The sequence below is a fragment of the Cololabis saira genome, chromosome 4, assembly GCF_033807715.1.
Source record: "Cololabis saira isolate AMF1-May2022 chromosome 4, fColSai1.1, whole genome shotgun sequence".
In the NCBI taxonomy this organism is placed as follows: domain Eukaryota; kingdom Metazoa; phylum Chordata; class Actinopteri; order Beloniformes; family Belonidae; genus Cololabis; species Cololabis saira.
This window is the reverse complement of record NC_084590.1, coordinates 47,850,300-47,922,388: the sequence shown is the minus strand read 5'-3', so window position 1 is coordinate 47,922,388 and position 72,089 is coordinate 47,850,300. Positions and strand designations below refer to the sequence as shown.

General features: G+C 43.9%; 2 protein-coding genes and 3 non-coding genes across 9 annotated transcripts; 1 reads left to right on the top strand and 4 right to left on the bottom strand.

The window, feature by feature from the left end:
- Positions 1-2,915: 2,915 nt before the first annotated feature.
- LOC133442084 (zinc finger protein ZFP2-like) lies at positions 2,916-4,116 on the bottom strand. The gene has a single exon (XM_061719997.1). It carries the CDS (start codon positions 4,032-4,034, stop codon positions 3,084-3,086), a length of 951 nt encoding a protein of 316 aa, XP_061575981.1. The 5' UTR covers positions 4,035-4,116; the 3' UTR covers positions 2,916-3,083.
- Positions 4,117-25,214: 21,098 nt separating this feature from the next.
- Positions 25,215-25,287, bottom strand: trnat-agu (transfer RNA threonine (anticodon AGU)). The gene has a single exon. It is a non-coding gene; the product is annotated as a tRNA-Thr (tRNA).
- A 252-nt stretch (positions 25,288-25,539) lies between these two features.
- On the bottom strand, positions 25,540-25,654 carry trnal-uaa (transfer RNA leucine (anticodon UAA)). Its single transcript has 2 exons — positions 25,617-25,654; positions 25,540-25,585 (listed from the first exon to the last, which is right to left on the bottom strand). It is a non-coding gene; the product is annotated as a tRNA-Leu (tRNA).
- Positions 25,655-27,319: 1,665 nt separating this feature from the next.
- trnat-cgu (transfer RNA threonine (anticodon CGU)) lies at positions 27,320-27,392 on the top strand. The gene has a single exon. It is a non-coding gene; the product is annotated as a tRNA-Thr (tRNA).
- Positions 27,393-33,214: 5,822 nt separating this feature from the next.
- Positions 33,215-71,673, bottom strand: LOC133442057 (zinc finger protein 239-like). Of its 5 annotated transcripts, none has more exons than XM_061719955.1 (3): positions 71,422-71,673; positions 55,166-55,238; positions 33,215-35,912 (listed from the first exon to the last, which is right to left on the bottom strand). In XM_061719955.1, exon 3 carries the CDS (start codon positions 35,516-35,518, stop codon positions 33,560-33,562), a length of 1,959 nt encoding a protein of 652 aa, XP_061575939.1. In that variant the 5' UTR covers positions 35,519-35,912; positions 55,166-55,238; positions 71,422-71,673; the 3' UTR covers positions 33,215-33,559. The 5 variants fall into 5 exon arrangements, with proteins under 5 accessions (XP_061575939.1, XP_061575940.1, XP_061575942.1 ...); XM_061719958.1 differs by having other exon boundaries at positions 35,523-35,912; XM_061719956.1 differs by lacking the exon at positions 55,166-55,238.
- Positions 71,674-72,089: the final 416 nt, after the last annotated feature.

Genomic DNA, 72,089 nt, shown 5'->3' with positions numbered 1-72,089 from the left:
TACTGTGAAGCATGGGGGTGGAAACATCATGCTTTGGGGATGTTTTTCTGCGTTGAAAGTCTGTGTTGCCCAGCGACAGCCCCAAAACATCACTGCTCTAGAGGAGATCTGCATGGAGGAACGGACCAATCACTGCTAGAGGAGATCTGCATGGAGGAACGGACCAATCACTGCTCTAGAGGAGATCTGCATGCAGGAACGGACCAATCACTGCTCTAGAGGAGATCTGCATGGAGGAACGGACCAATCACTGTTCTAGAGGAGATCTGCATGGAGGAACGGACCAATCACTGCTCTAGAGGAGATCTGCATGGAGGAACGGACCAAAATACCAGCAACAGTGTAGAAAACCTTGTGAAGAATGACAGAAAACGTTTGACCTCTGTCATTGCCAACAAAGGGTATAAGTATTAGTATAGTATAAGTATAGTATAATTACTATTCAGAAGAACTTTTGTTATCGACCAAATACTTCTTTTCCACTATAATTTGCAAATATATTCTTTAAAAATCAGACAATGTGATTTCAGTTGTTTTTTTTTGGTCATTCTGTCTCTGTGATGAAAATTACAGGTCTCTTTTATCTTTTTAAGTGGGAGAATTTGCACAACTGGGGCCTCATTTACAAAGAGTGTGTGGATTTCTACGTTGGTCCGTGTGTGGAATTCTTGCGTACGCAAAAAAACAATTCAGATGTTCAAAACTGTGCATACGCCCAAATCCACGCACGTTTCTTTGAACATCACAATCAACGTGGAGTCGAGTGCACATGCAGTTCTGTGAAGAGTTGTGGGTTTATTATGTCCGTAAAGTTTTGTGAATGTTAATATTTAGCGTTAGTGCATCATTACACTCTTTTTTTTTTTTCGTTTGTAATTTAAGAACCAACACCAGAACTTAAGTTGGTGGGACGAAAAACAGCTCTTTGTTCCGTTTTACTGTCATGCGTATGATATACTAACGGATTAAGCCCAATGTACACGTGTATTGAGTCTCATAGTTTGCATTGTGGATGTTCGTGATCACCTCTGTGTAACAGTGTGAACAACATAAACTCATATTTAAAACATGAAGCATCACGATCGAATTCCTCCACTCAGATTGTTGACAGCAGCAGGAGAGACCGGTCTAACACTTTCTATAGTCCTGCAGCCGACTCCATATAAGACTCTGAAAGTAGCCCAAACATTCAATAAAAACTTTATTCATATATTGCTGATTCACATCAGTTTGTACCAACCAACCTTTCAGTGACATGTTAGTTTTATTTTAAAAGACAACTTTAGAGAACCGGTTCGTTAATGTTTGTCTGCTCAGACGTAGTTATTGATGTTTTAGGATATTACTTTTATCTCGAGTAGTCGTCCCATTCGGTCGTCATGGCGACAGATGTCCAACCTGTCAGCAGCTCCAGCTGAAAGCATCATGTTGGTCTGAACCGGAGCAGCTGGTCCAGTTCAGGGCAGAGATCCAGAAGATCCTCTTGGTACCTGAACCAGCTGATGGTCCAGTCTTAGTCCTGGACCAGCAGGTCTACGTGGTCCCTGAAGACTCACTACTGATCCTGCATCAGCAGGTTCCTCTAACAGAACCAATGCTGACATTGTGATTGACAGGTTACATCTTTGTGCTCCTACCTTTATATGTTCACATGGTTTATTGTGAGATTGTTTCAGTTCCACTCGTGTGTAACTTACCTGGTGATGTGGGGACTGTCGTGTCCTTCATGTGGTCGTGAACTTATTGTTGACGTCACGTTTCCTCATATTTTGGACTTCACTGCATCACCAGTATCGCATCGCCAATGGACAAAACCTCAGAAATGTGTGTACGCCAGCCTTGATGTGTGCGTGAAGGGCCGCAACTTTCAACATTAAAATACATTTTTGAATATCTGACGGGTTTTTTTTTGCTATTCATGGATTTTACTAAATATCCATACATGATTTTTTAAATAAACATCATATGAAACATGATATATTCCTGTAGGAGGAAGTTTTTTGAAAAACGTCCTCAAACCTGTTAGGCTTGACAAGTACAATCCAAAAAAATGAATTGTGCCAAGTTTGGTGTTAATGGAGACTTCAGGTAAAAAGGTACTGAAATTTATTAAATGTACAGAAATTTCCACAAACATTGGATTTAACATCAAAATAAATGTTAAAAAGGGGCAAATTTAGCAAAGCATTCAAGGAATCGATCCTGAAAGTTCAGCTCTCAAGGACAAATGGTTGATTACATATATAATATATACACAGGAGTTAGCCAGTCGGAGGAACATCTTCCTATTTCACATCAGGAATATACAGTGACTGCTGGGTATTTAATTCTTGGAGACTCTACTTATCCTTTGCAGGACTGGCTCTTGAAACCATTCCATGACACTGGACGACTGACAGCAGAACAGTCTGCGTTTAAGCACAAAGTCAACCGAGCACGAGTGGTTGTGGAAGATGAATTCAGCAGGTTGCTTTCTGTGATGTCCGACTGGTGAAATGAATGGTGATGACTTCCTGTCCACTGCATAATCTGTGTGAAAGTCATGGAAAGACTTATGAAACATCATAGGATGAACCTGCAGCAGCACCACTTCAGCCAGTGGTGGCAGTGGCTCGGGGTGGAGAGGAGGAAGGCAGAGATGTTAGAGATGCGCTAATGCAGTATTTGTGGAATAGTTAAAGCTATAGTTAGATTACATTCTGTATCCCAGTATGGTGTTACAATAAACTTGTGCTTTTTGCAGATACATGGATTTTGTCCATCCATCCATCTTCATCCACTTGATGTGGGACTGGTTAGTGGGGGCAGCAGTCTGAGCAGAGATGTCCAGACTTCCCTCACCCCACACATTTCCTCCAGCTCTTCTGGAGGAATCCAGAGACGTTCCCAGGTCAGCCAAAAGACATTCCCTCCGGTGTGTCCTGTATCTTCTCCTGGTGGGCCATGCCAGGAACACCTTCCCAGGAGGTGTCCAGGGGGCATCTTATGTTAGTCTTTCAAGTTTCGGTATGATGTTGTCTGATTATTTTGCTTTTTGTGCTGAGCTGTTTTTTGCAATTCCACACTTCATACTGATCACATCTTTAGAGTTTATCACTCGTGTGAGTACGTTGGTGACTCTTTAGCTGACGTGATGTGGTAAAAGCTGCCTCACACTGTTCACATCTGAAAGGTTTATCTCCAGTGTGAATATGTTGGTGAGTCCTTAGATTACCTTGTTGGGTAAAAGCTGCTCCACACTGATCACATCTGAACGGTTTATCGCCAGTGTGAATACGTTGGTGAGTCCTTAGATTACTTTGTTGGGTGAAAGCTGCTCCACACTGATCACATCTGAACGGTTTATCTCCAGTGTGAATACGTTGGTGAATATTTAGATAACCTGATGTGGTAAAAGCTGCTCCACACTGTTCACATCTGAATGGTTTTTCTCCAGTGTGAATACGTTGGTGAGTCCTTAAATCACTTGATGTGGTAAAAGCTGCCCCACACTGATCACAAGTGAACGGTTTATCTCCAGTGTGAATACGTTGGTGAATATTTAGATAACCTGATGTGGTAAAAGCTGCTCCACACTGTTCACATCTGAATGGTTTTTCTCCAGTGTGAACACGTTGGTGAGTCCTTAGATCACCTGATGTGGTAAAAGCTGCTCCACACTGATCACATCTGAACGGTTTATCGCCAGTGTGAATACGTTGGTGAATCTTTAGCTTTCCTGACTCAGTAAAAGCTGCTCCACACTGATCACACCTAAACGGTTTATCTCCAGTGTGAATACGTTGGTGAGTCCTTAGATGATCTTGTCTGGTAAAAGCTGCTCCACACTGATCACATCTGAACGGTTTATCGCCAGTGTGAATACGTTGGTGAATCTTTAGATTACTTTGTTGGGTAAAAGCTGCTCCACACTGATCACAAGTGAACGGTTTATCTCCAGTGTGAATACGTTGGTGAATCTTTAGCTTATCTCCTCTGGTAAAAGCTGCCCCACACTGATCACAAGTGAACGGTGTATCTCCAGTGTGAATCATCTTATGTCTTCTCAGACCTGATGAAGTGGTGAGGACTTTCTTGCAGTGATCACAGCGATAACTTGTGGGTCTCTCTTTGCCTTTATGTTTCTGTAAGGACAGAGAAGAAGAATTAAATCATCTTGTTGGCTGACTCTCAAAAGCTTTTCAGTTTCTATAAAGTGCTGTCTGTCTAAAGTGCTGTTCTTGACAGCCAGAGACCTTCAGATGAAACATCTCAGTACGTCAAATCAAAAGTGTAAATAGTTAAAGCTACTAACACGAAAACCATCAAAATAGTTCATTAATATGGATGGGTATTGATAAGATCCTCCAACCTTTTTTCATTCTGCTTAACGATTTGGTTTTTATCCCTTATCAATTCTCATTTGGGAAAAAAGAGACAACAAAAAGTTGATTAGCATTACCAATATAAAATAAATATTCTCCCGTAGAAATGAACAAATACAACATGCATCATTCTCTGGCAATTCCACGATTCCAAGATGTTTCTAAAAGAAAAAATAAATAAAAATAAATAAATAAAATTGTCCTTTTTAAAAGATATATGAACTGAGCACTCAAAAATAAAGCCAGTGAGCCAGTGACAAATACAACCAAGGCAGAGTTCTCTTGCTGCACGGTGTAGTGCTGTAACTTTTGCAGGATGGGTAAAATCTCACCATAGGTCGCACTTTTGTCACTGAAGACTGCCAGTGTAAAGGTGTAATGCTTTTGCATGAGCAGCACAAACTCCTCTGCTCTTCTTAAGTCCTCATTTTATCAAGGAGCGGCATGTGTTTGGGTGGCTCTGAGGGGTAACATACACAACTTCAATATTTAAGTACTATTGTGCTTTTCATTTGATCATGATCTAATAATTTACATGCAAACATTTCTATGTTGCCTGCAATATAAAGTATCTTCTGAGCACGTTTTGCTTCTCCTTAAGGACCACTTTTGCCAGTCCCACACTTTTGCCAGTGTGGGACCTCTTCATCCATACAAATCACCAAGCGAATTCTTGCTGGCCAGTTGGAAATTGCAGTGCAGTTATACAGCTTCCTGTCCTCGTATAGATTTATTGTTGACCAGTTTAATTTTTTTTTTTTTTTTTTTTTAAAGTAATATTTGTTCTCTAGACTTGTAAAGTCTAGAACTATTTCTTCAAACTTTTGACCGTCACTGCCAAGCCTAAAAAAAAACACTGAAGGAAGTCATGAGGAACCTTTTGGGGTGAAGTTTGCCAGAAAGTTTGGAATTTCAAGATTCCACCAACAGGACAAGGAAAAAAACACCCCATGGTTAGCGTTTTTAGATACAACCCCATTATTATCAATGGATGATTAATGTTTGTTTAACCCTTTTTGACCTACCATAGAACAAGTCCATCTAAGCCTATTTTTACATTTTTGCATAGGATACTGCCATTTTATTGAGTATTTTTTATTTCCTATACATCGAAACAACCCATATAAGCCAAATTTAATAATCTGTATGTTGCAATTGAGGAGGAGTTATGGGGAGGGAAAAGGACTCGGGAGGCATTATCGAGGAGTCCTACCTAACGTGACAGCCCACTGTCTGTTTGGTTGGTTTTGCTGGCTTCACCACCATCAGAAGAGTTGACTGATGCAGGAGATGGAGCAGGTGGCAGATCAATGCTGAATAACAGGATTTACATAGCGACTTTGCCCCAAATCATGTTGCACAAATATCACCAGCAGGCTCCTTTGCCACTCCTGCTGTTGTGTTTGTAACGCAAATAACTTCTTTATGTGTTTGTTAAGTTGTGACCCGAGTGTCATGTTATACAAAGGTCTGTCATTTTAGTAGGCAGTTGCAATTGACAGCTCTGCAATATGCTGATTTATGACTTTGTGGATGAGAACCTTGCAGACATCACTGTCTTGTCATTAATGAATCCCTCCCCCGACCCACCACCCTGTGTTAGTTCAGTGTAAAAAGGGCAGGTGACAACATAGATTCCAGCATTAAAAGTGGGATATTTACCAATTTAAGAAGAATTATAAATGGTAATGGCATTTTTTTTTACTTGGTACATTAATAGTAGTAGGTGGCCTTTGAATAATGAAATGAATGTCTAATGTTATATTGAGGATTAATATAATCATTATTATTTGTAAAGTACAATGGAAATTTACCAATGACCCCTATGTAACCACTTCAGATTAGTCATGTTGATCACACAGGACAGAAGCAGCTGTTCCGTGAGCACAGAAGAGAAAGTTATTTGGTATATTTACTGTATATATATATATGTATAGTCTGGCCCTGCCTCCTGCTGAGGCATAGGATGCTCATAATCTGAAAATAAAGATAGTGATAAAATGCAGGGTTACGTGACACCCCAAGGACATTCTGTCTCAGACAGACATGTGTAATCTCCATCCATCCATCCATCCATCCATCCATCCATCCATCCATCCATCCATCCATCCATCCATCGTTCGCCGCTTATCCGTTCCCGGGTCGCGGGGGCAGCAGCCTCAGCAGAGATGCCCAGACTTCCCTCACCCCAGACACTTCCTCCAGCTCCTCCGAGGGGAGTCCGAGGCGTTCCCAGGCCAGCAGAGAGACATAGTCTCTCCAGCGTGTCCTGGGTCTTCCCCGGGGTCTCCTCCCGGTGGGACAGGCCTGGAACACCTCCCTAGGGAGGCGTCCAGGAGGCATCCGGTACAGATGCCCAAGCCACCTCAGCTGACTCAACTCAATGTGAAGGAGTAGCGGCTCGACTCCGAGCTCCTCCCGGGTGACCGAACTCCTCACCCTCATTCTCTAAAGGAGCGTCCAGCCACCCTGCGGAGGAAACTCATCTCGGCCGCTGGTATCCGCGATTTCGTCCTTTCGGTCACTACCCAAAGTTCATGACCATAGGTGAGGGTATGTGCGTAGATTGACTGGTAAATCGAGAGCTTCGCATTCGACTCAGCTCCTTCTTCACCACGATGGTCCGGTACATCGGCCGCATAACTGCGGACGCTGCACCGATCTGTCTGTCAATCTCACGCTCCATCGTTCCCTCACTCGTGAACAAGACCCCGAGATACTTGAAGTCCTCCAACTGAGGCAGGACTTCTCCACCCACCCGGAGAAGGCACGCCACCCTTTCCCGGTAGAGAACCATGGCCTCAGTTTTGAAAGTGCTGATTCTCATCCCTGCCGCGTCGCACTCGGCCTCAAACCGTCCCAGCACATGCTGAAGGTCCCGGTCCGATGAAGCCAATAGGACAACGTCATCCGCAAAAAGCAGAGATGAAATCCTGTGGTTCCCAAACCGGATCCCCTCCGGCCCCTGGCTGCGCCTAGAAATCTTGTCCATAAAAATTATGAACAGGACCGGTGACAAAGTGCAGCCCTGCCGGAGTCCAACATGCACCGGGAACAAGTCTGATTAACTGCCGGCAATGCGAACCAGACTCCTGCTCCGATCATATAGAGACCCGACAGCCCTTAATAGAGGGCCCCGGACTCCATACTCACCGAACACCCCCCACAGAATGGCACGAGGGACACTGTCAAATGCCTTCTCCAGATCCACAAAGCACATGTAGACTGGTTGGGCAAATTCCCATGAACCCTCGAGCACCCTGCGGAGGGTGTAGAGCTGGTCCAGTGTTCCGCGACCAGGACGAAAACCGCATTGTTCCTCCTGAATCCGAGGTTCAACTATCGGCCGTATTCTCCTCTCCAGTACCCTGGCGTACACTTTCCCGGGGATGCTGAGAAGTGTGATCCCCCTATAGTTGGAACACACTCTCCGGTCCCCCTTTTTAAAAAGAGGGACCACCACCCCAGTTTGCCACTCCAGTGGTACTGTCCCCTTCCTCCATGCGATGTCGCAGAGGCGTGTCAACCAAGACAGCCCTACGACATCCAGAGACTTGAGGTACTCAGGGCGAATCTCATCCACCCCCGATGCCCTGCCACCGAGGAGCTTACAAACTACCTCAGTGACCTCGGCTTGGGTGATGGATGAATCCACTGAGGAAGGCATGTCAGTCGGGTTGAGGAGATCCTCGAAGTATCCTTCCACCGTCCGACGATATCCCCAGTCGAGGTCAACAGCTCCCCACCCACACCATAAACGGTGCCGGCAGAGTACTGCTTCCCCCTTTTGAGGCGCCGAACGGTCCGCCAGAATTTCCTCGAGGCCGACCGAAAGTCTTCCTCCATGGCCTCCCCGAATTCCTCCCAGACCCGGGTTTTTGCCTCCAGGACCGCCCGAGCCGCGGCTCGCTTGGCCGGCCGGTACCCATCTACTGCGTCAGGAGTCCCACAGGCTAACTTCTTCAGTCTGACGGCATCCTGCACTTCCGGTGTCCACCACCGGGTTCTAGCATTGCCCCCACGACACCGGAGACCTTGCGACCACAACTTCGAGCCGCCGCGTCGACAATGGAGGCAGAGAACATGGTCTGCTCGGACTCGATGTCCCACGCCTCCCCCGGGATCTGAGAGAAGCTCTCCCGGAGGTGAGAATTGAAGATGTCCCTGACAGAGGGCTCAGCCAGACGTTCCCAACTGACCCTCATAATCCGTTTGGGTCTGCCCGGTCTGTCCAACCTCCTCCTCCGCCAGCGCATCCAACTCACCACCAGGTGGTGATCAGTTGACAGCTCAGCCCCTCTCTTCACCCGAGTGTCCAAGACATGCGGCCGAAGGTCAGATGAAACGACAACAAAGTCGATCATTGACCTCCGGCCTAGTGTACTCTAGTAAGCCATGTGTAATCTAACTCTATATAACATAGATGCACAAAGAGCCTACCTTTATTCTCCGTACACCCTGAAACCCTTTCCTTTTGCATGCATTAGAAATAAATGTGTTTTGCTTAACCTGGATGTCTCACTGTTCTTGATAACCAGAATTTCCACAAAAAAAACAAAACAAAGACAAAAAAGAAATCAAAGTGACCATGAACGTTTATGAACTCAGTGGGTCTCATTCATGAAACATGAGCAGAATAGATTAATGGGTAAAATCAGCAGAGTAACATTTCCTCACTTTGTGTTGCTGAAATGTTCATAGTTCCAAACTTTTCATTGGTGTTAACAAAATCTACTCCTGCCTCTGACCATGTGCAGAGATTTTGGAAATGACAGGTTCACATAAATACTGGTGTCAGCCTTGGACTTTACAGCGTGAAGCACGGTTATTTTTACACTATACTTATAAACCACATTTTAAACATGATAATACATTCAAAACATAACATCTATCCATATTCCTCTGCTTATCCGTGGTCGGTTCGCAGGGGCAGTAGTGTAAGCAGGAAAGCCAAGACTTTTAACTTCCTAGACACTTTGTCAAGCTCATCTAAGGGCAACCCAAGACATTCTAGGCCATTTGAGAGACAGATTCCCTCCATTGGTCCTGGGTCTCCTCCCAGTGGGACAAGCTTAGAAAACCTCACCAAGGAGACGTCGAGGAAGCTCCACATCTGATGCCCGGAGTACCTTGTGTAACACTCTACCTCATAGGGGAAATATTTCAAAGAAATAAGGCTTCTTTCTTCATTCTGAGAAAGTTATTGTATGTGATACGTGTAGCTGTTATGAACAAACCGAAAAATTATCACAGAACAAGGACTTAAAGTTTTTCACCCAATATCTATTTTCACCATATATTTACAAATAAACACAATAAATAAACCTTCCCATTACCAACCAACCCATTAGCAGGATGTCAGTAATTTTCTGAATGTCCTCCAGTTGATCCAAAATGCAGCAGCACGAATGCTGACAGGAATCAGCAAGAGACCACATCTTTCCTGAGTTAGCATCCCTCCATAGACTCCCCGTAAAACCCCTTTTTGAATCCAATTCAAAATGTTATTACTTGTGTATAAATATCCTAAATAAACTAGCTCCGAGTGTTGAGTCCTAACCCAGGAGAGCAAAGGTCTTTATATTGAACAGGACAATCACCCAGAAGACTACAACTCCCACAATGCACCAGCAGCAAGGTGGCTGCTGGGAGCTCGTTTGGCCAACCTGGAACACCTGAGAAAGCTGCTGCCATGAGCATGCAGACACACACCAAACAACAAGCAAGCAAGTTTACTCCTGGAATTCTTCTCCAAGGCTCTAATGGTCGGTGAAGACTGCTTTGTTTATTCTGTTTAAATCTTCCTCTGTGGCTGAATGTATTGTTAGTATAACATTCATTATAATTATACTTGACTTATCTAGATAAAAGTTAATATGGTATATTTAAAAGCTTGCAGTATACTTTAATTTGAATTATTATTATTATTAGAAGTGAACTTAGTCAAAGTTACATTTCAGCACGTTGGCTTTAATGCTGCTTGACATTATTACTTTATAATTTATAAAATAATGTGATTAAAATGCTGACTTTAATTTATATATTGGTTAAATAGTTGAAGTTAATACTTTAACTTTAATTTCAACTGAATTTAATTAATGATGATTTTGGATAGAATTGCTTTCATTTAAAATATGGTTAATAATTTAAAACTGACTTTGGTAAATGATTAGTATGACTTTAATTTAAAAGTGTCTACCTTTCATAGTAAAAGTAATTTAAAGAAATGCTTTTGTTTAAAAAACTTTAGTGTTAAAACTTATTTAAAATTATTGTTTAAAGGACACTTTGTTTAATGTGTTTTGAAGGCACTTTAATTAAAAGATGGTTTATTGTAATTTAATTTGACCATTTAAAATGTAATTGTTTAAAACAGTTAGTTTGTTCAAAATGACATTTGTTTAAATACTTAAATACTCTAAAATAATTGTTAAAGGGTTTGTTTAAAAATACTTTGTTTAAAACCAAATTGTTTATTTAAGAGACATTATTTGTTTAGAAATGTTTAAAAATATAACTACTGAAACAGGACTTTTTTGTTTAAAAAATTATTGTTTATTTTGACAATGTTGTTAATCATATGTTTTCTTGTTTTAAGGTTAACAACCTAACTACGCTACTATTCGAAGACTCCCAACAAAGACCAACAAATTGATTTGAAAAGTTGGAAAAATAAAGTTGGAAGAGGTTGGAAAGAAGCTGAGTTGTTGTCCTTCTGTCCATTTGGAGAAAATTGGAGTTGACTTTACAGTTGTTAACCAACTGCGGACACCCCCTTGCTGAGGATAAAGGGCTTCGGCTAGGAGGAAAGCCGTGGACAAGAAGGAAAAATGGCGGAGAAAACGGCCAAAGACTGTAAGCAAGAAAGGACCACGGCAAAGAGCCGTTTTACAAGGCAAGCCAACTTCCTTGTGAGAGAAGCAGATGGCATGCTCAAATCCGAGCTTCTTGAGCAGTACAAGGAGCTCACAGACTGTTTCCGAGCTGTGCAAGACTCCAACGATGACTACAGGTCCAGCCTGGAGGCTGAAGTCAAAAAGGAGGAGGAGAATGAAGAGGCAGAGCTCAGTGAACAGCAAGAAGCCGACATTGAGAACACTCTGAAAGAGGCCAAAGTAAAGATGACCGCAATACCGCGGATAATCTGCCAGTGACGAGTGAGAATTTGGAGCGATTCGAAAGGCACCTAACCCTCTCTGAGAAGATGAGGAACGAGGCCACCACTGCAATGTTGACGTGGGAGAGATGGATACCGGAGGATCACAGGGATGGAGTGAAGGCAAGGCTCAGGGACATAGACGGAACTCTTCTCACACTGAGAATGAGAGAGCCTGAGTTTGCAGGTGCACGGACCCTGCTGGTCGCTGGTAGAGGAGTCACACCACCACCAACACCCCAACCAACAACACCAGTCGTGAGGATAAAGCCAACCACCCTACCTACCTTTACTGGTTCCAAGAGAGACTTTCACAGATGGAAAAAAGACTGGGAGAGCCTTCAACGGCAGGGAGAACCATCTGGATCGCCTGAAGTAAAGAAGATACAGCTCCTAGACAGCATCGCTGAGAAAATCTCAAAAGAACTCAGACTTTCCACATACACCACGGCAACAGACATGTTCAGAGTCCTTGAGAACAGGTACGGCAACAAATCAAGCATCACTGTGGAAATCCTAGAAGAACTTGACAAAATACCACATGTGAAGGGGCACCAGCCCAGAAAGGTCATTGACCTAATACAGTCCGTGGAAAAGGCTCTAGCAGACCTTACTGAGCTGGGGAACTCCGGGGCCATAAACAACCCTCTTGTCATCAAATCCATCGAAACCAAGTTGCCCGATTTCATCAAGACCAACTGGCTGATTTTCATGGTGGATCCCACAAACAACGTCACACCTCAGAACCATTTCGACCAGCTCTTGACATTCCTTAAAAATCAGGAAGACGTACTAGAGAGACTTGAGCAACTCCGAGTTGTGGAGAAGGGTGACAAACCGGAGCGAGCAGACAAGAGGAATGGAAGGAAGTCTGCCTCCACCAGAGCCACCAAGAGACAAGAGCTTGATGGATGTGTCATCTGTGGTGACAGCAGTCATAATAATAAAATATTCTTCTGCAAGATGTTCAAGGGACTAAAGCTCCCAGAGAAGACGGCTGCCTTAAAGAAGCTTGGAGCATGCAGGAAATGCCTTGGACGCCATGAGGAGGGCGGTTATTGCAGAGATAATTTCCTGTGCCGAAATTCGGACTGCAGGAGGGGAGGAAGTGCTGCGGACCACCACTATTTTCTCTGTCCGAAGGGAGAGTCCAGGCCACGGAGTGGAGATGGGAGAAGTGGAAAAGGCGGCAGCAACAAAGGCACTCTTACGGAGGAACAAGAGGCGTGCTTGGCTGATCTTCCCCCAGAGATGGCTGAACGTTGCAGAAAGGCATTCACCAACAAAACCACGATGACACTAAAAGCATCTGGCCAGTCTGAACTACTGCGGCATAGTGGTCTCACCGAGCTACCTGTCATCATGATGCTCATGAACGTCACTGCGAACGCTGGTCAGAAGATCGGGACCCTGATTGACCTAGCATCCGACACTAACTACATCACCCATAAGGCTGCTGACAGACTGCGGCTGAGGAGGGAGAAGATAACCCTGGTGGTACATGGAGTCGGTGGTATGGTCATGAAGGTGGACACCCTAAGATACCTCCTGAAAGTCCGAGTCAAGACACCAAAAGGAACTGTACGAGCTCATGAACTGGTCTGCTATGGATTGGATGAAATAGCCAAGGTGCATCAAGCTGTTCAGCCAGAAACTCTGCACAGATTCTTCCCGGAAGTCAAGCTCGGGGAACTGGAGAGGCCAGAAGAGGTTGAGCTCCTCATCAGTCACCGTGAAGGAAGGCTCGCTCCCCAAAGTGTGAGAATGATTGATGACCTCGTCCTGTGGGTAGGTCCACTGGGGACGACGGTGGCCGGAGCGCATCCTGACCTGCACGAAGAAGTGGAGATAGAGGCATATGCATCTCGAACTCACTTTGCCCGCTCCATGAGAACCGCAGCAGTCAAATATAGAGAAATCCCAGGTCCAGTGGATGACATCAAGGCCACACTCACAGCTGCCAGCAACCGGGAGTTCCTCGAGTGGTGGCACTGGGACAGCATCGGAGCTGCATGTGAGCCAAGATGTGGAGGATGTCGATGCGGGAACTGTCCACCTGGAGGAAAGGAAATGACCCTGGCGGAGGAGAGGGAGTATGAGATCATTAAAGGAGGCCTCACCTACAAGGAGGAGGACGATCACACAAAATCCCCACACTGGGATGCCAAGTATCCTTGGACAGTGGACCCTGCCTCTCTCCCCAACAACAAAAGTGCAGTCCAGGCCTGTTTCTTGAGGATGGAGAAGCAACTGTGCAAAGAGCCAGAATGGAAAGCTGCATATGCCACCCAAATCCGTGAGATGGTTGAACGAGGAGCAGCCATCAAACTCACTGAAGAAATCATTGAGAAGTGGAATGGCCCAGTGTGGTATGTGAGCCACCTGGTGGCGCCCAACCCTCATTCTGTGACAACACCAGTCCGAATTGTGTGGAACAGCAGCCAGAAGTACAAAGGTGTGAGCATGAATGACATCCTTCTGAAGGGACCAGATGTACTCAACCCTATTCGAGCTGTTCTGCTGAGGTTCCGCGAAGGTGTGCATGCAGCTCTAGGAGACATAAAGAAGATGTACAACTCTGTGTGGCTGGAGCAGTGTGAGATGCACCTGCACAGATTCCTCTGGAGAGACAGCCCAGAAGAGGAGATCAGCGAATATGCAATCACCAGAGTCAACATCGGAGACAAACCTGCAGGCTGCATTGCACAGTTGGCCATGAGGGAAACGGCAAACCTGCCCAACTTTGTTCACCTAGAAGATGAACACAAAGTAATTGAAGGAGACAGCTATGTGGATGACCTTCTGACCTCCCACAACGACCTGGACAGACTTGACCAAATCACGGCGCAAGTTGGAGAGATTTTGAAAGCTGGGGGTTTCTTCCTCAAGCCATGGGTCCGGTCGGCGCAAAGTGGGAGGAAAGGAACAGACACAGAGGCCACCAAGTCTGGACGAAGTCAAACCTTCATTCTCCCAAACCAAATGAGGGAAGAAGACAACAAAGCCCTGGGCATCGGCTATCAAGTTGACGAAGACAAGCTCTACATATTGACTTCAGTGAACTTCTCCAAGAGGAAGAAGAAGATGAGAGTTGGCAAAGATCCTCTCACAGAGGAGGTGAGAACCGAAACCCCTAACCCACTGACCAGAAGAGCTCTCTTAAGCCAAGTAGCTGGACTGTACGACCCGATTGGCCTAGCAGCACCGGTCAAACAGAAGGGAGCTATTCTTGTGAGAAAGGCGTTCCAAGAGGGAGGTGGCGGCAAGCTGACCCAAGAAACCTGGGATCTTCCACTCTCACAAAGCCTCAGAGAAGAAGCCATACAGCTCTTTGAAGAGTATGTGCAGCTTGGCCAGGTGAAGTTCCACAGAAGCCTCACACCTGCTGACTGGAAAGGAAACCCTTGGGGCATCACATTCTCTGATGGAAGCGACAAAACCTTTGGAGCAGTGATGTACTTAAGGTGGGAGACAAGTCATGGCATTGAGGTCCGGTTCGTGGAAGCCAAAGCCAAGCTGACACCCCTGGATCAAAAGGGAGATGCTGTAAAAGCTGAGATCTGCGCCGCAGTCTTCGCTGCAAGGATCAGAAAGTATGTGGAGAAACATGCTCGAATGAAGATCGAGAGATGGTTCCATCTGCTGGACAGCCAAACGGTCCTCGGGGCGATCCAGAGAGACAGTTATGGGTACCAGACCTTCTTTGCCAACAGAGTGGGTGAACTCCAGAAAAGCGGTCCGGTGCAAGACTGGTGGTGGATCTGTGGCGACCTAAATATAGCTGACATCATCACAAGAGGAGGCACTCCAGAAAATCTAAAAGAGAATTCCACCTGGCAAAATGGACCAGAATTCCTGAAGTGGCCGGTGGAGGAGTGGCCCATTAAGTCAGCTGGAGAAGTAGCTGCCCACGCCAGAGAGAGCGTGAACAACCTCCAAAGGAAAGCATGTTCAGCTGCCATAACAAGGGCTCAAGCCAAGCTTGATCGGCAAAACCCGCCAGTCACCCCGGATAACCGATCCATCTCGGATGTCCAACAGGTGAAACCAACTCTTCCCCAGAAGAAACCCACTGGCTGGGTCAAAGTACTTGTGGACATACAAAGATTCAGCAACCTGTCCAAACTGGTGAGAGTCATTGCCTGGGTTTGCAGAGCTGTCAAGCTGTGGCTAAAACGGATGAGACAGGCACCAGGACAGTCAAAGTGGGAGGCCAATCAAGCTGGACTGACTGGAGAAGAGCTGAACGAAGCCTGTGAAGACCTCTTCCTCGCTGCCCAAGAAGCTATAGCCTTCCCAGAGACGACTCTAAGCAGATTGGCAGTATAAAAAGATGTGAACTCTGGACTCCTAGTTTGTGGTGGCAGAATCCAGATGTTCAGTGAAGATAAGACAGCAGTGCCAGTTCTACCATTCGAATCCTGGGTGTCTACATTGCTGGCTGAAGAATCCCACAAAGCAAACCATGAAGGTGTAGCAGGAACCCTTCTTCGGATGAGGAAGAGAGCGTGGGTGATAAAAGGCCGGAGACTTGCCAAGAGAGTGGTTGACAGCTGTACTGTCTGTAGGAAGAACAACATAAAGAAGTGCCAACAAATCATGGCTGACCTACCTCCAGAGCGGATGGGCCCAGCCGCACCCTTTAAATTCACCACCATGGACCTGTTCGGCCCCTATGAAGTGAAGGATGAGGTCAAGAAGAGGACCAGACTAAAAGTATGGGGCATTGTCTTCTGCTGCATGGCTTCCCGAGCCATACATACCGAAGTGGTGAGTGACCAGTCGTCGGAAGGATTCCTGCTGGCCTATCAAAGATTCACTGCACTGAGAGGACACCCCAGGAAACTCTGGTCGGACCCTAGCAGTAACTTTGTCGGAGCTAAACCCACACTGGAGCAGCTTTACCAGTACCTTGACCGACTGGACAAGTCTGAACTTGAAGACAAGGCTACCAAGCATGGGACGGAATGGTCTTGGAAGATCCACCCTGCAGACTCTCCTCATAGGAACGGTGCAGCAGAGGCGGCTGTCAAAATAGTGAAGCGTGCCTTAAGCAACCTTGGTGGAGATGGTGTATTTACGTGGGGTGAGTTCCAAACGTTCCTCTACATGGCAGCCAACCTCGCAAATGAGAGACCCATCGATGCAAGAACTCAAAGCAGGGAAGACTGCATAGAGTACATCACCCCAAACTCTCTGCTCTTGGGACGTGCCAATCCAAAAGGTGACCCTGGAGACTTTCAGTTTGATGCCTACCCTTACAAACGATTTCAGCATATTCAAACAGAAGTCGGCAAGTTCTGGAAGAAGTGGAGCCAACTGGCTGGCCCTAACTTGTTCATGAGGAACAAATGGCACACCAAAGAGCGAAACGTGGCTATTGGAGATGTGGTCTGGTTGGCTGACCAAAACGCTCTGAGAGGACAGTACAAGCTGGCAAGAGTGGTCGGTGTCAATACTGACGGCAAAGGCATCGTAAGGGATGTGCTCGTGAGGACCTTTCCCAGCTATCCTGTTCCCCTCACAAAAGCAAACGGCAAAGACAAGCCTAAGAAAACAAGTGACAAAACAAAAATCCCGGCCACAATTCTGCATAGAGATGTCAGGCGACTGGTCATCCTACTTCCTATTGAAGAACAGAAACGTGAAGGACTTGAGTGACCTCTCTGTGTGGAACCCAAGAGCTCGAGTGGGAGGTGTTGAGTCCTAACCCAGGAGAGCAAAGGTCTTTATATTGAACAGGACAATCACCCAGAAGACTACAACTCCCACAATGCACCAGCAGCAAGGTGGCTGCTGGGAGCTCGTTTGGCCAACCTGGAACACCTGAGAAAGCTGCTGCCATGAGCATGCAGACACACACCAAACAACAAGCAAGCAAGTTTACTCCTGGAATTCTTCTCCAAGGCTCTAATGGTCGGTGAAGACTGCTTTGTTTATTCTGTTTAAATCTTCCTCTGTGGCTGAATGTATTGTTAGTATAACATTCATTATAATTATACTTGACTTATCTAGATAAAAGTTAATATGGTATATTTAAAAGCTTGCAGTATACTTTAATTTGAATTATTATTATTATTAGAAGTGAACTTAGTCAAAGTTACATTTCAGCACGTTGGCTTTAATGCTGCTTGACATTATTACTTTATAATTTATAAAATAATGTGATTAAAATGCTGACTTTAATTTATATATTGGTTAAATAGTTGAAGTTAATACTTTAACTTTAATTTCAACTGAATTTAATTAATGATGATTTTGGATAGAATTGCTTTCATTTAAAATATGGTTAATAATTTAAAACTGACTTTGGTAAATGATTAGTATGACTTTAATTTAAAAGTGTCTACCTTTCATAGTAAAAGTAATTTAAAGAAATGCTTTTGTTTAAAAAACTTTAGTGTTAAAACTTATTTAAAATTATTGTTTAAAGGACACTTTGTTTAATGTGTTTTGAAGGCACTTTAATTAAAAGATGGTTTATTGTAATTTAATTTGACCATTTAAAATGTAATTGTTTAAAACAGTTAGTTTGTTCAAAATGACATTTGTTTAAATACTTAAATACTCTAAAATAATTGTTAAAGGGTTTGTTTAAAAATACTTTGTTTAAAACCAAATTGTTTATTTAAGAGACATTATTTGTTTAGAAATGTTTAAAAATATAACTACTGAAACAGGACTTTTTTGTTTAAAAAATTATTGTTTATTTTGACAATGTTGTTAATCATATGTTTTCTTGTTTTAAGGTTAACAACCTAACTACGCTACTATTCGAAGACCCCCAACAAAGACCAACAAATTGATTTGAAAAGTTGGAAAAATAAAGTTGGAAGAGGTTGGAAAGAAGCTGAGTTGTTGTCCTTCTGTCCATTTGGAGAAAATTGGAGTTGACTTTACACCGAGATATTTGCAAGAGCTGATCATTTCTCATCTTCAGCTTAATCTAGTTATTAATTTGAAGTGTCTCACTGGAATCATTGTGCACCATTGTTCTTGTATTTTTTGTGCTCGTCTGCACCCTCTTTTTCTCTTCTTTTCATGTTGGTAGGCCAGATCTTCCAGAGCTACATACTGACATGCAGACCCGCCCTCTGACACCTCGGTGTCTGATACCTGTTAAAATCCTCTCTGTAGTTCACCAACTAACCGTGTACAGGTCATATGTTCATATATTCAAGCCAGTTATGTGACTATTTGTATAGAAATGATCTGTTTGAAGTCTTTCAGTCAGGGTTCAGAATGCATCATAGCACAGAGACAGCACTGGTTCGAGTCACGAATGACCTCCTTATGGCCTCAGATAAGGGATTAGTGTCCATACTGGTTCTACTGGACCTCAGTGCTGCTTTTGACACTATAGATCATGGCATTTTACTGCACAGGTTAGAGCATGTTGTTGGGATTAAAGGGACAGCTCTATGTTGGTTTAAATCATACCTATCTGACAGGTTCCAGTTTGTTCATGTACATGAGGTTTCTTCAGAACAGTCAAGGGTCTGTTATGGTGTTCCGCAGGGTTCAGTGCTAGGGCCAATCTTGTTCAGTTTATACATGCAGCCGTTGGGAAGTATAATCCAGAATCACGGCATACACTTTCATTGCTATGCTGATGATACGCAGCTCTACTTGTCTATGAAGCCGGATGAAATAGAACCGTTAGTTAAACTTCAGGCATGTCTTAGGGACATCAAGGACTGGATGTCCAGAAATTTCCTGCTTCTAAATACAGATAAAACAGAGGTTATCATTCTTGGTCCAGAGCATTTTAGGAAGGGATTAGATGGTGTTGCGATGGCTTCCAGTGCAACTGTGAGAAACCTTGGTGTTATTTTCGATCAGGATTTGTCGTTTAAACCATATGTCAATCAGGTTTGTAAAATAGCCTTTTTCCATCTCCGTAATATTGCAAAGATTAGGAAAATCCTCTCGCAGAGTGATGCAGAAAAACTAGTTCATGCATTTGTATCTTCTAGACTAGATTACTGTAATGTGTTGTTAGCAGGATGTCCAAGTAATTTGCTGAATAGGCTCCAGCTGATCCAAAATGCAGCAGCATCAGTACTGACAGGAATTAGCAGGAGAGACCACGTCTCTCCAGTGTTAGCGTCGCTCCATTGGTTACCCGTAAAATTCAGAATCCAATTTAAAATTTTATTACTTGCGTATAAAGCCCAAAACGGCTTAGCTCCGCATTATTTGCAAGACCTGATAGTGCCTTCTGTTCCTGTCAGAGCTCTCCGTTCTCAGAGTGCAGGTTTACTCGTAGTTCCTAGAGTATCTAAATGTAGATTTGGAGGGCGGGCGTTCTGCTATCAGGCACCACTACTATGGAACCAACTTCCAATCTGGGTTAAGGAGGCTGACACCACCTCCACCTTTAAAACTAAACTTAAAACATTTCTGTTTAGTAAAGCCTATAGTTAGTGTTTAGTAAACCTCTAGCTGGTGTTGGTAAATCTCTAGGTAGTGTAAACTTTAGTGTGTCAGAGTCGCTCCTGTAGTTTCTTGTGCTGGCCCCCCCTTCTCCTCCCTTTTCTCTCTTTTGTCCATGTTGCAGCATCCTTTGCCGGACACCGGAACCTGCAGGTGGTCGTGGGTGGCTTGTAGCTTGCATTACGGAGCACAAGTCTTTCCCTGACCCTGCACCCCAACCTGGGACTTGCTGATTGGGCCGGAGCTTCGGGAGCTGCGTGCTGGCCTGCGGTCCCCACCCCTGGTCATCCCGTTGCTGGCCCCCCCTTCCCCTCCCTTTTCTCTCTTTTGTCCATGTTGCAGCATCCTTTGCCGGACACCGGAACCTGCAGGTGGTCGTGGGTGGCTTGTAGCTTGCATTACGGAGCACAAGTCTTTCCCTGACCCTGCACCCCAACCTGGGACTTGCTGATTGGGCCGGAGCTTCGGGAGCTGCGTGCTGGCCTGCGGTCCCCACCCCTGGTCATCCCGTTGCTGCTTCCACCTGCCTGCTGTGCTGTTGCCGTCCCTGACCCACCAGTCCGGCCCTCGGCAGGAGGGTCCCCCCTTATGAGCCTGGTCCTGCTCTAGGTTTCTTCCCTCCTAAAGGGGAGTTTTTCCTTGCCACTGTTTGGCTTAAGGTTTTTCTCCCACTAGGGGAGTTTTTACCTGCCATTGTTTATGTAATAATTGCTCGGGGGTCATGTTCTGGGTATGGGTCTCTGGAAAGCGTCTAGAGACAACTCTGTTGTATTAGACGCTATATAAATAAAATTGAATTGAATTGAATGTAGGGCTGGGTACCTTTCAAAAAATATCAGTACTGGTACTGATACTTTCACTTTGAGACCGGTTACTGAACTATACTTTTTTTTAATACCAATTTTATTAAATGAATTGTAAAGAGTAAAAAATGTCATAACACATTACCTAGACAGACCTTACCTACATAGAAAACCTACGCTCTGACGATGTGGATGACGCTTGGACACACAGATACCTGGTTGCCAGGTGTGATAAGTGAAGCTTGGACACACAGATACCTGGTTGCCAGGTGTGATAAGTGAAGCTTGGACACACAGATACCTGGTTGCCAGGTGTGATAAGTGAAGCTTAAACACACAGATACCTGGTTGCCAGGTGTGATAAGTTTCCCTCACAGTCACCACCAGGTTACTGAACTGACAGAGCAGAGTTCTGTACCGCCGTATCTCTCCCTCAACCAACCAGGCGTCCCAATACAATACCACAATTTAACAAAAGTAAGATCTGTTTGTCATCAAGAGCTTTTGATTTAGCTAGAAAGCAATACACAAACTTTACACAACAATATAATATTCAGTTAACATTACATTGTTCACATTTCAAGTCAACGTGGTGCCCCTCTTCACTTGCAGCAACGTTAACCTAAGTACACAGACATTGGTGTGGTCTGCTCTGATTCCTTTCTCATTGGCTCCTAACAGTTCACTTTTAGTGGCTGGAAAATTCAGAGGGGGAGGGATCTTAAGTTGGAATGAAAACGGTGTATTTTACGCACGTCATAGTTGTACAAAACACAGTTTTTTTTGTTTTTTTTACACGCGTTCATGAACGCTGCTTTTTACAGTGTTTTTTGTGCTCAAAACAGCGCTTTTTACACCCTTTTGTTCATAGACATATATACGTAGACGCCCAATCGAGCGCTGAGCCGTACGTCAACGCCGTCGCCATATTGGATGTGGCAAGACTGCGCTGTAAACTAATACAAGAAAATTGAGTTATTTTCATAAAGCGCCTTTCTACAAAGAAATATATGTTTTACGTCTCATTTATTCATTCACACATGCACTAATATACTTGGAAAACAGAAACCAAATATAATATATTTAATTTTCTAAATGGCAAAAATAAGAACTTTATTGATCCCACATAGGAGTAATTCATGTTATATCAGCTATAGAGAACAAGGTAGTGCCGAAAAACCATATATATCCCCCATCACAAAAATAAGAAAAATAGAGAAACATGTTTTCTCATCAACAAAGCATATTTTACTTAAACATATTTTTAATTTTTCAAGTAACAAAATAACATATTTGAACCATTTTTCAGACCATTTTTTTTTTATTATTTTATTGTCTGAAAAATGGTTCGAATATGTTTTTTGAAAAATTTTAAATTTGTTTTGTTGATGAGAAAATATGTTTCTCTACTTTTATTATTTTTGTTAGGGGCACTACCTTGTTCTCTATAGCTGATATAACATGAATTACTCCTATGTGGGATCAATAAAGTTCCTATTTTTGCCATCTGAGAAAATTAAATATATTATATTTGGTGCCTAACAGTTTCCCAAGTATATTAGTCCGTCTGTGAATGAATAAATGAGACGTAAAACGTAAATGTATTTGTAGAAAGGCGGTTTATGAAAATAAGTCCATTTACTTGTATTAGTTTACAGCTCAGTCTTGAACATCCAATATGGCGGCGACGTTGACGTATCGCAGCGGCTCCATGGGGCGTCTACGTTTATATGTCTATGCTTTTGTTCGGCAGCGCATTCATTCAAGCCCGGTTTTTGGCCCTTGTGGCTTGCCATATATTTTAGTGGCGTTAATGGACAGCAGAAAACGCTGTTTTTTACGCCACTCGTTTAAAACGCGGCCTTTTACGGCGGGTTTTCTGCTAATAATGGCGTCTCCTCCGACTTTAACCCGCCGGCGGCGTCTCCCTCCCGGGATAGGAGCTCCAACAAACCCTGCTGCTCTGGAGATGTTGCTGCTACTCGGTTGTAGAACCAACCAGATGTTTCCAGAACTGCAGACACTCACGAGTTGGTGGAGACTTTAGATTATGTTTTAACTTTAGATTATGTGTTTTAACTTTAGATTATGTGTTTTAAAGAACTTTTTATATGTCTATGCTTTTGTTCGGCAGCGCATTCATTCAAGCCCGGTTTTTGGCCCTTGTGGCTTGCCATATCTTTTAGTGGCGTTCATGGACAGCAGAAAACGCCGGTTTTTACGCCACAAAAATTGTGTGTTTTAACTTTAGATTGTGTGTTTTAACTTTAGATTGTGTGTTTTAACTTTAGATCGTGTGTTTTAACTTTAGATCGTGTGTTTTAACTTTAGATTGTGTGTTTTAACTTTAGATTGTGTGTTTTAACTTTAGATCGTGTGTTTTAACTTTAGATTGTGTGTTTTAACTTTAGATTATGTGTTTTAACTTTAGATTGTGTGTTTTAACTTTAGATTGTGTGTTTTAACTTTAGATTGTGTGTTTTAACTTTAGATTATGTGTTTTAACTTTAGATTGTGTGTTTTAACTTTAGATTGTGTGTTTTAACTTTAGATTGTGTGTTTTAACTTTAGATTGTGTGTTTTAACTTTAGATTGTGTGTTCCAACACCACAATAAAACTCCACCAGAACCAGCAGCATCTCCAACTGCTGCGTCCGTGTCGCCGCCACATTCACATATTCAGACGGAAACACGTTTCAAAGTCTCCGAGGAAGATCACGTGTTTGTGTTTTCTGCGGTTCCGTTCAAAGTTACGGACACGGAATCAAATAAAGTGTTTGGATCAGAATCAGCAGAACCTGGACCTGAACACTGACCTGCAGACCAGCAGAGGAAGATCCCGCTTTGGTCCTGATGCTGGACTCCTGGTCCTGGTTCTGATCCCGGTCCATCTCCGAGTCCTGGTTCTGATCCCGGTCCATCTCCGAGTCCTGGTTCTGATCCCGGTCCATCTCCGAGTCCTGGTTCTGCTTCGTTCTCGTTTAGTTCTGATCCTGCAGATCTTCAATCTAAAAGTTCGTCTGCAAAAACTGTGATGACGCAACCCGGAACCACGTGACCTCTTTAAAAAACTTTATTAGCAAATGTTGCTAAACAAACACCAACCAGGTTTACAATAGTGTGGAACAAACATACAATGATGGAGTAAATTATACAAATATCTAGTATGAATCAAATGTAACGTCATTACATTTGATTCAAACCTATTAAGTGGATTCCTCTCCCTTTCAGGCGCTGGGCTCCGCCGGCAGCTGCAGGAGAGCCGTCACAGCGACATCAAGTGGCAGGAAAGTGACATTACATCAACAACAAAAACTCTTCCTTTTTATTTCAGTTTAAGACAAAAGATAATCAAAGCAGAAAAAACATTTCTTCAGCAACGCTATCACTCACATGAACTTAATTTAAATACAGAGACTCTAAGCAGAACTAAAGAACCCAGAGCGTCTTCATGTGGCGGGCGGTGATTCGGGGAAATGTCGCCATCTGCTGGACGAATACATGAACTGCAACACCAAACGGAGGAGGAATGTTGGACCTCTGTTGGAGGAAAACTCATTTTAGAATTCTTTATAAAACCATAATGTGGTTTATACCTTAATATGTTTATATTAAATGTCTTTCTCTTTCAGATACGTGGACCTGGAGAACAACTAGACGACGTACCTGCCAAAAGTCTGTCCTTTCTGGAAACTTAAAGCCCCAAAAATAAACCAGCTCCACCTTCCACTGAGTCATTCTGGTCATTTGGTTTTGTCGCCTTCCTAACCTTTGTGTTTTGGCTACTTACTCCAGTTATTGATGGTATTTATTTATAATTAAAGGTATTCCCTGAGTTTTTTTCAATGTGATCTTATCTGTTCCAGTCATATAATTAACAATCACTTCAAGTGGATAATCAAACTATATATGTATAATTTAACAAGGAACGAGACAAAGCTTCAAAGTAGAAAGAGAAACAAGCCACATTTATTAATACAAAAAGAACAATACACACATGATAAACAAATATATACATTTATATACAAAGTAACTGTATACAAATTATTAAAAAAAACGATATAGATTTATATAAAAAACCTCCTCCTTATTAGGGCCCGAGCACTGACAGTGCGAAGGCCCTATTGTATCTGTAGGAATTTTCCTTGTTTTTTTGTTTTCCTTCTTCCGACAAAATGAGGGCCTTTTTGCCCCCTAAACGTGCCCCAAATTTTGCACACAAACCAGGCCTGGCGAAAAATGTGATATTTAATGGCTTGCATTAACCAGCCAATCACATGGCAGCAACTCAATGTATTTAGGCATGTAGACATGGTCAAGAGAATCTGCTGTGGTTCAAACCAGCATCAGAATGGCCAAGTACAGTGATTTAAGAGACTTTGAACATGGCATGGTTTTTGGTAACAGACATGATGAATGAGACATCTCTAATCTTCCAAAGACAGTTGGGTTTAGAGGCTCTGCTGGGATTTGAACCAGGATCTCCTGTTTACTAGACAGGTGCTTTGACCAACTAAGCCACAGGGCCTCCGTAACCCCTCACTTACCTCGTCTTCATGGGGATTTCTCTAAAAACAACCGGGGCCTCACATACTAACGTTAATAATAAATAAATAATACATAAATAAAAGTGTTGTACACCATGTTCCACTCATGTCAGGATGTAGTAAAATCCCCTTTGAGTAGATTTGGGTACACATTTTGATTTATTGGGCCCTAACCGACGGTGGCGTTGTTGGTAAACAGAAAGAGATCTTTGTTGGTCAAAGCAGCATGGAACTGTCAGAAGTGGGATTTGAACCCACGCCTCCCTTGGGAGACCAGAATACTCTGTACACATGAAGAAAGTACATTATCCTTAAGTCTGGCGCCTTAAACCACTCTGCCATTCTGACTACGACTATAACACCTCACAAAGTTATCAATGAAATTTTACATGACAATCATGGTTTCCAGAGATGATTTAAACATTGTTTTACCAGTTTTACCCACGGAGAGTTATCCAGATGTGAAATAGAAGAAACTGGTTTAAAGTAACAACCTCTTTCCCTAAGACAACTCAAAAATGAAATATTGACAAATATACATTTGTTTTATGGATCATCGTCATCATCATCATCATGGTCATCATCATCATCGTCATCGTCATCATCATCATCATCATCATCATCATCATCATCATCATCAATATAAAGTTCCCAGATTGATCCAGGATTACATATTGTATTCCAGACCTCCAAAGTCATCTCCAGCTGCTTTTCTCTGCTGCTTTTTCAAATGTTTTCCACGGTTGGATTAGTTTCATCGTTGATCATCTTGATGTAGTTTTTCTGGGACAGTTGGGAGGTTTGTTGCATGAAAGTAGAAAGAAGAAGTCCAGGATGTGTGAGAAAGGCTTTACATCTCCTCCTGAGTTCATCCTGGATGATTCCGCTGCAGGAAGACGATCCAGGATGAGGAGGTGCAGCTATGTGAAGCCAGGTTGAACTAATCCTGGTTCGTGCACGTTGACGTCTGTCTTAAGCAGACCGTGAGGTCGGTCCCAGATGTCCTGATTCAGAAATGGAGGACGAGTGTTGCTGATGTTTCACCGAGTGAACAACAGCTTCTAATGGAAACGTAGGAGGAGCTTAAACAGCTGATACGTTCAGAAATGTCCTCCAGACGCTGTTAATGAACTCAGAGAGTCTGACAGACAACAGTGGACAGACTGAATGTGTAGTCGTCCAACATATGAGCTGTAGAGCTCATTTACTGAATAACTTCTTACTGTGGCTGAAATCAGTCCAACCAACATTGGCTTCCTTTGACTAACGTTACATTTCATTTAAACAAATACAAGTTTACCAAATATAAAACTCTGAACATGGAAAACATCTTTTTCTAATTTTTTACTATCATGTCTTAATAAGTCTGTTAACATCATTTCATTCAGGTGACAGCAAGACATAAGTGCAACAAATAATGCCTTTTTATGGTTTGTAGAGTGTAAAACTAAATATAAATACACGTGTGTTGAAGAAAGAAAATAGAAATAAAGCTGCCATCACCTTTCTAATTCTCATCTATGTGGAGCCTGTAAGATGATTCACGGCAGGAAGTGCCGTGTACGTTCCTAATAGTACGTCTGAATTAATGCACACTACTGATATTTACTCAAAAGTGTACCAAATTTAAGTATACTTTTTAGTATATACTTTTTAGTATGGCATTTCGGACACACCCTATGTTGCTTTTTGCTCATGGAATACACAGCAGAATGTTAAGCAAAATGTTTACGTTTCAATATAAACAGCAGAGGGCGCTGTTGCTACATTTGGTGGCCCCGCCCCCCGACCAATCGGTGGCGTGTAGTGTGATGATGTCAGATCCAGGGCCGACTCAGCACGCTTAGAACCTCGGCAGAATAGATACAGAAAAAGTATCTGCTCTGCACGCCTCCACCCGCCTCGGACCGTAGTTTAAAAGCTCAAAACGGGGACGTGGAGAGTAGAAACGCGCTGAGTAGTTACTAGTGTAAAAGCACCATATGTCTCTACATACCTGGTTCTTCAATCAAAGGCTCTGTGGCTTAGTGGTCAAAGCGCCTGTCTCGTAAACAGGAGATCCTGGGTTCAACTCCCAGCAGAGCCTTTAAACTCAGGATGTAAGTTTAAAACCAAAGACTCTTCTACATGTTTGGGTCAAAGTCTTCTCCTCTGGAACTGTCTTGATTATCTGTCATCCTTACTGCTGCACATACCGAATTAAAGACTTCTGTTAAACTGTTGTTTAAGTTTAGTCAGCTGAACTGTTAAGAACTGTTAAAACTAAAACAAAATATATATATTTACTGAGGGGTCATTAGTGTAGAAAACGTTCAAATGGTCATTGTATTTTAATTCAATTTTGAATTTTTTAATTCCATTACATGTTTTGATTGCTAAAAAACTCCTAAACTGCTAAAAAAAACTACGGGTCCATATCTCCATATTTAGAAAAATCTGTTGCAACAACTATGCCAAAACAAATTCCTCGTATGTCCAGAATCAGAATCAGAATCATCTTTGTTGGCCAAGTTTGAACATTGCCCGACAAGGAATTTGACTCCAGTTAATTTGGTCACTGTACCCAGATTTAAAAAGTAGCAAACAGTAAAAAAACAAAATAAACAACAAAATAAATAATCAAATGTGGAAGTGATTAACATATATACAATTAAAAAAGGGAAAGGTGCAGCAGTACTGAGGTCGACATGGTAATGACAGCTCTTAATAACATATATACAATTTTTAAAAAGTGAGAGGCAGCAGAATGAGGTAGATATGATTATATTATTGGGAGGTGCGTTGTTACAGAATATTGTACGGTGATTGATTCTCTGAGACTCTATGAGTTATGAGAGTTCAAACTAAGTAACGTACAGTAACGTACTTGGCAATAAACCTTTTTCTGATTCTGATATATACTCTTTCACATTACAGCCATGTACTTAAGGAGCACAAAAGAAACATCGTAGATAAATATATATAATTCAAACATTAGTTACTTATGAGTTTTAAATATAACACACGGCAGAAACTATGTAGCAGAAGATTTTTCTTTTACGGAGCCCCTTTGGTGACATTTGAAAAAAATAAAATGATGCGTGGCCACGCATTAATAACTCATGGCTCCGTATTTTTTCATTATGCACTTCGAGAAAAAAGTCGAAATGTCAAGAAAAAGGTCGACATGTATTTCAACTTTATTCTCTACATTTCGACTGTTTTCTCAAAATTATTTTTCAACATTAATCTTGACATTTCAACTTTTTTCTCAAAGTGCACAATAAAAAAAAATCTTCCCCTCTCAAATAATATTTCTCCTGCGTGGCCCTGATACTCTTCCGTACAAATACAAAATGTAACGTTACCTCTGAATTCAGTTTCAGAATGGTTTTCTTCGTTCTTTCTTCATCACAGGGCAGTGAAATGTGAACGAATGAAAATTGAAATTGTAAATGAAATTGCTCCTTCCAGTGCAGACACGTTGGTGCACATGCACATGGGCAACGCATTTGTTTTTCATTTGTCAACAGGGTGTGAATAGCTCAGCTGATGGGGGCTTGCTATTTGTACCCTGGGTGCAAATAGTCACTCCGTGTATTTTTTCATATATAACCGATAGCTTCTCTTTGAATATTTCAACACAAGATCCTGGTATTCTGTAGACACAGCTTACTAGTACATTTTTAGATTTCTCCATTTCTATTAATACTGTGATACATTCCATTACATAGTTTATTGTTTCTGACATGCTTTCATAGCTTTACTTCTGTAGGTTTTATCAATGTATATTACCACTCCACCTTTTTTCTGTTTTCTATTCATATGATACATTTCATAACCTCCTATTTCAGCCAAGGCGGTTTGTTCTTCGCTTAGCCAAGTTTCAGAGACTGCTATTATTGTGAAATTAGTCTTTAACTGTTCTAAACTATGTTTGATTTTTGACAGATTTTAATTTAAACTTCTTCTATTGAAATGTATGATTGAGATTCCCCCTCCTCTCTAAGGTTGTTCCCAAACTGTTCTTCAGTCTAGTATTCACAATGGTTCTGTATGTTAATGTAAATACTATTCTCAGGATCAATATCATTTTCAATGTCATGACCCCTGTAGTCTGTGAATCTAGATGTTTTAAGTCCAAGGGCCTCACATTCAGTGATATTTTGTCTCATGACATCAGTTGGGAGTGAATGGTTTGTGTCAGGGCTTGTCATGGGCTGTGAGTTTCAGGAGTGACAGTCATTTTGCTTGTGTGTCCTTTAAATTGTCATTTCTTGAACTTTTCCAGCTCCATGATGTCTTTGATGAGCAGCACTTTGGATTCCTCAGGTGTTCCGTTGAGTTTTATAAATACTTTGCAGTTGGATGTCCATGTTGATTGGATCTTGTTCTGCTTCCGTAAAAACCGAGCTTGTCGGGCAATGTCTGCATTTTTCTTTGTTAAGTGTTTGTTCAAATAAACATTTGTTCCTCTCAGTTTCCGTCCCTGCTTGAGCAGTGCTGTTTTCTGCTTTCTATTTACCAGTGGAATAATAATGGCAGGTTTGTGGTTTTTATCTCTCCGGGGGAGAGAATGACAGGCCTCAATATCATTGCTGTCCACAGTTATCCCTTTTCTATCCAGGAATGTGATCACCTGCTGCTCCAGTGAGTCCAAGTCAGGCTTGGTGACTTCTTCATCTCTCGATACAGCCCTGGCATATGAGCGAGGCTTTGTGTCCAGTCCACTGACAATCAGGTCATTCATCCTGGAGTATTGTTCAAGTTCTGACACCCGGCATTCTAACATGGATATCACTTTATCCTTTTCAGCGTTTTTTCTTTTTAATTCCTTAATTATCTTCCATCAAGTTTATTATCACTTTTAGTTGCTTCTGACAAGAAGTTTAAAGATTTCTTTATTTCCTCTACTTCCTCGTCTGTGATTGCTGGCTTTTTTGGTGGCATCCTGATATTTAGCAGTGTTAAAACAAATGAAACAACACTGACCCAATAGTTGCAGCTCCTGCTGAGACCTGGTGGTGGAAGCTGCTGTAGCTGGTAGTGGGTCCAAAAAGCAGTACTGTCTCTTCCTGCTCTGGTTCTGCAGGTAACCGAGTCAAATTTCCTCCATCATCATAGTGAGTCAGAGGTTAGGTGAACTTAATGACACAGGCGTCTGCTGCTCCAGCAGCAACACGATCACAATCATTTCATTACTACGGCCGACGTCTGTGGAATAGCCTGCCGGAAAAACCTCAGGGCTGCAAAGACTGCTGGGGCAAAAAAGCATTTAGCCAATTGTGCAAGTTCTCCCACTTAAAAAGGTAAGAGGCCTGTAATTGTCATCGTAGGTACACTTGAACCATGAGAGACAGAATGGGGGGAAAGAATCCAGGAAATCACATTGTAGGATTTTTACTGAATTAATTGGTAAATTCCTCAGTGAAATAATAATTTGGTCACCTACAAACAAGCAAGATTTCTGGCTGTCAAAGGACGTGAGAAACAAAATTGTAGACCTGCACCAGACTGGGAAGAATGAATCTGCAATAGGTAAGCATCTTGGTGTGAAGAAATCAACTGTGGAAGCAATTATTAGAAAATGGAAGACATACAAGACACTGTTAATCTCCCTCCATCTGGGGCTCCGTGCAAGATCTCACCCCATGAGGTAAAAATGATGACAAGAACGGTGAGTAAAGATCCCAGAACCACACGGGGACCTAGTGAATGACCTGCAGAGAGCTGGGACCAGAGTAACAAAGGAACCATCAGTAACTCACTACGATCAGGGACTCAGATCCTGCAGGGCCAGATGTTCCCCCGGCTGAATACAGTACATGTCCAGGCCCGGCTGAAGTTTGCTAGAGAGCATTTGGATGATGCAGAAGAGAATTGGGAGAATGTTACATGGTCAGATGAAAACCAAAGTAGAACTTATTGGTGGAAACACAACTTGTCGTGTTTGGAGAAAGAAAGTTGAGTTGCATCCAAATAACATCATACTGTGAAGCATGGGGGTGGAAACATCATGCTTTGGGGATGTTTTTCTGCAAAAGCATCAGGACGACTGATCCGTGTAAGGAAAATAATGAATGGGGCCATGTATGGTGAGATTTTGAGTGAAAACCTCCTTCCATCAGCAGGACATTGAAGATGAAACGTGGCTGGGTCTTTCAGCAGGACGATGATCCAAACTCATCGCCCGGGCAACGAAGGAGTGGCTTCAGAAGAAACATTTCAAGGTCCTGGAGTGGCCTAGCCAGTCTCCAGATCTCAACCCCATAGAAAATCTTTGGAGGGAGTTGAAAGTCCGTATTGCCCAGCGACAGCCCCAAAACATCACTGCTCTAGAGGAGATCTGCATGGAGGAACGGACCAATCACTGCTCTAGAGGAGATCTGCATGGAGGAACGGACCAATCACTGCTCTAGAGGAGATCTGCATGGAGGAACGGACCAATCACTGCTCTAGAGGAGATCTGCATGGAGGAACGGACCAATCACTGCTCTAGAGGAGATCAGCATGGAGGAACGGACCAATCACTGCTCTAGAGGAGATCTGCATGGAGGAACGGACCAATCACTGCTCTAGAGGAGATCTGCATGCAGGAACGGACCAATCACTGCTCTAGAGGAGATCTGCATGGAGGAACGGACCAATCACTGCTCTAGAGGAGATCTGCATGGAGGAACGGACCAAAATACCAACAACAGTGTAGAAAACCTTGTGAAGAATGACAGAAAACGTTTGACCTCTGTCATTGCCAACAAAGGGTATAAGTATTAGTATAGTATAAGTATAGTATAATTAGTATTGAGATTAACTTTTGTTATTGACCAAATACTTATTTTCCACTATAATTTGCAAATATATTCTTTAAAAATCAGACAATGTGATTTTTTTGGGTTTTTTTGGTCATTCTGTCTCTGTGAGGAAAATTACAGGTCTCTTTTATCTTTTTAAGTGAGAGAATTTGCACAACTGGGGCCTCATTTACAAAGAGTGCGTGGATTTCAACGTTGGTCCGTGCGTGGAATTCTTGCGTACGCAAAAAAAAAATTCAGATGTTCAAAACTGTGCATACGCCCAAATCCATGCACGTTTCTTTGAACATCACAATCAACGTGGAGTCGAGTGCACATGCAGTTCTGTGAAGAGTTGTGGGTTTTTTATGTCCGTAAAGTTTTGTGAATGTTAATATTTAGCGTTAGTGCATCATTACACTCTTTTTTTTTCTTGTTTGTAATTTAAGAACCGACACCAGAACTTAAGTTGGTGGGACGAAAAACAGCTCCTTGTTCCGTTTTACTGTCATGCGTATGATATACTAACGGATTAATCCCAATGTACACGTGTATTGAGTCTCATAGTTTGCATTGCGGATGTTCGTGATGACCTCTGTGTAACAGTGTGAACAACATAAACTCATATTTAAAACATGAAGCATCACGATCAGATTCCTCCACTCTGATTGTTGCAGCCGCAGGAGGAGAGACCGGTCTAACACTTTCTATAGTCCTGCAGCCGACTCCATATAAGACTCTGAAAGTAGCCCAAACATTCAATAAAAACTTTATTCATATATTGCTGATTCACATCAGTTCGTACCAACCAACCTTTCAGTGACATGTTAGTTTTATTTTAAAAGACAACTTTACAGAACCGGTTCTTTTTTTTTTTTTTTTTACCTTGTCTGCACACATATTAATGGTTGATACCATGCCGGTAGAAACCTGAGGCGTACATATGTGCATTATTACTATATGTAGTATATATACATATATATATATATACGCATACATACGCATACACATACATACATATACACATACAAACCCAGTGATTTTTTTTATTTTTTTCAGTGATCTGAAGAAAGAGGCTGAGACATCTTATTCTCTTACATGCAAGGGTAGGCGCACGAGCAGCGAACTACAACGGTCCTGCCCCCGGCAAAGTTTATTTAAAGACATGTAAAAATGGGTGTGTATTTACAGAAGAAAAGGGTGTAGATTTTAGAGTACAATCAAGAAGTAGGCGTGCTGTGGGTGTGGTGTGGATCACATCATCGCACATTGGATACAGATGAGGCGACCTTGACATGGTTCACATGATGCAGCAAAGAATGGTGAGAAAAGCAGATAGATAAAAGAAACAATCAAACAGGCCACATCATGAGTAAATATTTTCCCTCTAACATTCCCCCCTGTTTATCATATTAGGATAATGCACATGCAGTATATCAAATCTTGGTAACTTGACAAGCATTTTCTACCAGACCATCATTAATTACACGACATCATCCTGCATCGCCTGTTGGAATTTCGCCTCCAGCAGTGCGAGGTCCGAATCTTCAGCAGTGGACGCAGCATACTGGACCATAGCAGTATATTGAATCATGGAGACGTTGATCATACGTGATATCATACAGCGGACACAGGGTATGATGCAGCTAATGAACACACAGAATAATATGAGAACACTACCAATGGGCATAAGTAGCTTAGTGAGTCTTCCAGACCAGCCTCCGGACCAGATCCAGGACCATATATCCCAGCCGGAGGCGGATTCATAAACATCACCTTTTTTCATTTGCGCAAGCAGATCATTCATATGACTGATGGTGTCAGAAATATTTGCAGCAGCATCAGGAATGTAAGTAAAACATTTTTCACCAATGACATGACACAAACCTCCTTGTGAGGCTAAGAGCAGATCTAAGGCAAATTGATGTTGCATCAGCATGGTACGAGTGGCGACCATGAAGGGCGGGAGAGATGACATGCCCTTAGTCAGAATTGCTGTTAAGTTTTCCAGTTGAATATGCACTGCATCTACGCCGTGAGCATTCTTAACAGCCCCCCACCACGGAAACACACCGGCGAAGAACTTCTCTCCTGCGGTGGTCTGTACTGGAACATCGCCAGCACGCTTCTGCCTGTAGTGGGGATAATGATGGGTGGAGTATGTCAACTGGTCGTACAGGGTAATAGCAGGTGTGAGTTCAATCAGGATGCAGGTCCCGATCCAGCCGTAGGGAAGAACCTGATACACATCATAACCACAGAGCCACGCAGCGCTGGTGGGGCTGCTGCATCCTTCATCAGAAGGCCAGGAAACAGCATCTGTGTCAGAAAAGTTACCTGTCAGGTCACTCACAGAAGCGGCGTTAGCGCGGGGACCGAGGCAAACCGACTGATTATAAAGAGGCCCTTCACCACACGTGGCGTTGACTGTCATCCGACAGCCGGAGGTGGAGCCTACTGGAACGCTCGGTTTAGCACCCGCGTATAAACGCCTGAAACAAAGTGGAAAGTTTTCAGGAACTTGTGCAGGTTCAATAGAAATCACAGGCTGGTTAAGGTCAGGGTGTTCTCTGGCTTCCGTGCCATTCACTCTGATCAGATTCTGATTCCAGCGAGAACATTCAGAGACATCAGTTAAGTTCAACTTTAACCACTTCGTCCTGACAGGTTTTCCAGACGTATTCGTTGCTTTGAACATACCCTTTAACACACAGATAACATCAGAGACAGTCAATGGTTTAGGTTTTACAAAGGACGAGTCCCGCTGTGAGTGGGACATGAGGGAACATGCATAACAAGAGGAGTTAACATGTAAGGCGTCAACAATAGACTTCACAGCCGTCCACCAGGAGTTTACTCGTCCTGCAGGATCTCGGTCTCGGTCGGACCATGCATCTGTAATAGGAGCAGACATTGTTTCACCTTTACCATTGATTTGAACATGTTTATCATGTTTACTCTTCACATTTCCATTCCATGTTGTGATTTCAACTTTGGGAGCACTGTCCGTGTAGCAGATCTTGTACTGGTACCGGGGAGGCTTCGCCTCCACCCAAGGAGAGATGAGGAAATCAGCACAAGATGCAGCGTTAGGTGAGCTGCGTTGGTCAGGTCGCAGAGTGATGACGAGGTTTCTTCTGGAGGATGTGAGGCTGAGTTGCTTCCTCCACTGTAGAGCTTTCCGGTCAGTGGTGGAGGACGACCAGTCGGCGTTGGACTCACCTACGAGGTATTTCCAGGACCACGTGTAATAGTCACCAAGAGTTATGTACCAAATCATTACAGGATACGTACCACCAAACATCCTCATCACCCTACTCATGTCGAGTCGCCACACGTCGTTGGACTTGGGTGACGTGTGGAAGGGGATGACGAAGGTGGTGGTCTTGGTTCGTGGAGCACATAGAATGGTGGTGTGCGGGTCAGAGGTGGAACATTTCATCACATCAGTCACAGACCTTTTACTCCTGGCAGCGGTGAATGTCCGATGGGGAACGAAGCATCAGCGGGGTACACGCCACGAGGCCCAAAAAGGCCAGGATCACCAGACAGCGCAGAGCCATGTCTTCTTTTCTTCACCGGTTTGAGACGACAGGCCCCTATTGGTTCCTGCCCCCTTTGTAGCCGGGCTTCGTTGCTACTCTATCAGTAGATTCTCACTCTGGCTCGGTGATGATGCGCTTACAGTGTGACTGCGGGATCCAGGGGGGCCTTTCCGCAATTTTAATCGCCGTGGGTGTCGTCAGGAGAACTTGATACGGCCCGTCCCACCGTGGTGCCGCCCAGTTGTCTCGCCGTAGGACCTTGACGAGGACAAAGTCTCCGGCCTTGAGTGCCTGTAAGATAGGAGCAGAAGACTCTGGGAGATCATTGTGTTCCTTGACAAGCCTGTGGGAAAACATGCTTTTCATCCAGTCCGCCAATGTGTGCTCATTATCACTCTTGGTAAGGGGCGCGTCTGTATTAGGGAGGGGGAACCTTCTCCCATGTACTATTTCGAAGGGAGTTAACCCTCCATGGCATGAAGTAATACGCATCCACATTTTAACTAGAGACAGACAATCGGGCCAAGGTCTTCTAGTTTCTGCCATAGTTTTTCTGAGCCTCTCTTTAATTGTAGCATTTGTTCTTTCCACTAGTCCTGCACTTTGGGGGTGATATGAGCAATGATTCTTCAGCTCAAACCCCAGGGTGGTGGCACACAATGCTAACACTTAATTTACAAAATGAGTTCCATTATCTGATCTTATGATAAGAGGAATACCATAAGTCGGGAAAAAATGTGAACACAGGTGTTTAGCCACTGTTACAGCATCACAACGCTTTACAGGGTACATTTCTGGCCATTTAGAAAATGTGTCTACTATCAACAAACAGTATTTACATCCTTGTGATGGTGAGAGTTCAATGAAGTCCATGTGAATTACTTCAAATGGATGGGAACCTTCCCCTCTTGGGTCTCAGTCTCCCTTGTGCATTATGTTTCATACATATCATGCACCGTCTGCAGAAGTCTCTGGCATAATCCGAAAAATTTAAAGTATGGAATGTATCATTTACTATGTTTACCATCCCCCCTGTTGACACATGGGTCAATCCGTGAATCATCTGTGCTGCCGCTTTAAAAAGTGACTTGGGAAGGATCGGCTTGGCATTGACATACTGAACATCATTTTTTATTTCGGGTTTGAATTTTAACCACTTCTTTTGTTCATTCAAAGGTGCTGTCTTTTGAGCGTCACTTATGATCGTGGAATTGAGTGGAGCTAAGATAAAAAGTAAGTCAGTGTGAGGGTCATTTCGAGTGGTAGCTCGTTTTGCTGCCTGATCTGCAAAGTTATTTCCTCTTGTGACAGGTGAATCATCTGTCTGATGCGCCAGGCATTTGCATAATGCTAAAGAGGCAGGGAGTTGTACTGCTATGAGAAGTTTCTCCAAAAGAGCAGCATGTGCGAGAGGTTTTCCAGAGGAAGTAGTCATTCCTCTGTTCTGCCATATTTTAGCAAAATGGTGCACTGAGGCAAAGACTCGCAGGCTCGAATAACAGCTTGCAGTTCTGCTGTTTGTGCTGAATAAGAACAAGGGAGTTGTCCTGCCTCAACAATTTCCATCTCCGTGGTGACAGCGTAACCCACACGGTTCTTTCCATATACATCTTTTGATGCTGAGCCGTCCACGAACAGAGAAATAAAACCTATTTGCGGTTGTTCGAATATGTCAGGTCGGGGCTTAGTATGTTCATCTATTTCCGCTTTACAGCAATGTGGAGTTCCATCTAGCGCGGACGGGAACAACGTGCTAGGATTCAGTAAACCACAACGCGTCACAGTGATATGAGATTGTGACAACAATGTGGAGATATAAGTCAGGTGTCTGTTTTGCGTGAGAAAAGGTAGCTGAGTCTGTAGTAATACTAGAACAACAGAATGAGGGACCTGCAAAACAAGTGGATGCAATAATACTATTTCAGCGGACATGTTTACAGCTTCATTAGCAGCTGCACAAGCTTGCACACATGTAGGCAGGCCGGAGGCAATACAATCTAGCTTTTTTGAATAATAAGCAATGGGCCTGTGTGTTGAGCCATGTATTTGAGTCAGTACGGCCTTCACAAAACCCTCCGCTGCATCAACCGAAAGATAAAACGGTCTATCGTAATCAGGCAAGGCCAGGACGATATTTGTTTGCAACAACTGTTTCAGTGTTATGAATGCCTGAATAGCGGCTGGGTTTCAAATGACCTTGTCTGTGAGAGACAGGCTGTTACCATAGATAATGTTTTGAATAGGCTGGATAACTTTAGCATACTCTGGAATCCAGGTCCTGCAGAAGTTACACAGCACCAGAAATGACATCACTTGCTTCTTTGTCTGCGGTCTGGGAGCATTCTGAATTGCTACCTTTCTGTCTTCCAATAGAGACTTTCCGTCACCTGACAATCTGTGACCTAGATAAACCATAGCAGGTTGCCATAACTGGAGTTTAGAGAGAGAAACTCGATGACCATTTTCATACAAGTGTCTTACTACAAGAAGCGTGCTCTGTTTACAATTGTCTTCTGTGTCAGCTGTGATTAAGATGTCATCCACGTATAATAACATTTGTGTGTGTGTCGGAATCTGACATGTTGACATAGATTGTCTGAGCGCAAGGGTGTATTCGTGCGGGCTGTTGCAATAAGAATAATAAGAAATCCTTTAATAGTCCCCCAGAGGGGGAAATTTCCAGATTACAGCAGCAAAGTGGATAGTGCAAAACACAAGAGGCATCAATATCACACAATAATAATAATAATAGAAAAACACTATAAACAGTATATACAATAATAATAATAATAATAGAAAAACACTATAAACAGTATATACAATAATAATAATAATAATAAGAAGAAGGAGAATAAAAATAGTAATAAATAAAAAATACTAGTATACAAAAAGAAAAACAGATGGGTATTTACAGATGATATTACAGAGGATATTTACAATACCAGAGAATGGTATTGCACATTTTTGTTTGTGGTCTACTGTGAGCAGTGCTGGTTGTGTAGTCTCACAGCTGCAGGGAGGAAGGACCTTCTGTAGCGCTCCTTCACACACCTAGGGTGAAGGAGCCTGTCGCTGAAGGAGCTCTCCAGCGCTCTGAAGGTGTCCTTCATGGGGTGGGAGTCCTTCTCCATCATGGATGATAGCTTAGCCATCATCCTCCTCTCTCTCAAAATCCTTGTGGTAAGCGGGTGTACGTGTACTTTTTGTCATTAAACATAAAACCGAACCAGTGCTGTGAATCTGGATGCACTGGAACGGAAAAGAATGCATTACTCAGATCAACAACAGAGAAAAAACGTTTCTCTGGTGTTATTTGATTTAAAATAGTATGTGGGTTTGGTACATTCGGCGCTACGTGTAAAACAGCTTCATTTACGGCTCGAAGGTCTTGAACCATTCTCCAATTATCAGAGTGTGGCTTCTTCACAGGGAAGATTAGGGTGTTACATGTTGCTTCCGGAGCTTCTTGGGCAATCCCAGATTTTATCATATCAGCTATTACAGGTTCAATCCCTTTCCGTGCTTCAGAACTGAGAGGATATTGTCTGATGTGTGGTCTGACTCCGGACAGAGGTTGAATCTGTACCGGGGTGCAACCTTTGATCAGTCCAACATCAGTCGGGCCTTTTGACCACAACTCTGAAGGGAATTCACTTAATTCTGGGTACTGCTCCAAATTTACAAAAGCGTGTGTATGATTATCACGCGGTCATTCGTCCATATGTGCTCTAGGTGTCACTTTAACCCTCCAAATGAGGGTACGCCGCAAGTAATGAGTGCGGCTGCCTTTAAGCCAGCCATCTCTTTCCGTTTTTGGATCATATGTGTCTGATTCAGCTGTGCGCAGAATATATGACATTTCCTTCCAATCTCTGCATTTTACTCTGCACACTGAGATGTGCGGAAGAGGCTGATACAGGAGTTTTTTCTGTTCTTCTGACAATATTACCGAACAGACTGAGTCTCCATCCGGAGAGATGTACAAATGGGAAACCGTAATGACCTGATCTCGTAGTTTATGAAGCTTTGTATCATAAGATGGATCTGGGCCAGGGGTTGTGTTATACCTCATAGTTACATGGAGGGCATCACGAGGCATAAATTCCCCCTGTTCGACTTTAGTTTTTGTAACTTGAAATATTTCATCTGCTACTGTTTGGTTACCCATATCTAGGGCCCACCAATAATGTGGTATCCCCATTCCCTGTGCGACATCCTGAGAATCAGCTGGAGTTATCTCTGCTCTCATTCCGCTCTTGGTTACAATGATGGAAATATCGAGCAGGCACATTAAATCTCTGCCTAACAAATTTACTGGGCATGAAGGGTCGACCAGAACAGGACAGGAAGCTGTTTTTCCGGTGTCCTTGTGGCACACGAAAACTGGATTTGTCAACCAATGTTTTGCCACGTGTCCACCTGCTGTTTTCACATATACAGTACTTCATCCGAAGATAATGTTACTTTTGGGGGAGTAGTTTGTAAAACAGTTCTACAAGCCCCAGAATCACAAAGACAGCGATAGTTTTCCCCTTGAATACTGAGGGTTATGAATGGCAATTCATTATTTTGACGGGCATGTTTAAGGGCTGCAAAGATGTCTACCACATTGTTTGGATCCTGTTTTGGAGGTTCAGATACTAGTCATTTCTGTTGGGCTGAGTTGGGATTATCCGGACGTCTATCTTGCTTTAGCTGTTTTCTTTTATTTGCAGGGTTAGACTTGCAATCCCTGGAAAGATGTCCAGGTTTCCCGCAATGCCAGCAATTTGAATCAGATCTTCGTCTATCTTCCCAATTTGGATCAGATTTTCGTCCATCCTCCCAATTTGGATCAGATTTTCGTCCATCTTCCCAATTTGGATCAGATTTTTGTCTGTTTTCCCAATTTCCTCCTGCATTCCTCCCCCCTCGTCTACGGCGGAAATTATCTCTTCCCCGTAGATTGCCCCGCCCATCACCCCGATAATCACCAGAGTATTCAACGTATTCTGTGTTTTCTTCTGCAGCATACGCACCCCCTGACTTTTCTTTCACGGCCACCGCCCTTTGTGCGTGGGAGGCAAATTCCACGGCCTGTGCTACAGAGCCCGTGGTCTGATGAACCCAGTATTTTGTTACAAAATGTCGCACTGTGGGCAGTAGCCCGTCCAGGAACGCTTTTTTCAATTGTTGCTGATAAGCTCCATTGTCTGCGGGGTCATAAGGAATGCCAGAATTATGCCTGAAAACCGCTTCTAAATGAACTATGTAGTCTTCAGCATTTTCTGGATCCCTTTGTTTGCATGCCGCAATACGGGTGTAGTCTGCTCCCCTACGGAAGGTCGTAATAATGCGATTGTTTAACCGTGTTACTGCTTCGGTCAAGGCCTGAGAGTCAGCAGGTAAAATCACTGGAGGATTTGCTGCGTCATGTCCAGTGAAGTCACCTTGTATACGTCCAAGTCTGTGCCCAAGTTTTTTACTGACTACATGAAGCACCTCTAAGCCATTCAGGTGAAAACTGTTCATCGATTCTACCAAGTCAGTTGCGAACTGGTCGGCATCCATAAATGGGTCTGCAAGACCATCAGCAGCTTTCATCATTTCATCTTTGGACCACGCTCGAAAAACCATAATGGTCGGGTTGTTATCACCACCTTGACCGTAACGCGGATTGGCCACCTGGATTAATGGACAATTCAGGTCGGTGGGGGGCGCAGCACATCCTGGGTCAGATTCAGAGTCTGAGTCAGAGTCTGAGTCAGAGTCTGAGCCTGAGCCTGAGTCCGTTTTACCATATCCAGGTTTTTGTTTTATTTCTTTAAGGTCGGACACAGGATACAGCTCTTTCTTCTGTTTGCGAGGTTCAACTTTATGTTTTGTTTTTACGTCTCGGGTTTGTTGAACCCGAGATGGTGCAGGAAAAGCACGTTTCGAGATCTTTTTCAGTTTAACAGAATCCCTACGATTCTTACGGGAGTCACGCGTATTCGTTTTAGCAGTCTCAGGTTCATTTTGGTCAGTTAAGTCAGAGTCCGACTGGTCATTAGGGTGTCCCCTATTACCGTTCTCAACATCACGGTTTCTCCGTGAAGAAGTCGTTTCTTCATCTTCTTTTATCATTGCATTTATTTTTTCAGCTTTCTCATTTATTTTTTCAGCTTTCTTTTTCTCCTCCTCCTCTCGTCTCTTACTCTCAGCCAGCCACTGCTCAGAAAATCCATAGTGTATCTTTAATTCTACTTTTCTTTTCTTCTTCCGTGCTTTCACAATTTCTCGTTTTAAAGCCAACTGCAGGGTCAGTACTTCCGTTGTGACAAGATTACCAGGAAAACCATATCTCTCGTTCCACACTGTACTCACATGACCACAATAGGTTTGTTTCTCCTCCATATATATAGCATCCTTTGTCAATACACACTGTTTCGAGTAAGAGGTACCCATGGTTCTGTGTAAAATGTCACTGACACACAAATTGACAGTAGGTTCATGAACACAGCCCTCTACTGTATCTAAAATACAGCGGTGCTCATTTTACGGGGTGAAACCCAACCTGTTGAAACCGTCAATTGTCAGTACGTGATTTTACGACAGATAAAATTAAAAAAATGACTGATATGTTCACGCTCGTGAACAGTCAATCCAATCATCCACATCTCATTCATACAATGGCATGAATTACGTTTCAATACAGTCAAAACCGGGTCAAATACAGTATTACAACAGTAATCTGTGCCAATTCGTGCGGTGAATCAACCCTAATTTTACAATTCTATGCCACAAGTGACGAGAATTACGTTTCTATACGGTCAAAACGTACAAAGACCGGGTCAAATACAGTATTACAACAGTAATCTGTGCCAATTCGTGTGGTGAATCAACCCTAATTTAACAATTCAACGTCACTTCACCTGCAGGACTTTTTGCAACACTAATGTAACTTCGCGCGGTTCCAATCATTCATCTCACCCTTTCTGAGATCACTGGTTTGAGTTCGTTGATCCCAAAGCCTTCCCGCCGGCGTCGAGGACCAAGGGCCACCGACCTGGGATGAATTCACATCCCAGGGTTTTGGCACCGCAGATGGCTATTCAGCGATGACTGTCGACAGGTTTCAGTGGTGATAATCTCGGCGTCGGTGGGAAGTCTGGGATCCGGCTCGAAGGACCAAGAAATGCTAGAGAGAAAAAACACTCAGTGATCTGAAGAAAGAGGCTGAGACATCTTATTTTCTTACATGCAAGGGTAGGCGCACGAGCAGCGAACTACAACGGTCCTGCCCCCAGCAGAGTTTATTTAAAGACATGTAAAAATGGGTGTGTATTTACAGAAGAAAAGGGTGTAGATTTTAGAGTACAATCAAGAAGTAGGCGTGCTGTGGGTGTGTTGTGGATCACATCATCGCACATTGGATTCAGATGAGGCGACCTTGACACGGTTCACATGATGCGGCAAAGAATGGTGAGAAAAGCAGATAGATAAAAGAAACAATCAAACAGGCCACATCATGAGTAAATATTTTCCCTCTAACAGTGTGTGTGTGTGTGTATGTGTAGCTATGTGTAGCTATGTGTGCGTATGTGTACATGTATGAATACATATATATATATATATATTGTAATAGAGGTCTAGGGCCTCAACAGTTGCGCTGAACAGAGCAGGCGAACACTATGGCTGTGTGACTTCGGTTAGAAAATCACGGGGCAGAGCGTCAGGTTTATGTGACTTTAATTGAAGAACGTGTGGTTCTGTGAAACACAACAATAAAACATATTAATTACTAAATGAAAACACACATGAAACTGACATGAAACATGAAATGTTACATGTGGGCATATAAATAAAGTGCATTCAAATTAGGTAAATAACTCCTTTACATCACAAACCAGATTGTTAACAAAGGAGAAATATCACTTGTGTGAACATTGTAAACGAGGAGCACATGTCTAACTCAGCCAGCACATGCAGGCTAAAACAGCTAATGTAGCTCATTCACTGTAACTAATTTACTGTTACTGAAACTCCTGCAGATACAGATCAACCTCTATGTAAGCTTTAATACATAAAGAGAGCAGTTTAAACATAAATACTCACTTTAGTCAGGTACACACACTTCTCCAAACAGGAGGAATCCACACAGCTCTACACAGCTTCTCAGCAGACAGATCAATCAGACTTCTCACTCCGGAACATTCCACACCTCTTAAAGGGCCGTTAACAGGACACAAACAGTGAACTAACTGAAACTGTAAGCTGAACTCTAGGGCTTTCCTACACAGCCACCCCCAAAAGTCTGTTTAGAGCTTTTGAACATAAGCAGGAAAGTCAATTAGGTAGATTCTGTATCAGGTAGATTCGGGAGCTGCACCAGTCGGGACACAGGGCGCAAATAGGTCTTGTCCTTCACCTGCACATCCGCTGTTCGGATGCGCCCATCGGCTCCAGGGTGCGTCTGTGTGACCTTCCCTACAGGCCATAGTGCCCGAGGAAGTTGTGGGTCAACAATGAGAACCACCTGGCCAACTGACAGTTCCTTCCCATCCTTCCTCCACTTCTGCCTCTCTTGCAGACCTGGCAAGTAACGCCGAATGAAAGTGGACCAAAAATGGTCAGCCAGCACTTGACTGTGCCTCCAACGACGTTTGCCAAGGAGGTCAGTTGAGTCATAGACGGTTTGTGGTAGGGATGAATCCCGGCGTCCCATGATAAGGATATTTGGAGTGATGGGATCTGGGTCCGCAACATCCAAGGAGAGATAGCCCAGTGGCTTTGCATTCATGATGCCCTCAACTTCGATGAGCACCGTGCGGAGGACGGTCTCAGATACCGTCTGATCCTTCAGGATAACCCTAAGGGCGGTCTTCACAGACTTAATCTCCCTCTCCCAAGTCCCACCGAAATGAGGTGCACTTGGTGGATTAAAGCAGAATTTAATCTTCTGCTTGGCCAACTGGTCCCTCAGTCTTGGTGCCATCTCTGCAAAGGCGTCCTGCAGCTCCTTATCTCCTCCAACAAAATTGGTACCATTATCACAGAGAAGCTCAAATGGTGTACCACGACGTGAGATGAAGCGTCTCAGGGACATGAGGAAGGCGTCAGAGTCCAAACTCTCAAGGAGGTCAAGGTGAATGCAGCGCGTAGTCATGCACTTGTATAAAATCCCCCACCTCTTCTCATTCCGGCGACCTATCTTAATGTGGAATGGGCCGAAGCAGTCCACTCCTGTAGAATAGAATGGTGGTTTGTACAGGCGTAGGCGTGAGGGCGGAAGGTCGGCCATCTTAGGCACGTCAGGCTTTGCTCGCCGCAGCTGACATTCTTGGCAGGAGTGCTGATGCTTCCGGATCACTTCCCTTGCACGCAGAACCCAGTACTTCCGCCGGAGATCAGCAAGCACTCGCTCTGGTCCAGGGTGGAGAAGAGCCTGATCATAATCTTGGATGAGCAGCTTCGTCAAGGGATGGTGCGGATCCAGGATGATTGGGTGGAAAGCGTCCATCTATCCCTTGATCTCATTTGGCAATGAGTCCAGCTGGGCTTGGACGAGGAGGGCCTTCTCCGCGTTCAGGTAGTCAGCCGCATCACAAGGCTCCTCTGTGGTCTGGGAGTCAGCCGCCCTGTGAAGGGACCTGGCTGTTACTTCAACAAGCTCTTTCCATGAAGAAAAGTCTGCAATAGCAGGGAGCTGCGGACCTGTGGAGATGGTCACATTACCGATCGTGGTGGACTTCCTCAATTCGCTGTCGTCGGAGTCTGGACCAACAGAGGGCATCGTAGGCCACTGATCTTCAGGTAAGTAGAGGAATTCCGGACCTTCATTCCACCGATGTGGTTGTGCCAACGCCTCCAGTGTCAACCCTCGAGTGATGCCATCTGCCGGGTTTGTGGCAGAGGTCACGTACCTCCAACTGTCAGGCTCAGTCAGGTTTTGGGTCTCTGTGACTCGTGTGCCCACGAACACCTTGTACCTGCAGGACTCCGACTTAATCCAGTAAAGGACGGTGGTAGAGTCGGAACACAGGACAACCCGCTGGATGGGCACAGTGAGCTCAGTTTGGAGTACTTCGGCGAGCTGAGCACCTGTAAGGGCAGCGCTCAACTCAAGGCGGGGCATTGATAGCTGCTTCTTGGGAGCCACCCGAGACCTGGCAAGCACAAAGGAAACCTGGACCTGCTGCTGGTCATCCATAGTCCTCATGTAGGCAACTGAGCCATATGCTCGCTCCGATGCATCGCAAAAGATATGAAGCTCTCTTATTGCGGTAGAGGGATCCACGTGCCGTGGAGCATAGGCTCGAGGGAACTCCAGGTGGACGAGATGAGGAATCTCCTGTTCCCAGTTTTGCCATCTGTCAAGAAGACCCCGAGATGAAATTGGGTCGTCCCAGCCAATATCCGCTTTCCACAAGTCTTGGATGAGAACCTTAGCTCTTGTGGTAAATGGTACGATGTACCCAAGGTTCCTCATAGTGGGTGTCGATGGCTCCACAGGGCAATGTTTGTACCCCAAGGAGTCAGTAAGGCAGTTCCAGCATAGGCCCAGGGTAGGCTCATTAAGGTCGCTACTGCTCTTGGAGAGCCACAGCTCGCTGCGTTCTGAACGGGCCTCAGGCGGGAGATGCTCAGTGACCGTGGGCACATTGCTTGCCCACTGACGAACCTCGAAACCTCCAGTCTGCAGGTGATGGCGGAGGTCATCAATGAGACGCTTGGCCTCCTCAGCGGAGTGAGTGCTGTGCAGACAGTTGTCCACATAGAAGGACCTCTCAACTGTCTCTGCCAAGGTGGGGTTGCACTCTACACTATCCTGGATGTGCTGCTGGAGGGCGTAGATGGCGCAACAGGGACTACATGTTGTCCCAAATGGGAGCACCTGCCACTCATAAATACTCGGCTCCTGCTCTCTCTCCATATTCCTCCAGATGAAGCGTACCACTGGCTTGTCAGTGGGTAGCAGGCGGATCTGGTGGAACATGCCCTTAATATCCCCACTCACCGCCACAGCATGTTGCCGGAACCTGATGAGGACACCAAGCAGGGTCCAAGGGCAGGTCCAGGAAGCAGAAGATCATTCAGGGACAGACCTTGGTACTGAAATGAACAGTTAAAGACAATCCTGTCCTTACCGTTGTGGTTCACCATATGGTGCGGAATGTACCATGATTCTGCAGACTGGTCAGCTTCATCGGCAGGCACCTTTGCCACATAACCAGCCTTCTCCAGTTTCTGTATCTCATTGCAGTAGACTTCTGCCCTGATCGGGTCCTTGGCAAGTCTTCTCTCCATGCTGCGAAGGCATGGCAGCACAGCTTCCTTTGGAGCGTGAAGTAGAGTAGCATTTGCTCGCCGGAGCAGGGGGGTAGCATAGCGCTGGACTCCATCGATCCCAACCCTAGTGGTAGATGATTGGAGCAGAGTCATGGCTTGCTGGTCCTGCTTGGAGCGGGTGGCTGCCTTCTCGCTTGTGTAAGGAAGAGTGTCAACTTGCCAGAGGCGCTCAATGTTCCTGAAGAGCTCGGTGGCCGGGGAGACGGTGGAGATGCGGAGGCACTGTGAAGAAGGAGTAGACTGGGCTAAGCTGGTAGGACCCTGGAGTGACCAACCTAGTCGTGTACAGACACCGATGGGACCACCTGATGGGCCTGCACGTATTGGCTGTACAGGGACCAAGAGGTGTGGCATATCTGAACCTATCAGAAGCAGTGGCTGGGCATGGTCGACTGGTCGCAAGGGCAGGCCACGGAGGTCTTTGTACCGTTTCTGTAGTGCAGCCACTGGGTAGGAATGTTCAGCGAGGCTCAGGCCTTCGGCGGTGAAGGCCTGGTGGATATGGAACTTCAAGGAGGGCATACACATTGGAGAAAGGTCAAAGGAGATGGAGCTGCCCTGGAGCTGTTCGACATGTTGTTGGACTGTCTGTAGATGGAGTGTCTCTGGCTGCCCGGAAAGGTTCAGGTGCTGAACAGCTTGTGGAAGAACAATACTCCGTTCAGAGCCGTCATCCAAGACAGCGTAGGTCTCCAATAGTTGGTCGCCATTCCTTAGGATGACCTTAACAACCTTTAACATCACCTGTTGTGGTCGGTTGGGCCGGTCAAGGTAGACCTTAACGGGTGGAGTAGTCACCATGTTGATTATGGTTCGAGTTTGCTGGACAGAGTCATGCAGAATGGTGAGGTGCTGTTCTTTGCATGTCTTGCAGGGGCGTTTCAGAGTACAGTCCTCTGGAGCATGGTTGCGCCCACACTTCCAGCACGTTTACCCTCTCGGATCCATTTCACCACTTGGCTGGTGGACAGCTTCTTGAAGTTGTCACAATTATTCAAGAAGTGCTCCTTATTGTCACAATGAGGGCAATATGGCTTAAACTTCAAGGCTGCCTTAGAGCGAGCAAGTTCCGAAGGGTTGGCGACTTCTCCACCATTGAGAAGAATGGTTGTGGTCTTCTCCTTGTGGTAAGTGACACGATCCTTCTTGACTGGCTTGAGTGCATCACACTGATATAGCACTGCAGCTCGGCTTGAGAGGCGTTTCGCTTGTGACTTCATCTGAAGCCAGGTTGCCAGGTCGGCAAGGGTGTAGGTCATATCTGACCCAGTACGGAGGATGCCACGGCTCAAACAGTATTCGATGAAACTGTCCCTGAAGGACGGGGGCATCTTGCTTAGAAGTCGATCCACATGTGAGCAATGTTCCCCTCTAATTTTTCATGTATCTGGGCACACACGCAAGCTCCCTGAGCAAACTGAGGATGACTGTGAGAAACATCACATATGCACGCTTTATTTTTAAGTATCTCATTACGCTTAAAAACAAGACTCGTCACTGGAAAAAACAACAATTTTCACCTGTTTCAAGTACATTTTCACTTGAAATAAGTAGAAAAATCTGCCAGTGGGACAAGATTTATCTTCTCATTACAAGCAAAAAGTCTTGTTCCACTGGCAGATTTTTCTACTTATTTTAAGTGAAAATCTACTTGAAACAGGTGAAAATGTCGACTTTTTTCTCAAAATTTTGAGAGAAAAAATTGAAATGTCGAGAAAAAAAGTTTTGAGAAAAAAGTCAAAATGTCCAGAGAAAAGTTGAGATTTTGAGAAAAAAAAGTCAAAAATTTTATGAAAAAAGTTGAAATGTCGACAAAATTTTGTTTTAATTGACCATTTTCACTTGTTTCAAGTCAATTTTCACTTGAAATAAGTAGAAAAATCTGCCAGTGGAACAAGATTTTTTTTTGCTTGTAATGAGAAGATAAATCTTGTCCCATTGGCAGATTTTTCTACTTATTTCAAGTGAAAATTTACTTGAAACAGGTGGAAATTGTCAAATAAGTTATTTTTCTGGTGTTATTTTTCTGGTGATGACTCTACATGTTGAAATAGCAGTAAAACCACATTCATTGATGAAATGACATAAGGGATGGAAAGGAGGGATGGCAGTTTTACTGGGGGGATGATTTGGACCGTTTTTATTTCAGGGGGGATGATTTGGACCGTTTTTATTTCAGTGGGGATGATTTGGACCGTTTTTATTTCAGGGGGGATGATTTGGACCGTTTTTATTTCAGGGGGGGATGATTTGGGCCGTTTTTATTTCAGGGGGGGATGATTTGGACCGTTTTTATTTCAGGGGGGGATGATTTGGACCCTTTTTATTTCAGGGGGGATGATTTGGACCGTTTTTATTTCAGGGGGGGATGATTTGGACCGTTTTTATTTCAGGGGGGGGTGCCATCTCCCCTCATCCCCCCTCAACTCCAGTACTGCTGGTAGACACAGCAATGGTATGGATAGCTTTTAGCAGAGGCTTCAGACTTTCTCGTGTCCGGGATCCCCACAGCTCCTTGTATTCCCCAAATCCTTGAATACTTCTCCTCCTCTTGACTCGCGGGACCTCCGTAAACTGATTTATGGTCCCGCGTTACACCAACGCAGAGCCTACGCCGTAGGGTACGCGGCGACGCGCATGTACGTTGCGCGTCGCCGCGTACCCTACGGCGTAGGCTCTGCGTCGATTTAGCGCAGAACCATAAATCAGGCTTTGCGAGTGAACGTCTCACGAGGGGCAGTCGCGTTGCAACGCCACTGTAGCCAAATCGCAAGGAGAGAGCAGAGAACTGAGCTCATGAGAAGTCCCGGTACGCCAGAGGCTAATATTGAGAAGTGGGGGTACTCCGTACCGGCGCGTACCGGCCCACTTAAAGCACTGCGCTGGATAGACTTTCTTGTGCGCTGAGAATATGCAGTCAGTGCGCGATTGCGCACGCGCGCAGCTTAGGGGGAACATTGCATGTGAGCCACATCTCAACTCGTACCCATTTGGGCCTTCAAGTGTCCCGAGCATGCCCACAAGAGACTGGATGGACAGGGCGAATGAGTCAAAGGCCTCAGAGTCTCCAAACTTGATAGCGGGCGAGTTGAGGATGGCACCTAGCTCCGACTGTACGAGCTGCCGGGGTTGACCATACTTGTCTTGCAAGGCTTGCAATGCAGTGGTGTAAGGTCGGACATCATACATGTAGGCTCTAGCCAGTTGTAGGGCACTGGGAAGTTTCAAGTGGCTGAGGAGCACTTGGTATTTATACTGTTCAGTCAGGTGCCCGTGGCTGCCCATCATGTTATCTAAGGCCATCTTGAGAAGAGCAAAGTCACTTTCGCGATCACGCTCAAAGACTGGCAGTATCGGCTGGGGAACACCATATGGCGAGGGGATCAGCATCTCTGAGCCTGGATGCAGTGGAGTGATTGTAGGCAGTATAGGAGCTGTATGGAGTGCAGCTGAACTTGTATACTGGTAGTTTTGAGCTGCGGGATAGGTGGTCACTTTATGGACAGGAGTCTGTGCTGCTGTGGGTCCTGCAGCATAACATTGCTGGGTCTGGATACCAGCTGTAGCTGTCGAAGCTTGGTATGACATCACCCGTGGCTCGGTGTAAACAGGTGTGGTAGGAGCGGGATACGACAATGCAGGAGGTGCAGCAGAAAGACCCCTCACCTGTGCTGGTTTGGGTGGCGGGTACTGTGGTGCAGTAGGGCACTCTAGAAGAGGCAACTGGGTTGATCTTCTCTCAGGAGGAGGCTCGGTTTCGGGAGCTACTGCAGGGCGCTGCAAGATAGGTGGAGGACAGGGCCGCTCAGACGTGGCAGGAGGCCTGGAAGGAGGTAAAGAGTGGAAATCAGGGTTGCTGTGACGGGGGAACGAGCCAGCAGGGGCATTAGGAGGTGGAGCAGTCACTGCTGGTAGAGAGTAGAAGCTCCTAGGTGATGCTGCACCACTACATGTTCCCTCCCTCTCTGGTTCTCGAAGGAGTGAGGTCAATAGCTTGGCTACCTGAAGTTCTTTCTCTTTCTTCTTAAGGCTTCTCTGCCTGTCAAGACGTTTGGCAATAGCTTCCCGTGCATCATGTGTCTCCTGCTGTAGGCGTTGTGCTTCCCGAGCCTGAGCATTGAGCTGCTGACACTCTAGATCTGCATTGTTGTCTTCTAGAACCTGGCACTGTAGCTCCTCGAGCTCCAGGCGATGAATGTTCTCCTGCAGGATGGCTTCCTGGACTGGGTTCAAAGCATGACGGGGATTTGTACTCGCGGATGAGCGGACAGAGCCAAGGAGGGAGCCAAGACCAGCATTGAGGGCAGACCGGGTGATCGAGTGGTGTGAGGGCCCACTCCTCTCAGATGGGGCTCTAGCCTCGCTAGCCTGGCGTGACCGATGTATGTGCTCACTCCTCGCAGATGTGGACCTCGTCTCGCTAGCCTTGCTTCTGGATGCTTGTGATCGATGTGTGTGCTCACTCCTCACAGATGTGAACCTCGTCTCGCTAGCCTGGCTTCTGGATGCGTGTGCTAGATCTTTTGGAGGTTCATCTGGTTGTTGAGGTCCGTAGCCCACCACAAAGTCATCCAGGTGATGCGGAAGCTGTCGCTCTCTGTGGGGGCGAGTGGATGTCCCTGTTATGTCCTGGTCTTTTGAATCCATAGTGTCGTGGAGGAGCTCTATCCGGCTCGAAGGACCATGTAATAGAGGTCTAGGGCCTCAACAGTTGCGCTGAACAGAGCAGGCGAACACTATGGCTGTGTGACTTCGGTTAGAAAATCACGGGGCAGAGCGTCAGGTTTATGTGGCTTTAATTGAAGAACGTGTGGTTCTGTGAAACACAATATAACAATAAAACATATTAATTACTAAATGAAAACACACATGAAACTGACATGAAACATGAAATGTTACATGTGGGCATATAAATAAAGTGCATTCAAATTAGGTAAATAACTCCTTTACATCACAAACCAGATTGTTAACAAAGGAGAAATATCAATTGTGTGAACATTGTAAACGAGGAGCACATGTCTAACTCCGCCAGCACATGCAGGCTAAAACAGCTAATGTAGCTCATTCACTGTAACTAATTTACTGTTACTGAAACTCCTGCAGATACAGATCAACCTCTATGTAAGCTTTAATACATAAAGAGAGCAGTTTAAACATAAGTACTCACTTTAGTCAGGTACACACACTTCTCCAAACAGGAGGAATCCACACAGCTCTACACAGCTTCTCAGCAGACAGCAGACGCCCCGGCGGCGGCCGAGGGGGCCCGCGGGCGGGGTCCCCACGACACGGGAAGAAGCAGCCAGGGATCCCGCGGCAACGGACCGCGACCCAGGCAATCCCCGGCCACCCGGTCCGGACACGTGGCCAGGAGGCCTTCACCCTCCAGGCCAACGACCCCCACCCGGCAGGGGGCCAGCCTGCCCGAAGAGACAGAGCCGCGCCGGCCGCCGACGCGGGCAGGAGCACCCACCCCCACGCAAGTGGCCCTCCAAGACCAGAGGGATGCCCCGCCGCGGAGGCCGCAGGGGGGACCGGAGACGGGACCGGAGACGGGCCCGGAGAGAGGGAACCCCCCAACAGGGCGACACCCGCGCGGGCCCGACAACGGAGGGCCCCAGACCCAGGCATCCCATTCATTCATCCATTCACCTATCCGATATCTATACTAATAATAATATAATAATATAATAATATAATAATAATAATATAATATTAATAACCGTTTCTTTAATGTTTGTCTGTTCAGACGTAGTTATTGATATTTTATGATCTTGCTTTTATCTCGAGTAGTCTTCCCATACGGTCGTCATGGTGACAGATGTCCGACCTGTCAGCAGCTCCAGCTGAAAGCATCATGTTGGTCTGAACCGGAGCAGCTGGTCCAGTTCAGGGCAGAGATCCAGAAGGATCCTCTTGGTACCTAACCCAGCTGATGGTCCAGTCTTAATCCTGGACCAGCAGGTCTACGTGGTCTCTGAAGACTCGCTACTGATCCTGCATCAGCAGGTTCCTCCAACAGAACCAAGGCTGACATTGTGATTGACAGGTTACATCTTTGTGCTCCTACCTTTATATGTTCACATGGTTTATTGTGAGATTGTTGCAGTTCCACTTGTGTGTAACTTACCTGGTGTTGTGGGGACTGTCAATTCCTTCACATGTGGTCGTGAACTTATTGTTCCTCATATTCTGGACTTCACTGCATCACCAGTGATTATCGCCAATGGACAAAACCTCAGAAATGTGCGTACGCCAGCCTTGATGTGTGCGTGAAGAATCGCAACTTTCAACGTTCAAATAACTTTTTGAACATCTGACGTTTTTTTTTTCTATTCATGGATTTTACTAAATATCCATACGTGATCTTTTTAATAAATATGATATGAAACATGATATATTCCTGTACGATTAAGTTTTTTGACAAATCATCCTCAAACCTTTTAGGTTTGACAAGTACAATCCAAAAAATTAATTGTGCCAAGTTTGGTGTTAATGGAGACTTCAGGTAAAAGGGTACTGAAATTTATTAAATGTACAGAAATTGACAAAAACAGTGGATTTAACATCAAAATATCAAGAAATGTTAAAAGGGGCAAATTTAGCAAAGCATTCGAGGAATCGATCCTGAAAGTTCAGCTCTCAAGGACAAATAGTTGATTACATATATAATACATACACAGGAGTTAGCCAGTGGGAGGAACATCTTCCTAGCTCACATCAGGAATATACAGTGACTGTTGGGTATTTCATTTTTGGAGACTCTAATTATCCTTTGCAGGACTGGCTCTTGAAACCATTCCATGACCCTGGACGACTGACAGCAGAACAGTCTGCGTTTAAGCACAAAGTCAACCGAGCACGAGTGGTTGTGGAAGATTAATTCAGCAGGTTGCCTTCTGTTATGTCCGACTGGTGAAATGAATGGTGATGACTTCCTGTCCACTGCATAATCTGTGTGAAAGTCAGGGAAAGACTTATGAAACATCATAGGATGTACCTGCAGCAGCACCACTTCAGCCAGTGGTGGCAGTGGCTCGGGGTAGAGAGGAGGAAGGCAGAGATGTTAGAGATGCGCTAATGCAGTATTTGTGGAATAGTTGATGCTATAGTTAGATTACATTCTGTATCTCAGTATGGTGTAACAATAAAGTTGTGCTTTTTGCAGATATATGGCTTTTGTCCATCCATCCATCTTCATCCACTAGATGTTGGACTGGTTATCGGGGGCAGCAGTCTGAGCAGAGATGTCCAGACTTCCCTCACCCCACACATTTCCTCCAGCTCTTCTGGAGGGATTCAGAGACGTTCCCAGGTCAGCCAAAAGACATTCCCTCCGGTGTGGCCTGGATCTTCTCCTGCTGGGACATGCCAGGAACACCTTCCCAGGCGGTGTCCAGGGGGCATCTTATGTTAGTCTTTCAAGTTTCGGTATGATGTTGACTGATTATTTTTCTTTTTTCTTTTGCTGTGCTGAGGTGTTTTTTTGCAATTCCACACTTCATACTGATCACATCTTTAGAGTTTATCACTCGTGTGAGTACGTTGGTGCTTCTTTAGGTGACTTGATGTGGTAAAAGCTGCACCACACTGTTCACATCTGAACGGTTTATCTCCAGTGTGAATACATTGGTGAGTCCTAAGATGATCTTGTCTGGTAAAAGCTGCACCACACTGATCACATCTGAACGGTTTATCTCCAGTGTGAATACGTTGGTGAGTCCTTAGAGTACTTTGTTGGGTAAAAGCTGCTCCACACTGATCACATCTGAACGGTTTATCTCCAGTGTGAATACGATGGTGAATCATTAGCTTTCCTGACTCAGTAAAAGCTGCTCCACATTGATCACATCTGAACGGTTTATCTCCAGTGTGAATACGTTGGTGAATTATTAGACTACCTGATGTGGTAAAAGCTGCTCCACACTGATCACATCTGAACGGTTTATCTCCAGTGTGAATACGTTGGTGAGTCCTTAGAGTACCTTGTTGGTTAAAAGCTGCTCCACACTGATCACAAGTGAACGGTTTATCTCCAGTGTGAATGCGTTGGTGAATCTTTAGTTTACTTTTAGTGATAAAAGCTGCTCCACACTGATCACAAGTAAATGGTTTATCTCCAGTGTGAATACGTTGGTGAATCTTTAGTTTACTTTTAGTGATAAAAGCTGCTCCACACTGATCACAAGTGAACGGTTTATCTCCAGTGTGAATCATCTTATGTTTTCTCAGACCTGATGAAGTGTTGAGGACTTTCTTGCAGTGATCACAACGATAACTTGTGGGTCTCTCTTTGCCTTTATGTTTCTGTAAGGACAGAGAAGAAGAATTAAATCATCTTGTTTGCTGACTCTTAAAAGCTTTTCAGTTTCTATAAAGTGCTGTCTGTCTAAAGTGCTGTTCTTGACAGCCAGAGACCTTCAGATGAAACACCTCAATACGTCAAATCAAAAGTGTAAATGGTTGTAGTGACTCCAAACCAAAAAAAAGGAAATCACTGAGAGGCTAAGTGAGGGAGCATGGTACTGCTGACGCGCTGCATAAACGACAAGCCATTTCCGTGTTGTTAAACCGTGTCCGCATTTATTCTCCTCCAACGCTGGACAAACAGCAAAAAGCAAGGCAAGGCAAGGCAAGATGTTCACTCTCTCTGTCCGTATATTCAAACGGTAATCAAGCGGTATTCATGCGGTCAACAAAAAATACACTCTCCCTACTCACCCCCTCTCCATGCAGCCGCCGCGGTGAACAGGTTAATATATGCCCATTCATTCATTGACCCAGATTACTACGCCTTGACCACACCCCCTGTGACATGAGTGACAGGTGTCAAACTAACAGCTGATGCCAACATAAACATAAATATTTAGCATATGGCACCTACAACCCAGCCCCTAATTATTATCACTGGAATAATTACATTATAATTAATAAACAAGAAACCTGAAATCACAAAAATCCACAATTGTCCTTGTTGATAGTCCATCACTATGCTCTTCTCCCTGGAACACAAGTCAAATCCTGTTGAGTCCAGAAGTTCAAATACAGTTTCATGGAGTAAGCTTGACCATGTCACACTGTCAGTCAGTAAAGTCAATCTAGCTGTCCAAAAAAAATAGTCCTCTCCGAACTGAGGGGTCAGGCTTCTGCTGTTCTTTGGTTCTTCTCCTGCAGACTGAATCTTGATGATCTCAATCTTCGACTGTTCTTGAGTGATGGTTTCTACCGTTGCAGTGTGCAGACTGTCTCCCTCTGTGCCGCTGCAATTGTCCTTCTTAGTGTTGATTGAGATAGTTTCATGGCTTTCGTCTCCTTCCATACTGGTTCCATTTTCAGCCGGTTCTGACTGATATTTGACAGCTGTATCATTTGTGTTCGGTGACCAGATGTCATTTTTGGGTTTCCCTACTCCACATAGGACCACCTCCTCTTCAACTGGTGTCATGTCTTCTCTTTGCATCTCCTCATGACCATTTTGTTCTCTTGGGTCAGACTCAAAACTATCTTTCTGGGGTGATGCAGGTGCTGGTTCTGCTTCAGCTTCAGCAACCATCTGATCATCTTCTGTGACATTGCCCTCTCTTCCTCCTTTCTTCTCACTTTCATCCTCATCATCTCCTTCTCCATCATCCTCATCAGACCCCAAATGTGCACCATATTTGGACACATGAGGAGAAGATTTCTTCTTTGGAATGTAGCCAGTTTTCCAGCCTCTTTTACAACGTTTCTTCTTTCGGGCTGTGTCTTTTGGGGCATTGTCATTGACATTGTCATTTGGAGCAGGTTGGGGCTGTTTGGGAAGGACGTGGTAGAAGGAGGGAGCACATGTAGTGGAGCAAACTCTTGTTTTGCGTGACTGTTTGATCTCCTCACAAATCTTCTCAAAATCCTCATCTAATTCTTCTTGGATGATAGCATGGACGGTATCCTTTAATGCAGGGGTTCTTAACCTTTCTGACCTTGGGGCCCAATTTTTTCAGTACAGAGTGGCCCGGGGCCCATTAAATATAAACACTGTATAGCAGGGGTATTCAACTAAAACTTTAAGAGGTCCATTTAGAGAAAATTTACTCAAGCAAAGGTCCAGAACATCATAATATATACGTATATATGTATATATACCGTAATTTCGCGACCATTCGGCGCACCGTGTGGAAAGGCGCACCCTCATTTTTGTGTGTCATTTTTAGATTTAAAACATACATATGGCGCACCGACCCAAAAGGCGCAGTCTACAGAGCAGAGCTGCACACACGCGTGCCGCAAAACACGCCGGCCGGAAAACACACACACACCCGCTGCAGAACGCACACACATGCAGAACGCACACACAAGCACACAAGCGCTTATTTAAAAAATAGAGCGGGAGCAAAACCTCTGTTTCTGCATTAAAGAGCTCCGCTAATTCAGCTGCGCCAGTCCGAATTTCCTCGGTGTCAGACACTTTCTGCACAACAGTAAATAAACTTTTCATACCCCGTTGTGCGGATCCTCCACTGCGCAGAGCCCGTCTCTCCCCAGCGGGGTGGAGCAGCGCGCGTCACAGCGGCTTTAACCGGGAATGTGACCTGTTCGGACCGGCTGGGACCGAAGCCACCCACCTGTATGTGAGCAAGGGCTCCCGGGGAAAGACCAGCGGCCTTTCGGCCGGATCTGCCCCGGGGATGGTGCGCCCTGGCCCGGCAAACCCGCGGCGGGAGCCGGGCGGCTCCTGAGCGCATCCTATGCATCTCGTTTACCGGAGATCAAACCGACAGATTTGCCTGAAAATCTCGCAGGGTGAAGTTGGTCCGACCTGGGACAGACCCCTGAAATCCCTGCTCCTAAAGCGGGTGGGAACCAGGAGAATTTGATCTGATCCAGCTTCGGGAACCTGGAAGTCGGGTTGCAGCAGCGCGCGTCACAGCGGCTTTAACCGGGAATGTGACCTGTTCGGACCGGCTGGGACCGAAGCCACCCACCTGTATGTGAGCAAGGGCTCCCGGGGAAAGACCAGCGGCCTTTCGGCCGGATCTGCCCCGGGGATGGTGCGCCCTGGCCCGGCAAACCCGCGGCGGGAGCCTGGCGGCTCCTGAGCGCATCCTCTGCATCTTGGTTACCGGAGATCAAACCGACAGATTTGCCTGAAAATCTCGCAGGGTGAAGTTGGTCCGACCTGGGACAGACCCCTGAAATCCCTGCTCCTAAAGCGGGTGGGAACCAGGAGAATTTGATCTGATCCCGCTTTGGGAACCTGGAAGTCGGGTTGCAGCGGTCCTTCCCCCTCAATCACGTCCGCAAACCATGGGTGCTTCACACCCCCCACCTTCCCCCTTTAACGTCTGTGGCTGGTGTCATTCACGTCCGCAGACCACGGGTGCTTCACACACCCCCCCTTTCCCCTTGTCTGTGGATGGTCTCCTTCACGTCCGCAGCTCCCCCGGGGCTTCACCCAAAGCATAGATATGGCGCACCGTTTCATAAGGCGACCGGCACATTTAAAAAAAAAAAAAAAAAAAAAAAGGGCGCCTTATGGTCGCGAAATTACGGTATATATATATATATATATATATATATATATATATATATATATATATATATATATATATATATATATATATATGTGTGTGTGTGTGTGTATATATTCAAGTAGCCTCATAGTTGTATCAACATCTGCATCTGACTGTTATATTAAAAAAAAGTACATATTTGCCAATTAACATGTTTAACTTGAATTAAACATATTTTTTTCTCTTAAAAATAAAGTAGATTTTATTTTATTTTTCAAATGCTATCTTATTTTATTTCTCTACCAGCAGTTTGAATTTCCCCTTTTCTTTGTTAATTGTCTCAACACATTTTTATACTAAATTAATATAAACACATCTTAAAAATTTAACAGTTTTGCAGTTTTTCTTTCTTCCCTTCTTATAATCTTATGCCCCCACTTTCTGTTGTTCAGTGAGAGAACTGAGCTCTAACTTCTCCTGCCAGGACTTTAAATCTGGGCTGGATGGTGTCAGGTTCTCATATGCATGTGGAGGTGCTCATTGATGAGCCTGAAACGATATTTAGTTGTAATTATGTTCACTGTGGAGAAAGCTGCTTCACAGCTGTATGTGGACCCAGACATGTTTTAAGATGGTCAGCTTATTTTTCTGTGACTTCAGTTCAGACTTGAGTGGATATGTTTGATGAAAAACTTTGTGTTTTGTTTCAGTGGCGTTTCACTTTCGCACTTTGAATGCCACGGTCTCTGAACGTATGAGACACTGGTTTTGTCCCAGTGGGAAGACTGAACAGGATGAATTTGTCCATTCCGGGTTGCATATTTAAAAATACAGCGAGGACAAAAATTAGTTTGATTTTACTTTAAGTTATTTACATTAATAAGTTGTCAGGACTCAGTGTGTCGGGTTTCATCCGAGCCTGATCAGCTGCGACGGGCACAGCCCGCACCGCAGCTCTCTGGTCGCGCTGCAGCAGTTACTTTCCGATGCTTTTTCGAAAGCCCGAACAGTCCAGTCCAGCAGACACGACAGCCCACGCATCTACCATCCTTCAGCAGTAGCGACGGAGCCCACCGCCCGAGCGGCAGCCTCAGCCGACCTCCCCGGCCGCGGGGACGCGTCAGGATAAATGATCCCGTCGCGCTCGCTCGCTCTGGGCGCAGACCCAAGTAATCGACCCCTAATCCTGGCGGATCCAAACCTACTCTGTGCAAAATTAAGGATTTTCTCTGTAAATACACACCATTTCTCTTACTATTACACGTACAGCTAGCTGAGTGTCTTCTTCTCCTCATTTGGTTGGGAGTTGCTATGCAGTCCCGCGGCCCTCGCGGCCCACACGTACAAAACTGAATTTTTTTGGCGGCCCACTAGATGGCGCTCGCGGCCCAAGTGTGGGCCGCGGCCCTATGGTTAAGAATCACTGCTTTAATGCACATGCTCTGTGGTGGATCAGGCGATCTGAAGGATCCCTGTCTGGGTTATATTCCAGGTTATTCTTCCAGATGAGATCCACATCCTCGAGAAACTCTTTGACTGTCCCGTAATGATGGCGGTCTATTTTGGACATATACTGGACTTGCTTCCACCGTCGACGAGCCCCTCGGACCTGTCCCTTTCTGCGGATCTTAGCCCGTCTGAACTTCTCTCGGTGCTTGACTCTGGGATTACGGTCAATTTTCCTTCTCTTTGGTGTCAGTCCCTTGTTCTTAGCCATCTGGTAAGTGATTCCTCTCTTGGCGTCTGCATCCAGCTCATCATATTCACCATCATCTTCGTTCTTCTCCAGCTCTTCAGCTCGTGAGTTATTGTTCTTCCTCCTTAATTTCACCCGCTTCTCCACTTCGCTGTAGAAGCGTAAAGCTGCTTCCTCGTCCAGGTCCGAATCTGAGTCCGAGTCCTCATTAACCTCGTAATGGCCATCTACAAGTCTGGCAGAATCCTGGACCAACTCCATGAACCTTTGATCTTCTCTCGACTGGCCCGGTTGTTCATCATAGCCGCATTCTGGGTAGTCTGTTCTGAACTGCTGCTTCCAAAGCTCCTCTAAGTTCAGAACTGAGATTCAGTTAACGGTCACAACATCAGTTCCATCACCACTGTCTCCTCCCAGTGGTCCATTAACAGTCCTACCCAGAATAGTCTTAATGGCATAGGGTCCATCATCCACACTACGAATGACTTGCAGCGGTTCCAGTGCCTTTGGTACATTTGTTCCAATCAACAGCTCGACTTCGGACTCAATCTCAGGTAAGTGAACATCTCCCAAGTGAGGCCACCTCTGAAGATCTCTTTGACATGGAATATTTCCCTTATGCACTGGCATAAACTCCTGGGTATAGGTGTTGGGCAAATCACAGTATGTCTCCCCGTCTAAGCCAGACACCTCCAGTCCTGTGATCACATAGCTGTTAACAACCTTCTCTTGACCCATTGTCCTTAAAAGAATTCGTGTCTTTTTCCCTGAGAGGTTGAGCTTGTTCATGAGGTTCACTGAGCAGAAAACAGCCGTGCTACCCTGATCCAAGAAGGCATAAGTCACCACTGTATGGTTACCTTTTTTGGATTTAATCTGCACTGGCACTATAGGAAGCTTGCAATCATGACCACCAGCCCCAGTAAGCCCACTGGATACCAGAGCACAGCCCAATGCGGCGCCTGGTTCTTCCTCTGTCACTGGATCCTTTTCTTTTGAGTGGATGTGGAGCATTGTGGGGTGTTTCAAACTGCACACTTCGCATGAGAGACGCTTTCGACAGTCCTTGCTGATGTGTCCTATACACAAACAGCCAAAGCACATTCCCCTTTCCCTCAAAAAGGTGATCTTTTCAGTGTGAGGCCTTTTCTCCAACAGAGGACAAAACTCCAAAGTGTGTCCACCCTCACAAAACAGACAGACTTTCTTGACTGATGAGATCATGTCTGGTCTCCTTCCCTCTGTTCCAGTGTTATTGTCCTCTACAGTGTTCACATTTGTGGCAAAACTACTTCCTTTTGGCCTCGGTCTAGGGTTTAAGCCGGTTCGATTCATGCCTCTATTTAATGCTGGTGATGCATCTTGAATGTCCCCAAATACTGGATCTGTTAGAATCCTCGCTTGCCTTTCAATGAAATTAACAATATCATTGAATGTAGCCCTTTGGTTACGCCTCTCTTGTATTTCACAAGCAGTCGTCCTCCATCGATCCCTTAGCTTGTAAGGCAGCTTCTTTATTATATTAGCATATTAGCAGGCATATCCATTTCAAACATGTACTGCACTTCGTTCATTGCATTCAAACATCCTCTGAGAAATAAGCTGTAGTCTTGGAGCGCTTTAACGTCCTCTGATTTAATCGGGACCCATGACAATGCCTTGTCCATATAAGCAGCTGCAACCCTTTGTTCATCTCCAAGATGTTCCTGAAGTAGCATTTTAGCCTGAGCATAGCCCATATGTGGGTCCATATGTTGGCAGCTTCGTACAAGATCCCTTGGGCGACCTCTGGTGAATTGCTCAAGGAAGTACAGGTGATCACTATTACTGTCGGACTTGCTTTCAACACAATTTTCGAAGGCTCTCATAAATGTATGAAACTGCAATGGATCACCATCAAAGACCTGAATCTCTCTTTTGGGCAAGGATGAACATTGCTGCTGTTTTATCAGTAATGTTGTTATTTCATTCTGCCTTCTCATTATATGAAGAAAATTGTTTTGCTCCTCATTGCTTACTGAACCTTCAGTGTTGAGAATGGTTCCACGTCGCATCTGATTGTTCTGAGCACTGGATAGCTTGGGTTTAGGGAGGTGGTGCTTTAAAGCAGGAGGCTGAAAGTGAGCAGCATGGGTCAGCCTATCTGATTTAGGTCTTGTCACCTGTTCGCTGACCATGATTTTTGATTGCTGTGTTTTCAGGCTCCGAGGAATGAAAAGAGGGGCGTCCATATTGAGCTTTGTTTTTTCTTGTTCTTTTTTTAGATAAGAATGCATTGCATTGGACCGGTCTGTAACAGAGGTTTTAGAACCAAAAGAGCTAGCAGCCCTTAAAACACTCAATTTAGCCAAGTGTGCAGCAATTTCTTCTTCCAACTTGAGCTTTTCTTTGCGTTTCTGTATTTGCTGCTCTTCCTCCTCCAGTGCATGCTTATCCTGTAGAAGTTTTTGCCGTGCCATTAATGCAGCTAGATCAGCTTCTGCCTTTATACGAGCAGAGGAGGTGCCTGATACAGAGGACCTTTTACCACTTCCAGAGCTTTTTCCACTTGCAGCACTTTGTGCAGATCCTCCACTTTGCACATTTGAAATGCTATCATTTGGTTTCACATCATCCATCCAGCCTGTGTCCAGTGTTGCTGCCTGGGAGGCATCGTCCATTTGAAAGTGACACACATCCTCTGTTGCTGCAACCAAGTCAATTTCAACAGGATCGAGAACATGTTCCTTTTCAACCAACCACTGAATCACATCATTCTTGAATCTACTGCTGTAATTTTCAATACTTGAGAACCAACCATTCTGTTTATCCTTTTCATCCTCAGGTAACAGTGGAATTATTGTTTGATGTAGGTTCACAGCAGTGTCAAGAAGCTGAGTGAGAGTTTGCAACTGGAATCTCAACTCTTGTGCATTTTTATTTTGTTTCATAAGCTCTTTCATTGCAGGTATCAAGTCTTTTATTTTATTTACGTGTGTTTTACGTTCCTTTTGCAGACTTTCAATTTTATTTGCCAAGGCCTTTGCAGTAAGTTTGACATTTCGTTTAGCATTCATTGCTTCAGAGCCATTATTTTCGATTCTTTCATTTATTCCACTCATACTGCCTTTTTGAAGCTCAGGAACTCCGTGATTTGCGCAGTGAATCAACAATACACCCAGTAAAGTTTTCAGGTTTTTTCCGTTTTTTTTCTCCACAGATCGTTTGGGTATATATTTTTTGTTGACAAAGTTGTAGTGACTCCAAACCAAAAAAAAGGAAATCACTGAGAGGCTAAGTGAGGGAGCATGGTACTGCTGACGCGCTGCATAAACGACAAGCCATTTCCGTGTTGTTAAACCGTGTCCGCATTTATTCTCCTCCAACGCTGGACAAACAGCAAAAAGCAAGGCAAGGCAAGGCAAGATGTTCACTCTCTCTGTCCGTATATTCAAACGGTAATCAAGCGGTATTCATGCGGTCAACAAAAAATACACTCTCCCTACTCACCCCCTCTCCATGCAGCCGCCGCGGTGAACAGGTTAATATATGCCCATTCATTCATTGACCCAGATTACTACGCCTTGATCACACCCCCCCGTGACATGAGTGACAGGTGTCAAACTAACAGCTGATGCCAACATAAACATAAATATTTAGCATATGGCACCTACAATGCTTAAAACTACTAACACGAAAACCATCAAAACATTTCATTAATAGGGATGGGTATTGATAAGATCTTCCAACCATTTTTCATTCTGCTTAACGATTCAGTTTTTATCGATTCCTTTATCAATTTTCATTTTGGAAAAAAGAGACAACAAAAAGTTGATTAGCATCACAAATATAAAATAAATATTCTCCTATAGAAATGAACAAATACAACATGCATCATTCTCTGGCAATTCCCCGATTCCAAAATGTTTCTAAAACAAAAAAAAGATAAATAAAAAAAAATAAATAAAATTGTCCTTTTTAAAAGATATATGAACTGAGCATTCAAACATAAAGCCAGTGAGCCAGTGACAAATACAATCAAGGCAGAGTTCTCCTCCTGCACGGTGTAGTGTTGCTGTAGCTTTTCAGGATGGGTAAAATCTCACCATAGGTTGCACTTTTGTCACTGGAGACTGCCAGTGTAAAGGTGTAAAGCTTTTGCATGAGCAGCACAAACTCCTCTGCTCTTCTTAAGTCCTCATTTTATCAAGGAGTGGCATGTGTTTGGGTGGCTCAGAGGGGTAACATACACAACTTCAATATTTAAGTACTATTGTGCTTTTCATTTGATCATGATCTAATAATTTACATGCAAACATGTCTATGTTGCCTGCAATATAAAGTATCTTACTGAGCACGTTTTGCTTCTCCTTAAGGACCACTTTTGCCAGTCCCAGACTTTTGCCAGTGTGGGACCTCTTCATCCACACAAATCACCAAGCGAATTCTTGCTGGCCAGTTGGAAATTGCAGTGCAGTTATACAGTTTCTGAGTCCTCGTATAGATTTATTGTTGACCAGTTTAACGTTGTTTTTTTGTTGTTGTTTTTTTTAAGTAATATTTGTTCTCTAGACTTGTAAAGTCTAGAACTATTTCTTCAAACTTTTGACCGCCACTGCCAAGCCTCAAAAAAACCACTGAAGGAGGAACCTTTTGGGGTGAAGTTTGCCAGAAACTTTGGAATTTCAAGATTCCACCAACAGGGCAAGGAAAAAAACACCCTACGGTCAGTGTTTTTAGATACAACCCCATTATTATCACTGGATGATTAATGTTTGTTGAACCCTTTTTGACCTGCCATAGAACAAGTCCATCTAAGCATATTTTTACATTTTTGCATAGGATACTGCCATTTTATTGAGTATTTTTATTTCCTATACATCAAAACAACCCATATAAGCCAATTTTAATAATCTGTATGTTGCAATTGAGGAGGAGTTATGGGGAGGGAAAAGGACTCGGGAGGCATTATCGAGGGGTCCTACCTAACGTGACAGCCCACTGTCTGTTTGGTTGGTCTTGCTGGCTTCACCACCATCAGAAGAGTTGACTGATGCAGGAGATAGAGGAGGTGGCAGATCAATGCTGAGTAACATGTAACATGTGTTTCTTAAGTTGTGACCCGAGTGTCATGTTATACAAAGGTCTGTCATTTTAGTAGGCAGTTGCAATTGACAGCTCTGCAATATGCTGATTTATGACTTTGTGGATGAGAACCTTGCAGACATCACTGTCTTGTCATTAATGAATGTCATTAACTGATGATAAATATAACCTTCCAAGAAAACACTTTTTTAAGTATCTACAAATCAGAAGCTTCATTTATTCCCAAATTAAAACCACTTTGGTACCCTCACTGTCCAACATTGAGCAGCTCACAGTAAAACATTTACATGATAGAGGCCAGTTGTCCATGTTCTACAAAATATTACTGTTAGGTTCCAAAGAAAACTCTCATGCATATCTATCTGCTTGGAAGAATGATCTTCAGGTAAACATCTCTGTAGAGGACTGGGAGAAGACATGTCTTCTTGCCCAAACCCAAACCATAAATACTAAGTGCAAACTGTTACATTATAAATGGCTGCTCAGGACCTTTATCACACCAGTTAAATTACACCATTTCAATCCCAGTATTCCTGACAATTGCACTAAATGTAATGAAGAAATAGGAACGTTGTTTCATTGCATGTGGAGCTGTCGTAAGCTCCAAGTGTTCTGGAAGGAGGTTCTCAAACTGGTTTCTAAACTAACAGAAAGCGTTATTCCTGTTGAAGCCAAAATATGTTTACTACATATATACCCTGAAGATTTTCCAGCAGGTACGAAAGAAAAGAGACTTATTAATTTCTGCTTGTTACAGGCAAAACGTGTAATTGCATTGAAATGGAAGGATATTGTGGGACCTAATTCTAATCAATGGATTAAGGAGATGTCTAGCAGTTTGGCATTGGAAAAACTTACTTACATAGTAAGAGGTAAAGTCAAGAGTTTTTATGAGATGTCAGGGCTCCAGACTGCGACCAAATGCTCGCATTTTGCGACCAAAATTTGAGTATGCGCGACTGAATTTCATGTCCACTCGCACACGTGTGACCAGTAAATTTGCCAGTGTTTTTTTTTTTTTTTTTTTTTTTTAAACGTTAAACATGGAAGGGGTGCGTCAATGAACCCCCATATTTGCAGGCCAATGAGTGTGAAAGGGAATGAGTCGGGGGATCTATTTATTTATTTATTTTTTTCATTTAATTTCACCAGCTCAAAGCAGGTATTACGCCCGGACCACATTTAATGCGACACAACGCGCTGCCGCCGCGGCACATGAAGTTAGAAGAAAGAGATGGTTTTAGTAACATCATGCTCAGGCAGTCTGCAATGGCCCAGACGGGAGACACATGTAGCTCAGTGCTTAACTTTTATTTTTAATCCACTCTATATTCTTCTGGTTGTTCTCCGATATGTTCCCCTAAAGCCTGAATTACGGTTCCGCCTTAAATCGACGCAGACCCGCCGCCGTAGCCTACGGCGTGGCTCTGCGTTGTTGTAACGCGGAACCATAAATCAGCCTTCACCCGGTACATACATAGGTTTCTCTAAACATCTGTTCCCGCTACAGTTTTAACTAAAAGAAAATGTGTTCCAATACAGCATCATTTTATTTTGAACACTGCCAAAACTCTAACTTAAAACGTAACTAGAACTTAAAATTTGCTTGACACAAATGAAAGTTAAATTTTAACACGTGGGAAAACACCTAACCTTTTAAGTGATGTGTTATCAGGTGTAATGGCCTTTTTAGGTTAGAAATAAGAATATTTCTTGGTAAGATCCTTAGTTATTTGAGTGAAGGCAGTGAATTTGGTCAACTGGTGTAAGTTCAGGGTTTTAGTAAAGACACAAGTAGGGAAATGTTATTGGCCAGTACCCCCAATATTTGTACATTTGTTAAGTACTGTGTTTAACAGTTAAATTCATGGCTGAAAGGTTACTAAGCACTTTGTTACCAAGCACTTTTTTATCATGTGAATGTATGTTTTTTTTATATATAATGACAGCAATGGTGCTGTCAGTTTACTTTATGTTACGGCATCTTTAAAAGTGCACAATAAAATGTAACACTGCATTTGAAACAGCACATTGTGGTAATTCATTAATCTATTATGAAATACGTATTACTAATACACTGAAATGTAGTAGAAATGTAAACATTTGGTTAGCGTGTCGATAAACGATGTGCGCTCCTAAAATTTCTGATTGTGCCCCTAAAAATTTTCAGTTAGGGGCTACTGTGCTCCTAGTGAAAAAAGTTAGTCTGGAGCCCTGGATGTGGACGCCTTTCTTACAATGTATGAGTGACGTGAGGATGTAAGATGCTTGTGAGTGGATAATTGTAATTGTACTTTTATTTTCAGTCTGGTTTTACTTGTGAAACTGTACTCCAGCTAAGGTAACTCAGGTGCAAATAATAACTTGGTTGTAAGAGATAAACAGAATGATGACTGATAATTACGATTTATTTAATTTAAATATATTTTATTTTTTCTTTTAATTTTTTTACTTAAAATTTTTTTTTAATTTGTATTCACTCATTTATTTCTTCCTTTTTTATTTATTTCTTCAATTTAATTTCCCCATGTATATGTATATATGAGTATATGTGCATATGTGTATGCATGTATGTATATGCAGGCTTGTGTGTATGTGTATATGTACATAACTGTATTCTTTATTTAACATTTTGACTGAGAATGTTGTGTTATTGGGGAGGGGAGGGAGGGTTTTTATGGATGTCTGTTCTGTATATTTAATGAAAAAAGCCAATAAATATATTGTTGAAAAAAAAAAACAGAGCTCCTGTGGATCTGATCGTTCCTTATCGCCCGTCTACATCCCTTTTTTAATTCTCTCGTCAGCCACCAAGGTTTATGAACATCTGCACCTCAGAGTTGGATCACCAAACAGACGTTTGCGCTGTATAATAAAATCACTGTGAGCCGCCAGTCGCTCTCGCACTGACTCCCGCTTCCTGATTCAAACGTCTGACGGCCCCCCGACCAATCAGTGGCGTGGAGGGTGATGACGTCAGATATAGTGCCGGCTCAGCCCGGTTAGAACCTCAGCAGAAAAGATACAGAAAAAGTATGTGCTTGGCACGGCTCCACCCGCCTCGGCCCTTAGTGGAAAAGCGCAAGACGGGGGCGTGGAGGGTAGAAGCGCTGAGTAGATACTAGTGGAAAAGAACCATTTGAGACCGGTTACTGAACTATACTTTTTTTTTTAATACCAATTTTATGAAATTAATTGTAAAGAGTAAAAAATGTCATAACACATTACCTAGACAGACCTTACCTACATAGAAAACCTACGCTCTGACGATGTGGATGACGCTTGGACACACAGATACCTGGTTGCCAGGTGTGATAAGTGAAGCTTGGACACACAGATACCTGGTTGCCAGGTGTGATAAGTGAAGCTTGGACACACAGATACCTGGTTGCCAGGTGTGATAAGTGAAGCTTGGACACACAGATACCTGGTTGCCAGGTGTGATAAGTTTCCCTCACAGTCACCACCAGGTTACTGAACTGACAGAGCAGAGTTCTGTACCGCCGTATCTCTCCCTCAACCAACCAGGCGTCCCAATACTTGACCACAATTTAACAAAAGTAACATCTGTTTGTCATCAAGAGCTTTTGATTTAGCTAGAAAGCAATACACAAACTTTACACAACAATATAATATTCAGTTAACATTACATTGTTCACATTTCAAGTCAACGTGGTTCCCCTCTTCAGTTGCAGCAACGTTAACCTAATACAAGTAAATGGACTTATTTTCATAAAGCGCCTTTCTACAAATAAATTTACGTTTTACGTCTCATTTATTCATTCACACATGCACTAATATACTTGGGAAACAGTTAGACACCAAATATAATATATTTAATCTACTCAATGGCAAAAATAAGAACTTTATTGATCCCACATAGGAGTAATTCATGTTATATCAGCTATAGAGAACAAGGTAGTGCCGAAAAACTATATATATATATCAGTGTTTCCCCTAGAATTTTTTTCAGGCCCGGTGGTACCCACCGAAAAAATCCTAAACAGACGAGGCGCGTGGGACGGCATATTGGACATGTAGCAATATAACAAAGTTTTACATTAAAAATCATTGTAGGCCTATATTGCTGAATTATATCACTTCAATGAATTCATTAGGCTTAATCTAACCTTTAACCAAAGTGTCATGGGCCAGAAAGGTCTGACCCCATAAGAGCATTGAGCATCTTTTCTATATATTTCAGAGGGATCTCTATGAAAACCCTCTGGGATGGTCCTCTTAACGGCTGCTTGTGCTGACGGCATATGCCACAAAACATCCCTATTCACAATTGAGATTATATCAGTTATAAATAATTTAAACATTGTAGATTTGTTTTACCCGTTTTGTTATAACAGAGTTACATGCATTTGACTGGGGCGAAAATGAACCTTTAGTGGTTCTAGTGGAAAGACAATCTATTGTCCGTGTTATTTTCATCATTATTGCTTACCAAAAAAAAGAAGCTCAATCAGAACAAAAATGTAACAACAAATTGGAAATGTACCATGGGGACTGTGGTACAACCAAGGGCTGTATTTATGGTTATTAAGCCATTTGGGATCCCAGACAGATGTTCTGTGTTTAAATGCGTTGTTTTTTACTGGGTCACCAGTCGGACCGGTGTCAGCGACGGTAAAGGCTGATTTATGGTCCGCGGTACACCAACGTAGAACCTACGGCGTAGGGTACACGGCGACGCGCACGTACGGTGCGTGTCTCCGCGTAACCTACGCCGTTGGTGTACCGCAGAACCATAAATCAGCCTAGACGCTCATACATGGCTGGCACTAGGACCCCGCGGACGCATGGTGCGTGTTTTCCTTCATGCTTCCCTGCAGCGTCTCATGCAAACATAAACACACGGAAACATTTCTTTATATCATGTTGTCTTTCTCCCGCGATATTTTTTCTTTTTTTTTTGACTAGCTACAAACTCTATACATCCCATAATATATAATAATATGCCCGCTGTCAGCAGCGTTACTAGGCAACGAAGCAGGTTGACTCCCGTTGCAGAACAGCTGCAGAGGCTCCTAAACGTAAATGATAATTGATTTATTTTTTTTTTAGGCCTGGCGGGGGGTCTCGTTGGCCTGGCGGCCCCGCCAGGCCTATATAATGGTACGGGAAACACTGTATATGATATATATATATATATATATATATCTCCTAATAAAAATAAGAAAAATAGAGAAACATATTTTCTCATCAAAAAAGAATATTTTAACATAAACATATTTTAAAATTTTCAAGTAACAAAATAACATGTTTGAACCATTTTTAAGATTTATTTTATTGTCTGAAAAATGATTCAAATGTTATTTTATTGCCTGAAAAATGGTTCAAATATGTTATTTTGTTATTTGAAAAATGTTAAATTTGTTTTGTTGATGAGAAAATATGTTTCTCTATTTTCATTATTTTTTTTAGGGGGGATATATATTGTTTTTCGGAATTACCTTGTTCTCTATAGCTGATATAACATGAATTACTCCTATGTGGGATCAATAAAGTTCTTATTTTTGCCATTGAGAAAATTAAATATATTATATTTGGTGCCTAACTGTTTCCCAAGTATATTAGTGTGTGTGTGAATGAATAAATGAGACGTAAAACGTAAATTTCTTTGTAGAAAGGCGGTTTATGAAAATAAGTCAATTTACTTGTATTAGTTTACAGCGCAGTCTTGAACATCCAATATGGCGGCGACGTTGACGTATCGCAGCAGCTCCATGGGGCGTCTACGTTTATATGTCTATGCTTTTGTTCGGCAGCGCATTCATTCAAGCCCGGTTTTTGGCCCTTATGGCTTGCCATACTTTTAGCGGCGTTCATGGACAGCAGAAAACGCCGGTTTTTACGCCACTTGTTTAAAACGCGGCCTTTTACGGCGGGTTTTCTGCTCATAATGACGTCTCCTCCGACTTTAACCCGCCGGCGGCGTCTCCCTCCCGGGATAGGAGCTCCAACAAACCCCGCTGCTCTGGAGATGTTGCTGCTACTCGGTTGTAGAACCAACCAGATGTTTCCAGAACTGCAGACACTCAGGAGTTGGTGGGGACATTCACACATTCACATATTCAGACGGAAACACGTTTCAAAGTCTCCGAGGAAGATCACGTGTTTGTGTTTTCTGCGGTTCCGTTCAAAGTTACGGACACGGAATCAAATAAAGTGTTTGGATCAGAATCAGCAGAACCTGGACCTGAACACTGACCTGCAGACCAGCAGAGGAAGATCCCGCTTTGGTCCTGATGCTGGACTCCTGGTCCTGGTTCTGATCCCGGTCCATCTCCGAGTCCTGGTTCTGATCCCGGTCCATCTCCGAGTCCTGGTTCTGATCCCGGTCCATCTCCGAGTCCTGGTTCTGATCCCGGTCCATCTCCGAGTCCTGGTTCTGATCCCGGTCCATCTCCGAGTCCTGGTTCTGCTTCGTTCTCGTTTAGTTCTGATCCTGCAGATCTTCAATCTAGAAGTTCGTCTGCAAAAACTGTGATGACGCAACCCGGAACCACGTGACCTCTGTAAAAAACTTTATTAGCAAATGTTGCTAAACAAACCCCAACAAGGTTTACAATAGTGTGGAACAAACATACAATGATGGAGTAAATTATACAAATATCTAGTATGAATCAAATGTAACGTCATTACATTTGATTCAAACCTATTAAGTGGATTCCTCTCCCTTTCAGGCGCTGGGCTCCGCCGGCAGCTGCAGGAGAGCCGTCACAGCGACATCAAGTGGCAGGAAAGTGACATTACATCAACAACGAAAAACTCTTCCTTTTTATTTCACTTTAAGACAGAAGATAATCAAAGCAGGAAAAACATTTCTTCAGCAACGCTATCACTCACATGCACTTAATTTAAATACAGAGACTCTAA

Bases quoted from the DNA above. Each gene is read 5' to 3' on its own strand.
- LOC133442084 (XM_061719997.1), bottom strand. From the start codon at position 4,034: ATGATTCACACTGGAGATACACCGTTCACTTGTGATCAGTGTGGGGCA.
- LOC133442057 (XM_061719955.1), bottom strand. From the start codon at position 35,518: ATGAAATGTTCCACCTCTGACCCGCACACCACCATTCTATGTGCTCCA.